Here is a 72,089-nt window from a genome sequence, read left to right on the forward strand (position 1 = left end):
AGTGTTCCCAGAATGCACAGCGTCGCCTCCTCTATAACCCCGCCTCCCAGCACAGGAGCTCAGTTTGTCAGTTGGTGCTGCAGTAAGCAGGCACTTAACAGAGGGGCTGCTCCAGGCAGCCCTAAGAAAAGCTTTTTATGAGGTAAAAAGTGAAGACTTCAAGGGCAGCAGCAGGGGTAAATGTCTTCTGACATTCTCTGCTGCAGCTCCAGCTCTCCCCAGCGGCGCTGTACACTCCCGAGCCCTGGTTGCCGGGTACCTACAGCGGAGACTCCGGTTTACTTCACGTTAGGCACACATGGCTGGGGCTCTCCAGGATCGTGTGGCCGCGCTTCGGGAGGTGGTAAGTGGGTCCCGCTCGCGGGACCCGGTCTTTATCGCGATCCGGCGCGGTCAGTGGGAGGCGGGCCGCGCACGCTGGCGGTGGACACTGTGGATACAGGCGATCTCACTAGATCACCAGGGCATGGGCGCAGGTCAGGTTTTCTCTTAAAACCGATTTTAATATCTCCCACAGTACCCGGTGGTTTTGCCAGCAAGGGGGATAAGGCTTAGACCTGAAGCCCCTCCCCCAGCCCCAGAGCGCCATTTCCAGCAAGTGTTCCCGCCCTGGAGCTGCATCTCTGTCTTTCCTCACTCCCTGTCAGCGTCTGTGGCGCCATTACTCCTCATCTCACTGTTCCTGGGACTGCTTGGGCAAATCCTCCTATGTAAAGCCGCCTGGTTGTCAGTGCTGTGACTTTACATGACACTTAAGTATTCTACCTGCCTTTTTAGTCAGTGTTAGTTAAGAAAGAGTGCATTTAGTCAGGGGTTTATAGTACAATTACCCAGTGATATACATCCAGTTTCTTACTGTGTAGTGTTATATCTATTGACTATATAGCTGTGTAAGCTAGTCCAGTGCAGTATTATTGTCTGTAATAACCTCTGCATTGTACAAACTGACTATCTGTGTGTGCATTGATAGCTGAGTGGTTTCCATCTCGTGTCTTTCACTCAACTTGCTATCCCTATATTCTATAACCTGAGGGGGCTTGGTGCGTCAGGTGTTATTTAATATAGGATTTTCACAAAGATATACTGTATTACGTATTTTTCTCTGTGATTTAGTCACCATATCTCTCCTTTATCTCTGCTGGTGCTGACTACACTGCGCAGGGGTTTGGGTTTAGGGATATAGTGCTGCTAATAATTGTACTGTGTTACCTCATACTGCAAGTTATATCATGTCTGCTTCTGAGGGTAACGGTTCTGGGGCGGAACACACTGCTGGTATTGCTGAAGCCACAGGCACATATGGGGAGAATATAGCAGCACTGGGCTCTGGTTCTGGGGGCTTCTTGCCCCCCCAGTGGGACTGTGGCAACGGAGTCACATACTGACGCTCCGTGGGCCGCTTTAAACACGCTTCTGCATACGCTAGTTCATAAACTAACACCCCCTATGGGACCGCCAATGCCGGTACAACCGTATGTGGTCCCTGCAGCTAACCCGCCGTGGGCGGACGATTTATCTGCTCAATTAAAGAAGTTGAACCAGTCCCTGACTACTAAAAAGTCTGACCAACGCTCGCCTAAGTCCAAGAGGTCCTCTAAGCGAGCGCTCGTCTCCTCACAATCCACTGCTGTCACGGACACCTCGTCTGATGAAGACAGCACATACACTGACCCCACAGGTTCTGACTCAGATACGACTGATGGGGAGGGTAGTTCACATGTGGATGTTCCTGATCTTTTGGAGGCTATTAAGTTAATTCTGCAGATTACGGATGATCCCGAGCCATCCGTTCCTCCTAAGAAACCAGATAGGTTCAAGCGTCAGAAGGTGATTAAACAAGTTTTACCTCACTCTGACCATCTAGTGGATATACGTCAGGAACCCTAGCAAAGCCCGGGTACGAAGTTTGTGCCTCAAAAGAAGATGCTGGCTCGCTATCCCCTCGCGCCAGAGCTGTCTAAGAATTGGAAAAACGCCTCCTCCAGTAGACTCACATGTGGCTAGGATGATGGTTTCCTCAGCTCTACCTGTCACTACCGTCACGTCTCTAAAAGAGCCTACGGATAAACGTGTCGAGGGTTGTCTAAAAGCAATTTACACCCTCACGGGTGCTGCACAAAGGCCCACTATTGCAGCTACATGGGCGGCAGAGGCTATTGAAGCATGGGCCTTGGAGTTAGAGGCTGAAATCTCCTCTGACAATGCTATACAATGCTTGTCATATATTGTCACAGCTTCTCGCTATATTAAAGAGGCGGCTTCTGATGCCGGTATCCTAGCAGCCAAGGCCTCTACTACGTCAGTCCTGGCTCGCAGGATATTGTGGCTGAGATCCTGGTCTGTGGATCTGGACTCTAGAAAAACCCTGGAGGTACTCCCTTTCAAGGGGGATATTCTGTTTGGGGAGGACTTAAATAAGATAGTGGCTGACTTGGCTACTACCAAAACTGCCTGTCTGCCTAACACAGCTCCTTCTGTGTCGAAGGCCAAAGGCACGTCCTTTCGCCCCTTTCGTCCTTCAGGTAAAGCAAAAGGTCAGGCGTACCATAAGCAGGCCCGCACTTCCAAACCTGGTAAGCCGAAGCCCAAAAGAGCCTGGGCTGCCCGTCAGCCAGCAACCAAGACCGATAAGCCTGACGCATGACGGGGCGAGCCTCCCCCTGGGGGATCCCAGGGTGGGGGGCCGGCTTCTAGGGTATACCCAGGAATGGTTAAAGACCACTTCAGATGCCTGGGTTCGGGAAGTCGTCACTCGAGGTTACGCCATAGCTTTTAAAAACCGACCCCCTCATCGATTTTGCCAGACAGACGTCCCGTCGAACCAGACAAAGGCAAACACTCTGCATTCAGTGGTACAGACCCTCCTGGACACAGGAGTCGTAGTACAGGTGCCTCTTGCTCCGAGGGGCCGGGGGTACTATTCTCTGCTGTTTCTAGTCCCGAAACCGAATGGGTCCTCCCGGCCCATTCTCAACCTCAAGGCACTGAACAAATTTGTGAAGGTTTCCAAGTTCCGTATGGAAACCCTTCGCTCTATAGTTCTGGCCTTGGAACCTGGGGACTACATGGTCTCCCTGGACATACAGGATGCTTACCTGCATATTCCTATAGCAGTGTCACATCAACAATAACTGAGGTTCGCTATTGGCAACCTCCATTACCAGTTTCGGGCGTTACCTTTTGGTTTAAGAATGGCTCCGCGAGTCTTCACCAAAGTTATGGCGGTGATGACGGTGGTACTCCGCCGTCAAGGGGTCAGGATACTGCCGTATCTGGACGACTTGTTAATCCTGGCAAATTGCCCAGATCTTCTCCTGCGTCATCTGGATATGACGGTCCGGTTTCTACAAGCCCACGGGTGGCTCATCAACTGGAAGAAATCCTCCCTGGTCCCTGCTCAGAGCATGGTGCATCTGGGAGCGCTGTTGGACACTCACAACCAGAGGTTGTTCTTGTCTCAGGAGAAAGTCCTGAAACTTCAGGACAGGATTTGTTGCTTCCTTTCTCGTCCGCAAGTGTCGATACATTCGGCAATGCAGGTGCTGGTCCTCATGGTGTCAGCATTCGACATGGTGGAGTATGCTCAATTCCATTCTCGCCCCCTCCAGAAGCTGATTCAAGCCAAGTGGGACGGCCTGCCTCACCGGATCAGGTCTCACATGATCTCTTTGACTCCAGAGGTCCGTCTGTCGCTGCTCTGGTGGCTCCTGGACCGACAATTGTGCAGAGGCCGTCCCTTCTGGATATCCAACTGGGTCCTGTTGACGACAGATGCCAGTCTATGAGGTTGGGGCGCGGTGCTGGAGCAGCAATCCTTGCAGGGTCGGTGGACCAAGGAGGAATCTCTCCTCTCGATCAACATTCTGGAATTGCGGGCAGTTTTCAATGCGTTAAACCTAGCCCAGCATTCGAATCAGAACCGTCCTGTTCAACTACAGTCGGACAACGCCACCACAGTAGCTTACATAAATCATCAAGGCGGCAGTCGAAGCCGTTTGGCAATGAAGGAAGCCTCACGGATTCTACGTTGGGCAGAATTCCATCTACCGGCAATATCGGAAATATTCATTCCGGGAGTCCTGAATTGGGAAGCGGACTTTCTCAGTCGTCAGGACGTGCATGCCGGCGAGTGGGGCCTCCATCCAGAAGTGTTTCAACTCCTCGTGGAAAGGTGGGGTCTTCCAGATGTGGATCTGATGGCGTCTCGACACAATCACAAGGTTCCGGTCTTCGGAGCAAGGACAAGGGATCCTCAAGCAGCATTCGTGGATTCGCTGGCAGTGCCGTGGAGGTTTCGGCTGCCGTACGTGTTCCCTCTGGTGTCACTCCTGCCCAGGGTAATTCGGAAGTTCAAGCAAGAAAAAGGAAATCTGCTTCTCATAGCTCTGGCGTGGCCCAGACGGCACTGGTTCTCAGACCTGCAAGGCCTATTGTCAGAGCGTCCATTTCTACTTCCACAACGCCCAGACCTCCTCGTTCAGGGCCCCTGTGTCTACCAGGACCTAGCCCGGCTGTCTTTGACGGCGTGGCTCTTGAAGCTTCCATCTTAAGAGCTAAGGGTTTTTCTGAAGAGGTCATTAAAACTATGTTGCGGGCCCGGAAACCGGCCTCTGCTCGGATTTACCACAGGATCTGGCATTCCTACTTTGTTTGGTGCGCATCTAACCATTATAACGCTTCCAAGTTTAGTACAGCCAAACTTTTGGCTTTTCTACAGCAGGGCCTAGATTTAGGCCTGCGTCTGGCCTCCCTCAAGGTTCATATTTCTGCCTTGTCGGTGTGGTTTCAGAGAAAAATTGCGACTTTACCTGATGTTCATACTTTCACTCAGGGTGTGTTGCGTATCCAACCTCCCTATGTCCCGCCTGTGGCTCCTTGGGACTTGTCGGTGGTTTTGGAGGCGTTGCAGGAGCCTCCATTTGAACCTCTTGGTTCAAGCTGACCTTAAGTGGCTTTCCCTTAAGGTGGTGTTCTTGCTGGCTATTGCCTCTGCTAGAAGAGTATCGGATTTGGGTGCCTTGTCTTGTAGTTCCCCATATCTGATTTTTCACCGTGACCGGGCGGTTCTTAGGACTTGTCCCGGATATTTACCTAAGGTGGTTTCTTCGTTCCGCCTTAATCAGGAGATTGTGGTTCCAGCTTTTGTCTCTCCTGATTTGTCTCCCAAAGAGCGGTCTTTGGATGTGGTACGGGCTCTCCGTATCTATGTGAAGAGAACTGCTTCTATTCGAAAGTCTAATTCTCTCTTTGTTTTGTTTGGATTTCACAAACGTGGCTGGCCTGCTCACAAGCAGACCCTGGCCAGGTGGATTAGAATGGTGATTGCGCATGCTTATGTGAAGGCTGGTCTGTCAGCTCCTGTTCACATTACGGCCCATTCTACTCGGTCTGTTGGACCTTCTAGAGCGGCCCAACGTGGTGCGACCCTTGACCAATTGTGCAAGGCGGCTACGTGGTCATAAGGTTCTATGCCTTCGATACTGCCGCTTCCCAGGATGCTTCCTTTGGACGCCGGGTTCTTGTGCCCGCTACAGTGCGTTCCCTCCCATAAGGAACTGCTTTAGGACATCCCCATTGTCCAGTGGAGCCCAGTGTACCCCGCAGCAGAAAACGAGTTTTATGGTAAGAACTTACCCTTGTTAAAACTCTTTCTGTGAGGTACACTGGGCTCCACAAGGCACCCACCCTGACGCACTTAGCTTCTTTGGGTTGATATGGCATTAGCCGCTGACACTTCTCTTGTCGTGAGAGTGTGGTGTATGTGGCTACTAACCGTTGTCGTCTTTTTTCCTGCTACTGCATTGGGCTGGTTAACTAAACTGAGCTCCTGTGCTGGGAGGCGGGGTTATAGAGGAGACGGCGCTGTGCATTCTGGGAACAGTCAAAGCTTTGAGCCTGTTGGTGCCTCGGATCAAGGTCCTACTCTTCACCCCATTGTCCAGACTTGTGGGGCCCAGTGTACCTCGCAGAAAGAGTTTTAACAAGGGTAAGTTCTTACAATAAAACTCGTTTTTATGCTAAAGTCTATGTTCTCATTACAGCTCAGCAGAGGCCAAAACAAATGGTTAAAATATGAGGCAAATGTATGTGAAGTTTAGTAAATCTGCAGTAAACCACCTGATATACTATTGGTGCCAATCTGCATGTGACTTGCAATAACTGCAGCACTGCAAATGCACGCAATCGTGCATTTCAAGTCAGATGTTAGTGCAAAACCAGATTATCTTGCGATTTTCTGCAGACTGTCACTTATGCATTGATGCCTGGCATGTCTAGCTGCCTGCAGCTGAATGCATTGTGATGTCACAGTTAGTGATGAGCGGGTTCGGTTTCTTGGAAACCGAACCCCCCCGAACTTCACGCTTTTTACACGGGTCCGAGGCAGACTCGGATCTTCCCGCCTTGCTCGGTTAACCCGAGCGCGCCCGAACGTCATCATCCCGCTGTCGGATTCTCGCGAGGCTCGGATTCTATCGCGAGACTCGGATTCTATATAAGGAGCCGCGCGTCGCCGCCATTTTCACACGTGCATTGAGATTGATAGGGAGAGGACGTGGCTGGCGTCCTCTCCGTTTAGAGTAGACTAGAGAGTAGTAGAGACACTTGATTTACTAATTTTGGGGAGCATATTAGGAGTACTACTTGCTGATAGTGTGACCAGTGACCACCAGTTTAATTAATCCGTTCTCTGCCTGAAAAAAAACGATACACAGTGTGACACAGTCACATACCATATCTGTGCTCAGCCTCAGTGTGCCCTCAGTGTGCTGCATCATCTATGTAATACTGTATATCTGACTGTGCTGAGTGCTCACTGCTCACACAGCTTAATTGTGGGGGAGACTGGGGAGCAGTTATAGCAGGAGTACATATTTTAACAGTGCACACTTTTGCTGCCAGAGTGCCACTGCCAGTGCCAGTGTGACTGACCAGTGACCACTGACCACCAGTATATTGTGATTGTCTGCCTGAAAAAGTTAAACACTCGTCGTGTGGTGTTTTTATTCTATAAACGCATTCTGCTGACAGTGTCCAGCAGGTCCGTCATTATATAATATATACCTGTCCGGCTGCAGTAGTGATATATATATATTTTTTATATCATTATCATCCAGTCTATATTAGCACTGCAGCAGACGCAGTACGGTAGTCCACGGCTGTAGCTACCTCTGTGTCGGCAGTCGCTCGTCCATCCATAATTGTATACCACCTACCCTTGGTGTTTTTTTTTTTTCTATCTTCTTGATACTAGTAGCTTACTTTAGGAGTCTGCAGTGCTGAGCTGACAGTGTCCAGCAGGTCCGTCATTATATAATATATACCTGTCCGGCTGCAGTAGTGATATATATATATATTTTATATCTCATTATCATCCAGTCTATATTAGCAGCAGACGCAGTACGGTAGTCCACGGCTGTAGCTACCTCTGTGTCGGCAGTCGCTCGTCCATCCATAATTGTATACCACCTACCCTTGGTGTGTTTTTTTTTTCTATCTTCTTGATACTAGTAGCTTACTTTAGGAGTCTGCAGTGCTGAGCTGACAGTGTCCAGCAGGTCCGTCATTATATAATATATACCTGTCCGGCTGCAGTAGTGATATATATATATATTTTATATCTCATTATCATCCAGTCTATATTAGCAGCAGACGCAGTACGGTAGTCCACGGCTGTAGCTACCTCTGTGTCGGCAGTCGCTCGTCCATCCATAATTGTATACCACCTACCTGTGGTGTTTTTTTTCTTTCTATCTTCTTGATACTACTAGTAGCTTACTTTAGGAGTCTGCAGTGCTGAGCTGACAGTGTCCAGCAGGTCCGTCATTATATAATATATACCTGTCCGGCTGCAGTAGTGATATATATATATTTTTTATATCATTATCATCCAGTCTATATTAGCAGCAGACGCAGTACGGTAGTCCACGGCTGTAGCTACCTCTGTGTCGGCAGTCGCTTGTCCATCCATAATTGTATACCACCTACCCATGGTGGGTTTTTTTTTTTCTATCTTCTTGATACTAGTAGCTTACTTTATGAGTCTGCAGTGCTGAGCTGACAGTGTCCAGCAGGTCCGTCATTATATAATATATACCTGTCCGGCTGCAGTAGTGATATATATATATTTTATATCTCATTATCATCCAGTCTATATTAGCAGCAGACGCAGTACGGTAGTCCACGGCTGTAGCTACCTCTGTGTCGGCAGTCGCTCGTCCATCCATAATTGTATACCACCTACCTGTGGTGTTTTTTTTTTCTATCTTCTTGATACTACTAGTAGCTTACTTTAGGAGTCTGCAGTGCTGAGCTGACAGTGTCCAGCAGGTCCGTCATTATATAATATATACCTATCCGGCTGCAGTAGTGATATATATATATATTTTTTTTTTATATCATTATCATCCAGTCTATATTAGCAGCAGACGCAGTACGGTAGTCCACGGCTGTAGCTACCTCTGTGTCGGCAGTCGCTCGTCCATCCATAATTGTATACCACCTACCTGTGGTGTTTTTTTTTCTATCTTCTTGATACTAGTAGCTTACTTTAGGAGTCTGCAGTGCTGAGCTGACAGTGTCCAGCAGGTCCGTCATTATATAATATATACCTGTCCGGCTGCAGTAGTGATATATATATATATTTTTATATCATTATCATCCAGTCTATATTAGCAGCAGACGCAGTACGGTAGTCCACGGCTGTAGCTACCTCTGTGTCGGCAGTCGCTCGTCCATCCATAATTGTATACCACCTACATGTGGTGTTTTTTTTTTTTCTATCTTCTTGATACTAGTAGCTTACTTTAGGAGTCTGCAGTGCTGACAGTGTCCAGCAGGTCCGTCATTATATAATATATACCTGTCCGGCTGCAGTAGTGATATATATATATATATTATATCTCATTATCATCCAGTCTATATTAGCAGCAGACGCAGTACGGTAGTCCACGGCTGTAGCTACCTCTGTGTCGGCAGTCGCTCGTCAATCCATAAGTATACTAGTATCCATCCATCTCCATTGTTTACCTGAGGTGCCTTTTAGTTGTGCCTATTAAAATATGGAGAACAAAAATGTTGAGGTTCCAAAAATAGGGAAAGATCAAGATCGACTTCCACCTCGTGCTGAAGCTGCTGCCACTAGTCATGGCCGAGACGATGAAATGCCAGCAACGTCGTCTGCCAAGGCCGATGCCCAATGTCATAGTACAGAGCATGTAAAATCCAAAACACCAAATATCAGTAAAAAAAGGACTCAAAAATCTAAAATAAAATTGTCGGAGGAGAAGCGTAAACTTGCCAATACAGTATGCCATTTACCACACGGAGTGGCAAGGAACGGCTGAGGCCCTGGCCTATGTTCATGGCTAGTGGTTCAGCTTCACATGAGGATGGAAGCACTCAGCCTCTCGCTAGAAAAATGAAAAGACTCAAGCTGGCAAAAGCACAGCAAAGAACTGTGCGTTCTTCGAAATCACAAATCCACAAGGAGAGTCCAATTGTGTCGTTTGCGATGCCTGACCTTCCCAACACTGGACGTGAAGAGCATGCGCCTTCCACCATTTGCACGCCCCCTGCAAGTGCTGGAAGGAGCACCCGCAGTCCAGTTCCTGATAGTCAGATTGAAGATGTCAGTGTTGAAGTACACCAGGATGAGGAGGATATGGGTGTTGCTGGCGCTGGGGAGGAAATTGACCAGGAGGATTCTGATGGTGAGGTGGTTTGTTTAAGTCAGGCACCCGGGGAGACACCTGTTGTCCGTGGGAGGAATAGGGCCATTGACATGCCTGGTGAAAATACCAAAAAAATCAGCTCTTCGGTGTGGAAGTATTTCAACAGAAATGCGGACAACATTTGTCAAGCCGTGTGTTGCCTTTGTCAAGCTGTAATAAGTAGGGGTAAGGACGTTAACCACCTCGGAACATCCTCCCTTATACGTCACCTGCAGCGCATTCATCATAAGTCAGTGACAAGTTCAAAAACTTTGGGCGACAGCGGAAGCAGTCCACTGACCAGTAAATCCCTTCCTCTTGTAACCAAGCTCACGCAAACCACCCCACCAACTCCCTCAGTGTCAATTTCCTCCTTCCCCAGGAATGCCAATAGTCCTGCAGGCCATGTCACTGGCAATTCTGACGAGTCCTCTCCTGCCTGGGATTCCTCCGATGCATCCTTGCGTGTAACGCCTACTGCTGCTGGCGCTGCTGTTGTTGCTGCTGGGAGTCGATGGTCATCCCAGAGGGGAAGTCGTACTCGTAAGACCACTTTTACTACTTCCACCAAGCAATTGACTGTCCAACAGTCCTTTGCGAGGAAGATGAAATATCACAGCAGTCATCCTGCTGCAAAGCGGATAACTGAGGCCTTGGCATCCTGGGCGGTGAGAAACGTGGTTCCGGTATCCATCATTACTGCAGAGGCAACTAGAGACTTGTTGGAGGTACTGTGTCCCCGGTACCAAATACCATCTAGGTTCCATTTCTCTAGGCAGGCGATACCGAAAATGTACACAGACCTCAGAAAAAGACTCACCAGTGTCCTAAAAAATGCAGTTGTACCCAATGTCCACTTAACCACGGACATGTGGACAAGTGGAGCAGGGCAGGCTCAGGACTATATGACTGTGACAGCCCACTGGGTAGATGTATGGACTCCCGCCGCAAGAACAGCAGCGGCGGCACCAGTAGCAGCATCTCGCGAACGCCAACTCTTTCCTAGGCAGGCTACGCTTTGTATCACCGCTTTCCAGAATACGCACACAGCTAAAAACCTCTTACGGCAACTGAGGAAGATCATCGCAGAATGGCTTACCCCAATTGGACTCTCCTGTGGATTTGTGGCATCGGACAACGCCAGCAATATTGTGTGTGCATTAAATATGGGCAAATTCCAGCACGTCCCATGTTTTGCACATACCTTGAATTTGGTGGTGCAGAATTATTTAAAAAACGAGAGGGGCATGCAAGAGATGCTGTCGGTGGCCAGAAGAATTGCGGGACACTTTCGGCGTACAGGCACCACGTACAGAAGACTGGAGCACCACCAAAAACGCCTGAACCTGCCCTGCCATCATCTGAAGCAAGAAGTGGTAACGAGGTGGAATTCAACCCTCTATATGCTTCAGAGGTTGGAGGAGCAGCAAAAGGCCATTCAAGCCTATACAACTGAGCATGATATAGGAGGTGGAATGCACCTGTCTCAAGCGCAGTGGAGAATGATTTCAACGTTGTGCAAGGTTCTGCAACCTTTTGAACTTGCCACACGTGAAGTCAGTTCAGACACTGCCAGCCTGAGTCAGGTCATTCCCCTCATCAGGCTTTTGCAGAAGAAGCTGGAGACATTGAAGGAGGAGCTAACACAGAGCGATTCCGCTAGGCATGTGGGACTTGTGGATGGAGCCCTTAATTCGCTTAACAAGGATTCACGGGTGGTCAATCTGTTGAAATCAGAGCACTACATTTTGGCCACCGTGCTCGATCCTAGATTTAAAACCTACCTTGGATCTCTCTTTCCGGCAGACACAAGTCTGCTGGGGTTCAAAGAACTGCTGGTGAGAAAATTGTCAAGTCAAGCGGAACGCGACCTGTCAACATCTCCTCCTTCACATTCTCCCGCAACTGGGGGTGCGAGGAAAAGGCTCAGAATTCTGAGCCCACCCGCTGGCGGTGATGCAGGGCAGTCTGGAGCGACTGCTGATGCTGACATCTGGTCCGGACTGAAGGACCTGACAACGATTACGGACATGTCGTCTACTGTCACTGCATATGATTCTCTCCCCATTGAAAGAATGGTGGAGGATTATATGAGTGACCGCATCCAAGTAGGCACGTCAGACAGTCCGTACTTATACTGGCAGGAAAAAGAGGCAATTTGGAGGCCCTTGCACAAACTGGCTTTATTCTACCTAAATTGCCCTCCCACAAGTGTGTACTCCGAAAGAGTGTTTAGTGCCGCCGCTCACCTTGTCAGCAATCGGCGTACGAGGTTACATCCAGAAAATGTGGAGAAGATTATGTTCATTAAAATGAATTATAATCAATTCCTCCGTGGAGACATTGACCAGCAGCAATTGCCTCCACAAAGTACACAGGGAGCTGAGATGGTGGATTCCAGTGGGGACGAATTGATAATCTGTGAGGAGGGGGATGTACACGGTGATATATCGGAGGATGATGATGAGGTGGACATCTTGCCTCTGTAGAGCCAGTTTGTGCAAGGAGAGATTAATTGCTTCTTTTTTGGTGGGGGTCCAAACCAACCCGTCATTTCAGTCACAGTCGTGTGGCAGACCCTGTCACTGAAATGATGGGTTGGTGAAAGTGTGCATGTCCTGTTTATACAACATAAGGGTGGGTGGGAGGGCCTAAGGACAATTCCATCTTGCACCTCTTTTTTCTTTAATTTTTCTTTGCGTCATGTGCTGTTTGGGGAGTATTTTTTTGAAGGGCCATCCTGCGTGACACTGCAGTGCCACTCCTAGATGGGCCAGGTGTTTGTGTCGGCCACTTGGGTCGTTGAGCTTAGTCACACAGCTACCTCATTGCGCCTCTTTTTTTCTTTGCGTCATGTGCTGTTTGGGGAGTGTTTTTTGGAAGGGCCATCCTGCGTGACACTGCAGTGCCACTCCTAGATGGGCCAGGTGTTTGTGTCGGCCACTTGGGTCATTGAGCTTAGTCACACAGCTACCTCATTGCGCCTCTTTTTTTCTTTGCGTCATGTGCTGTTTGGGGAGTGGTTTTTGGAAGGGCCATCCTGCGTGACACTGCAGTGCCACTCCTAGATGGGCCAGGTGTTTGTGTCGGCCACTTGGGTCGCTTAGCTTAGTCATCCAGCGACCTCGGTGCAAATTTTAGGACTAAAAATAATATTGTGAGGTGTGAGGTGTTCAGAATAGACTGAAAATGAGTGGAAATTATGGTTTTTGAGGTTAATAATACTTTGGGATCAAAATGACCCCCAAATTCTATGATTTAAGCTGTTTTTTAGGGTTTTTTGAAAAAAACACCCGAATCCAAAACACACCCGAATCCGACAAAAAAAATTCGGTGAGGTTTTGCCAAAACGCGTTCGAACCCAAAACACGGCCGCGGAACCGAACCCAAAACCAAAACACAAAACCCGAAAAATTTCCGGTGCTCATCACTAGTCACAGTGGTATGCTCTAGCTGCCTGCAGCTGAATGCATTGTGATGTCACAGTGGTACGGTCTAGCTGCCTGCAGCTGAATGCATTGTGATGTCACAGTGGTACTCTCTAGCTGCCTGCAGTCAAATGCATTGTGATGTCACAGTGGTACTGTCTAGCTGCCTGCAGCTGAAAGCATTGTGATGTCACAGACGCACTGTTTAGCTCAGTGGTGGAACTACCGAAAACAACAGAGTTGGTTGCTGCCGGGTCCCAGCCATAAAGGATGCATATATGACTGTGTGTGTGCAGGGGTGTATCTACCTATTGGCCAGGATGGCATTCGCCAGGGGCACCAGGCAAGAAGGGGGCGCCGCCTGGCTGTGCCACCCGCGGCCAAAGGGTAGAATAGCAGTACTGTCAGACTGTTCAATGGTGTGAGTCTGTTACTGCTGGAGCGGCGCTGGTGTCCGGCAGCACCCCACTTGTAATCAGACTCAAAATAAACTACAGCTCCAAGCAGCCTTTGTTGCTGGGAGCTCCCGGCAGGAAGGGCTGCTGGGAACTGTAGTTTATTGTGAGCTTGATTACAAGGGCGGTGCTGCCGGACACTAGTCTGATCACTAGTGCCGTGCGGTGCTGACGGACACCGTCGCCGCGCCGACAGCAGGGCCGTCTTTTCGTATGGGCTCAGTGGGCTCTTGCCCAAAGGCCCAGGAGTAAAAGGGCCCTAGGCTGATAGCTGAGGGTCCCCTCTTTCCAGGGGTACCAGATTTTTGAAAATCGGCACTGGGGAACCGGAGATATCCGACTTCAAAGCAGCGGCCCCCATCCGAGCCTGTTAATTGTTCTTCCCAGCCACATATCTCGGGTTCTGTCTGACTTAGAGTTTTTCTGAGGGTAAAATCCAAAGGCTGGGACTCTCCCCTTTTGGTGGACACTGGCAGCTTGTCTCTACTATGCCCAGAACCAGAGATATCAGCCTTCCAGCAGCTGATCCCTGCTCCAGCTCCACACGCCTGGTATGCAATTTTATAATTTTGTTGCTGGATTGCTCTGGTTCCTGAACTCTGATCCCCAAGTCCCCAGTATCTCCTGAAAGGTGGGATTCTCTAGTTTGTTTTATCCCATTAAAGCTAAGAAATCTATTTCCAGGAACTGGAGATATCTGCAGTAAAGCAAGCTGCCCTCCCACCAGAAAATGATGAATATTAAGCCCATTCCACTATCCACCCCTCCCCTGCGTATTAAACATCCCCTACCACCCTGAAAGTCATGTACCGGGGTCCTTTCATTCAGCCCAATGTCCCCTTCTACAGTTTAGTGCTTTCCCTCCAGCCCCATCTCCCTTCATCTGTGCAGTAAAGGAGTAATTAGCAGAGATAATTTCTCCAGGTCCTAAATGCTGAGCGGAAGACAGAACCCCTCTACTGCCCGCGGGACATCAAAGCTGCCGCTGACAGCACCCCCCACCCCTACTGCTGATGGGTGGGTAGGGGCCCCAGTGCATTGCTGTGCCCAGGGGCCTACACTGCTCTTAAGACGGCTCTGGCCGGCAGTAATAGACTCTCACCAGGTACACAGCAATTGTTGTATAGCACAGTGCTATAGATCTATTTGTTGTTGTTGAAGATAGTAAAAAAGTGTCAGTGTTTGGGAGAATTGACTGTAGTATCTGGAAAACTACACAATTTTCATGCATGTTAGATGTAAGTAAGTAATAAGTAAGCGAAAACTTTAACTTGTTGCGTGTAATAAAGAAAATACATATCTTACCTATTTCAAGGACAGGTTCAAGGAAATGTATATCAGTTAATTGTATAATTGTTCATTTTATCTTGGAAGTGATGGCACCCTGATGTTTTTTCTAACAGGAAGCACTTCTACCATCCGACTAATGGTGTATGGTTTGAGGCTCATCTCACAGCAGCTCATTAGCATTTCATTCTGGATGCAGTCAAGATGCTGGCGTTTGGCATCCCGGCGGTTGGAAAGCTGACGCCAGCATCCTGAAACTGCTAGCATCCCAACATAGATAGCGATACAGAATGCCAAAATCCGGATCGAGTTGGTGCCAAAATCTCCACTGTCAAGCCGCGTGGGAGGGTTAGGGTTAGGCTGCGAGGGTGGGAGGGTTAGGGTTAGGCTGCAGGGAGGGAGATTAGGAAGGGTGGGTTAGAGTTAGGCACCAATGAAGAGGATTTTTTTGGGGGGCGGGTTAAGGTCAGGCTATGGGAAAGGTGGGTTAGGGGTAGGGGGAGGGATAGTGTAACGTGAATACGAGACACTACTGTGCGGTGTAATGTGAATAAGGGACACTACTGTGTGGCCTAGTTTGAATTGGAAGTACTATTGTGTCCACGCCCTTCCCCCACAAGACCATGCCCCATTTCCAATACTCACACCTTATTCCAAAAGTGTGTAGGGGGGGCGCCAGCCCCTTACTTTGCCAGGGGTGCTCGGACCCCTAGATACACCCCTGTGTGTGTGCATATGTGACTTTGTGTATATGTGACTGTCTGTGTATATGTGACTGTGTATATATGACTGTGTGTATACTGTATCTGGCTGTCTGTATACAGTATGTGATTGTGTGTGCATATGTGGCTGTCTGTGTATATGTGACTGTATATATGTTGCTGTATGTGTATATGTGTTCGTGTGTGTACAGTAAACTATATATGGCTGCTGTGTAGATGTGATTGTGTGTGTATACTGTATTTGGTTGTCTGTGTATATGTGACTATATATGTGACTATGTTTACTGTATCTGGTTGTCTGTGCATATGTGACTGTGTGTATACTGTATGTGACTGTGTAAATGTAACTGTGTGCTTTATATGTGTCTGTATGTTTGCATATGTGGCTGTCTGCGTAAATGAGATTGTGTGTGTGAGTGAGTGAGTGTGTGTGTGTGTGTGTGTGTGTGTGTGTGTGTGTGTGTGTGTGTGTGTGTGTGTGTGTGTGTGTGTGTGTGTGTGGCTAAGTGTGTGACTAGTAATGTGTGTGGCTGTGTATGTAAATGTGGCCACATGACAACACACAAAAAAGGCTCCACAAACATGTCAGCCTACCAGGAATATTCCTGGTAAGCCCTATGGCCAATCCGCCCCTAGTAATGTCGAGCTGCCTGCAGCTGAATGCAATGTGATGTCACAGTTGTACTATATAGCTGTACACGGGTGTAGTACGGCTGACCGGCGGTCTCCTGACCGCCGGTCAGCTTACTGACGCCGGGATCCCGGCGGGGAGGGGCGAGTGCAGCAAGCCCCTTGCGGGCTCGGTGGCGACCTGCGGTCGCCACGGGTTCTATTCCCACTCTATGGTTGTCGTGGACACCCACGAGTGGAAATAGTCCCTGTTGGTCGGCATGCCGACCATTGGGACAGTGACCCGTCGGGCTGGTGGAGGAGGTCATGTGACTGTCGGTCAGCTGACCGGCGGTCACATGAATACCACCCCTGTACACAGCTGAATGCATTGTGATGTCACAGGGGTACTGTCTAGCTGCCTGTAACTGAATGCATTGTGATGTCAGAGGGCTGCTCTCTAGCTACCTGCAGCTGAATGCATTGTGATGTCACAGTGGTACTGTCTAGCTGCCTGCAGCTTAATGCATTGTGATGTCACAGCGGAACAGTCTAGGTTTCTGCAGATGAATGCATTTTCAAGTTAGAGAGTTACTCAGTGGCGGATTTGGATGAAAACCAACCAGGAAATATATGGAAGCAGCCCTAATGAGAATGATGTCTAATGAGGGGGTGGAGTCTGTTGAGGGGGGTGGAATCCATCCTAATAGGGTCTGATTGTACACAATTGGGCCTTCTGTGCGTCTTTTACTGCAGTTGTGTCTGAGACCGGGGGCAGATTGGGAACTAAAAGTTGCCTTGTAAATTTTTGTAGAAGTGGCCTGACATGGGGGGTAATTTCAAGTTGATCGCAGCAGGAATTTTTTTTAGCAGTTGGGCAAAACCATGTGCACTGCATGGGGGGCAGATATAACATTTGCAGAGAGAGTTAGATTTGGGTGGGTTATTTTGTTTCTGTGCAGGGTAAATACTGGCTGCTTTATTTTTACACTGCAATTTAGATTTCAGTTTGAACACACCCCACCCAAATCTAACTCTCTCTGCACAGGTTATATCTGCCCGAGTCCCGGGACGCAGTGGTCTCCATCCCAGCGCGGACTGCACGTAATTTGTGCACGACGCGCAGGACATTACAGCTTTCCCTCTACGTCACTTGTCAGTGACTGAGGTTTAGCCCGCACGGCCCCCCCTTTCCTCGTCATATCCCCATTTGAGGATCTCAGGGACCTTGTAAGGGTCGCACCGGACATCCACCGGAAGTGGCTTGCGTTCCATGAACTGGAACGCAAGCCAGTAATTGACAGTTTGAAGGTGTTTTTATTATTTAAACACAGCTTAAAACCGCGTTTTCTGTATATTATTTACAAGTTACCATCTGTTCGTCTTATACATAATTTTATTTGACTCCCATAGCCCAGTATAAGGGATCCATTTTGTGTTTTAGAATTAATTACCTCTCCCCGCCCCATAGGGGGAAGGACTGATATTTTATGGGATAAAAGGACAGGATTTATCTTGCACACTTACCTTGAGAAAGACTGTATGTCGAAACGCGTTGGTTTTATTTGGAGGACACCTGTCTACTTGGGGGTAAAGTCCCTGGGAGTGTGACAATCTGGACATCACTACTATCCAGGTTCTGTATATTTCATCTGCCCCCCAGGTCACATGTGCCTCTATACACATCATTATAGATGTACTTTTAATGGATTATGATTAAATTTCCTTTTTTTATATATCTTGGGTAACTCCTTTTTTTGATAAAGGAGGGATAATTTCCTCCATACACTTTGACATTTAAATTGGCCAGTGACCACCAATGCTGGTTCCCTGTTTCTGTTTGTTTTTCTGTGGGATCACGAGAGAAAGCAGAAGGAAGGAGGCTACAAGAAAAATTCACCCTGCTAATAAACCAGTGCCGGTTCCAGAAAGATAGAACACTGGTGGAAAAATTATCTAAAGATACCTTTATGAGTTTCGTCCTTCATTGTTTTCACGTGAGTAGGGTACGCCTTACCTAGAGATCCCTCCTCTTTTTATGTTCCTCTCTCCTTCACCTGTTAAAGATACCATTATATGAGGATCCTTACTTATGTTTATGTAAGTTTGGTACGTCTCCCTTGTTTATAATATTTTGAATCTTTCCCTTTTCCTCCTCTCACGGGTGAGATATACCATACCATTGTTTTTTTTATTGTTTACATTTTCGGTTCCACCTGGGAGACCGCTTATTACTTGTCTCACCTGGGAGACTGCTTATCGATATGAAAAGGCACCACTAGAGGGACATTAACCAGACGAATCACCGACTGGGAAAAAGAAACCTTTATGAGCTTCAAACATCTTGATTCCACGTGAGTACGGTGTGTACCTAAAGATAAAGGGAAAATTACACCTACTTCCCCATTCACCAAAAGATACCTTTATATGAGGATTTGCTTACGTATTACCGTAAGTTTGGTACGCCGAAATTGCCTCTACTGTTCAGAATATCCCCAGCTCCCTTTATTATCTTTTCAAGTTTTGGTTGAGACATACTATACCATTAGTCTCTCTATCATTTGTTTCTCCAAGGAAATCACTTACCAGTTTTGGAAGATCTCCCCCTCTTCACGGACATCCATCCTATGGACTCTTGACGGGAAAAGAAACCTTTATGAATACCGACCTTCCTTTGTCGACGTGAGTACGGTGTGTACCCCGTGGAACTGTTCTCCGCTTCCAGGAACTTTTTCTCCCTGAACACTCGTTCTTCAAGATTTTACATAATCTTCCATCATTTGGGACATTTGTAATCCATTGTTTGGACATATTCACTATACACGCACCATTGTAATCTGTGTTGGGTAGCGCGTTTAGGTGGTAGAACTTTTTCCTTGATCAACTCGGAATGACCACCATAGTTTTGCCCAACTGCTAACAAATTTGCTGCTGCGATTAACTCTGAATTAGGTCCCATGTGTTATAATCTAGTGAAATCATTGAGGCATTAAGTGCCTCATTCCAAAGTACTGTCACTAGTTCCTGTTGTATTGTTAGATTGTGCAAGCAAGGTATTTCTCCAAAGTACACAGGACACAAGTAGAGGATACTTTGCAAAAATGAAAAAAAAAAAAAAATAGCAATCACTTGATCCCCATACTATAATCATTGTCTGAAACGTAATGCTACATTTATATTTCTCTCTTCCCATCCATTTGTCTGTATGAGTAGCTGCTCTGATTTCACCAAACTTACCCTTGATTGTCCTTATTTGTGTCACATACTTTCAGTCTAGCGGCACAAATGACTAAATGTGCTTCAACATGCCCTGAATATCAATTACTCCTACCAGTGAGAGAACAGCAATGTTTACAACACAGGTGTTTTATGTATCAAATCTCCAACCAATTATTTCATTTCAAGTGAATGTTAATAATGATGAAAAGTATTTATTTAACATTTTATTTCATAGTACTGTAACAATTAATAACCAGAGAGTACATCTGCAGAAATTCACAACATACAAGTATATAAGTATGCAATTTTCTGAATATTTTTTTTTCTTTATTCTTTTCTTTGTTTTCTTAACAGATCACAAGAAGGTTTGGTGCCTTTTTTCTAAATGAGTATCACAGTTCATTCATATTTATAAATGTATATAGGGGTTTCTTTACTGAACGTGTTTGTCACTTATACCCCTTTTCTAAAAATAATTATTAGATCTTAAAAGCACTAATGTTTATAAACAGGGTTGTCAGGTGTTTGTCAACCAGCATTTTTATTTGCATTTAGGAGGTCAATGGGATGATTTTGCTAAGTTAAATTTAGTGCATTGAATAGAGCAAAGGGGGACTGGAGAACCGCAATGCACAAACAGCAGTGTATTTTTAGTTACCTCCAACAACATGGCTAATCTGCAATCTTTGGGTGCCCTGTAGTACATAAATTAACTGTGTTTACCACACTATCAGGGTTGTAAGTAGAGTCAGTGGCGTAACTAGAAATTTTTCTCCCACAAGCCAAAAAATTCTCTGGCGCCCCTCCCCCCCTCCCCATAATTGGCACTAGTAAACTGGTAAATCTGCACTCTCCGTAAAAAAGGGCATGACCTTGCTGAAATGGGCATGACTTTGCATAAAGGGGCATGGCATTGCAGGAAAAGACTACCTTATACCCCAGTTTTGCAACCTGCAAGCCCAGACGTTGGCCACCACAGCAAAAAAAAGAATCCTGATTCATGCCCCTTACATTATTTGTAATTTTTCATCCGTATAGTAATGCCCAGTATACATTATGCCACATACTGCAATGGCCCTTAGACATTATGCCACACACAATAATGCCCATGACACAATATGCCACACACCATAATGCCCCCGACACATTATGCCACACACTGTAATGCCTGTGACACATTATGACAGGCATCGCAATGCCAGTTATACATTATGCTACACACTGCAATGCCCCTGATACATTATAGCACATACAATGCCTGTGACAGATTATGACACACACTGCAATGTCCGTGATACATTATGCCACACACTGCAATATCCGTGATACATTATGCCATACACTGCAATGACCCTGAGACATTATACCACATACCACAATGCCCGTGATATAGTATACCACACACCGTAATGCCTGTGACACATACCGCAATGCCCGTTATACCCTATGCCACACACCGCAATGCCCATTATACATTATGCCACACACTGCAATGCCCAAGACATTATACCACATACCACAATGCCCGTGATATAGTATGCCACACACTGTAATGCCTGTGACACATTATGACACACACCGCAATGTCCGTGATACATTATGACACACACTGCAATGTCCGTGATACATTATGCCACACACCGCAATGCCCATTACACATTAAGTCCTACAGTAAGGCTTCTAATTACTTTTAAATTACCTGCTCATTGCCAGTGGTTTCATGCTCTTGGTTCCATGCACGGTGCCAGGGGTTTTCATGCTCATGGTGTCATGCTCGTTGCCAGTGGTTTCATGCGGTAGGTGTTATGCTTGTTGCCAGAAGTATAATGTGCTGGGTTTCAAGCTTGTTGCCAGGTGGTAATATTCGTTGCCAGGGGTTTCATGCACTGGGTGTCATGCTCGTTGCTAGGGGGTAATGCTTGCTGCCAGGGATTTAATAAGATGGGTGTTGTGCTTGTAACCAGGGGGTAATGCTTGTTGCTAGGGCTGTGCTCCCAGTGCCAGTTATTCCCCCACAGTGCCAGGTACACATATGCCCCCAGTGCCATTTATGCCCCCTCCAGTGCCAGGTACACATATACCCTCAGTGCCAACTATGCCCCCCCCCAGTGCCACGTACACATATACCCCCCAGTGCCAAATACGCTCCCCAGGAGCCAAGTATGCTCCCCCAAGTGCCAAATATGCCCCCCAAGTGCCAAATATGCTCCCCCCCAGTGCCAGATGTGCTCCCCCCAGTGCCAGATATGCTCCCCCAGTGCCAGGTACACCCCCATCCCTCCCCTGTGGGCTCCCCCACTGCTGTGCTGTGAGTTTTGTGATGGAGGGACATGGAGGGCACAGCGCGCGGCTCTCCTGTGTGTCCCTCCTGGGTCTCCGGCGGCAGCGGCGTGTCTGTTTAATGAAGTGCCCGTTCGTGAGCTCTGATTGGCTCACGAATGGGCACTTCATTAAACAGACACGTCACTGCCGCTGGAGACCCAGGAGGGACACACAGGAGAGGTGCGCGTTGTGCCCTCCGTGTCCCTCCCAGCAGAAATCAGTGGCGGCGGCTAGGACGCCCCGCAGCCCTGCACGCCTCCAAGCTAATTACGCCACTGAGTAGAGTGGTGCTGCCTGTGCCACCCCACAGAGCCCATATTCCCTGTTGGCAGGACCTGATGTAATCTCTAATTGCCTAGAGCAGTGGTTCCCAAACTGTGTGCCGTGGCTCCTTGGGGTGCCTCGGGACACTTGCAGGGGTGCCCTTGGTTGGTGGTCCAGGACCAATTCAAATTATTCATGGTCAATATAATAGGCAAAACGAGTGCTGGTGGCTGCCAGTCATAAAATATGTGGCCAAACAGAAGCAAATCTTGTCCCTCACCACACAACTGACCCTAAGGATGACATATAAACGCGATCTACTTAATGTAATATTTCTTTCTAAATTTCTCAATAAGAAATTTTTGGCCTAGGGGTGCCATGAAAAAAATTCTGATATTCTAGGGCGCCTTGATTCAAAAAAGTTTGGAAACCACTGGCCTAGAGTACATGCAATGCATATTAGTAGCCAGGCACACTGCTACTAATATACATTGCAGCAGGCAGTGACTGTCTTGAGCTCCGGCTTTGACGTCTTACCAGAGTCTAGACTCCCACAGTGCTCAGGAGCCATTCCATTGGGCACACAATAAAGGCGGCTATTGAGAGTCCACTCCAGAGACAGTCAGGACTCAGGAGATGCAGTAGTGTACCCCTGCCTGGTCAGTCAGAAATTAACTGTGTGTATGTGTGTTGGGGGGATAGTTAATGCAGCTGGCTGCATCTGTGTTATGAGATGATTTAGAGAGAAAGAGGCATGGAGGGGAGGGGTTATACATTTCTGTGTCCCTGCTCTCACTGTGCCAAGGATAAGTACCACTAATTTAGCAGGGGGTCAATATACAATAATGTATATTTGATAAATTGCCTTCATCTTATTTAAATGACACAGGATGAATGATTTATTGTTATATGTTATATATTACAATACATTATTCATCCTATGTCCTCATTAATCAGAGCATTGCAACTTAACAAGAATACATTATTTATGGTGTAGTACTGTGTGCCATAATGTGAATAAGGAGCACTGCTGTATGGCATAATGTGTATAAGGGGCACTACTGTGTGGCATAATGTCAATAAGTGACACTGCTCTGTGGAATAATGTAAATAAGGGACAATACTTTGTGGCATAATGTGTGCAAGGGACAATACTGTGTAGCATAATGTGAATAAGGGGTACTACTGTGTGGCATAATGTGAATAAGGGGCACTACTGTGTGGCATCACATGTGTAAAGTGCACTATTGTGTAGCACAGGAACCGGCAACTGGCGGACCGCGGTCCATCTCCGGACCGCAAAGGACAGAACAGCGGACCGGTTTACTCTAATTATAAATACTTTACTACTGGCAGGATACTGGCAGGGGAAGGAAGCTCACACTGTAATGATGCAGAGAGGCAAGAGCGTCCATCTTCCTTCCCCTGCAGAGCGTGCTGACGCGGCGTCCCACGTGAGCGGGCTGACGCGGTGTCCCACGTGAGCGGGCTGACGCGACGTCTCTTGTGAGCGGGCTGACGCGGCGTCACGGGACTGATGGAGGCTGAGGCGCTGAGTGGATCCCGCGCACCGCACCACAGCGTGGAGGAGCCCCGACTGGACCCAGTCCCCGCACCCTGGGGACTCACCCTCTCAAGAGGAAACCAAGCTACCAGGCGGCGGAGCCGGGAGGCACTTTTTAGTGCGTCTGCGGGTTGCAGCCTGCTCGTCCCCACATACGCGGGCTTTGTACATAAGGGTGAGCAGTCATATTTTGAAAACATATTTCGTGTCTGTATTGAACAAGAATAGATAGAAAGATACTGCGCTCCACTGTAGGGGTTTGGGACGCAATTAATTCTTACACCCTGGGAGTAAAGAAGTCATCGTATACATAAGATTACAATTAGGTATTACAAATGTATACAAATGAAAAAGTGAAGTATCACTGGCGCAAGATGTGTAATCGCCCATTAGTGGGGAAATATCACAGCCCAGGGTTTTAATCCAAACACAATGGGACATTCACAAGAACAAATACACAAACTTGTCAGTGCAGTGTGTATTTGTTCTTGTGAATTTACCACTTGTATGTGTGTTTTATTATAATAAATTGATTCACACATAAATTGATTTTTATTGCTGATTTTCATCCCATTGTGTTGTGTGTGATATTTCCCCACTAATGGGCGATTACACATCTTTAAGGACTGTCCTAGCGCCAGTGATACTTCACTTATTCATTTGTATACTATTCTAAGGAAATTGGTGTTTTCTCCCCCCTGTGGAGTGGTGTATCAAGGCAGCTGAGTCCTTTCTATTTGCTTATTGTAGATCAGGTGAGTCCTGCATCCAGACCGAGTCTGGAACGGCACAAAGGGCACCCGGTGACGCTGCAGTATACGTGGAGCATCCGTGAGTACGAATTACTAAGTTACTCAAACATCGTGCTGTGGATAAACATGTTTTACTAAAAGCGTAAAGTTGACACTGAAAATAGAAAGTTTCTGTCGGAGTGGACCGAACTATACTGTTTTACGCTGCCTGTAAGAACTGGAGCTGTTTCACTTTGCCTCATATGCAACAAGACGGTCGCTATTATTAAAAGTGGAAATTTAAAGTGACACTACGAAACAAATCATCAGGATTTTCATAAAAAGTTTCCTCCTGGTAGTGCAGCGCGTAAAGACAAACTGCAGTCTTGTCTGTCTTCTTACAAAAATAGTACGGCTATACTAGTTCGGTGCATGAGCGAACAACAAAAATCTGCAGAAGCAGCGTTACGCATATCCTGGACGCTTAGTAAGCACCAGAAGCCATTTTCGGACTCTGAGATCGTAAAAGAATGTATGTTGGAAATAGAGATGAGCGGGTTCGGTTTCTCTGAATCCGAACCCGCCAGAACTTCATGTTTTTTTTCACGGGTCCGAGCGACTCGGATCTTCCCGCCTTGCTCGGTTAACCCGAGCGCGCCCGAACGTCATCATGACGCTGTCGGATTCTCGCGAGGCTCGGATTCTATCGCGAGACTCGGATTCTATATAAGGAGCCGCGCGTCGCCGCCATTTTCACACGTGCATTGAGATTGATAGGGAGAGGACGTGGCTGGCGTCCTCTCCGTTTAGAATAGATTAGAGAGACACTTGATTTACTAATTTTGGGGAGCATTAGGAGTACTCAGTACAGTGCAGAGTTTTGCTGATAGTGACCACCAGTTTTATTTATAATCCGTTCTCTGCCTGAAAAAAGCGATACACAGCACACAGTGACTCAGTCACATACCATATCTGTGTGCACTGCTCAGGCTCAGGCCAGTGTGCTGCATCATCTATTATCTATATATAATATTATATATATCTGTCTGACTGCTCAGCTCACACAGCTTATAATTGTGGGGGAGACTGGGGAGCACTACTGCAGTGCCAGTTATAGGTTATAGCAGGAGCCAGGAGTACATAATATATTATATAGTGAGTGACCACCAGACACACAGTGCAGTTTATTTAATATATCCGTTCTCTGCCTGAAAAAAGCGATACACACAGTGACTCAGTCAGTCACATACCATATCTGTGTGCACTGCTCAGGCTCAGGCCAGTGTGCTGCATCATCTATATTATATATCTGTCTGACTGCTCAGCTCACACAGCTTATAATTGTGGGGGAGACTGGGGAGCACTACTGCAGTGCCAGTTATAGGTTATAGCAGGAGCCAGGAGTACATAATATTATATTAAAATTAAACAGTGCACACTTTTGCTGCAGGAGTGCCACTGCCAGTGTGACTAGTGACCAGTGACCTGACCACCAGTATATATAATATTAGTAGTATACTATCTCTTTATCAACCAGTCTATATATTAGCAGCAGACACAGTACAGTGCGGTAGTTCACGGCTGTGGCTACCTCTGTGTCGGCACTCGGCAGCCCGTCCATAATTGTATATACCACCTAACCGTGGTTTTTTTTTCTTTCTTTATACATACATACTAGTTACGAGTATACTATCTCTTTATCAACCAGTCTATATTAGCAGCAGACACAGTACAGTGCGGTAGTTCACGGCTGTGGCTACCTCTGTGTCGGCACTCGGCAGCCCGTCCATAATTGTATATACCACCTAACCGTGGTTTTTTTTTCTTTCTTTATACATACATACTAGTTACGAGTATACTATCTCTTTATCAACCAGTCTATATATTAGCAGCAGACACAGTACAGTGCGGTAGTTCACGGCTGTGGCTACCTCTGTGTCGGCACTCGGCAGCCCGTCCATAATTGTATATACCACCTAACCGTGGTTTTTTTTTCTTTCTTTATACATACATACTAGTTACGAGTATACTATCTCTTTATCAACCAGTCTATATTAGCAGCAGACACAGTACAGTGCGGTAGTTCACGGCTGTGGCTACCTCTGTGTCGGCACTCGGCAGCCCGTCCATAATTGTATATACCACCTAACCGTGGTTTTTTTTTCTTTCTTTATACATACATACTAGTTACGAGTATACTATCTCTTTATCAACCAGTCTATATATTAGCAGCAGACACAGTACAGTGCGGTAGTTCACGGCTGTGGCTACCTCTGTGTCGGCACTCGGCAGCCCGTCCATAATTGTATATACCACCTAACCGTGGTTTTTTTTTCTTTCTTTATACATACATACTAGTTACGAGTATACTATCTCTTTATCAACCAGTCTATATTAGCAGCAGACACAGTACAGTGCGGTAGTTCACGGCTGTGGCTACCTCTGTGTCGGCACTCGGCAGCCCGTCCATAATTGTATATACCACCTAACCGTGGTTTTTTTTTCTTTCTTTATACATACATACTAGTTACGAGTATACTATCTCTTTATCAACCAGTCTATATATTAGCAGCAGACACAGTACAGTGCGGTAGTTCACGGCTGTGGCTACCTCTGTGTCGGCACTCGGCAGCCCGTCCATAATTGTATATACCACCTAACCGTGGTTTTTTTTTCTTTCTTTATACATACATACTAGTTACGAGTATACTATCTCTTTATCAACCAGTCTATATTAGCAGCAGACACAGTACAGTGCGGTAGTTCACGGCTGTGGCTACCTCTGTGTCGGCACTCGGCAGCCCGTCCATAATTGTATATACCACCTAACCGTGGTTTTTTTTTCTTTCTTTATACATACATACTAGTTACGAGTATACTATCTCTTTATCAACCAGTCTATATATTAGCAGCAGACACAGTACAGTGCGGTAGTTCACGGCTGTGGCTACCTCTGTGTCGGCACTCGGCAGCCCGTCCATAATTGTATATACCACCTAACCGTGGTTTTTTTTTCTTTCTTTATACATACATACTAGTTACGAGTATACTATCTCTTTATCAACCAGTCTATATTAGCAGCAGACACAGTACAGTGCGGTAGTTCACGGCTGTGGCTACCTCTGTGTCGGCACTCGGCAGCCCGTCCATAATTGTATATACCACCTAACCGTGGTTTTTTTTTCTTTCTTTATACATACATACTAGTTACGAGTATACTATCTCTTTATCAACCAGTCTATATATTAGCAGCAGACACAGTACAGTGCGGTAGTTCACGGCTGTGGCTACCTCTGTGTCGGCACTCGGCAGCCCGTCCATAATTGTATACTAGTATCCAATCCATCCATCTCCATTGTTTACCTGAGGTGCCTTTTAGTTGTGCCTATTAAAATATGGAGAACAAAAATGTTGAGGTTCCAAAATTAGGGAAAGATCAAGATCCACTTCCACCTCGTGCTGAAGCTGCTGCCACTAGTCATGGCCGAGACGATGAAATGCCAGCAACGTCGTCTGCCAAGGCCGATGCCCAATGTCATAGTACAGAGCATGTCAAATCCAAAACACCAAATATCAGTAAAAAAAGGACTCCAAAACCTAAAATAAAATTGTCGGAGGAGAAGCGTAAACTTGCCAATATGCCATTTACCACACGGAGTGGCAAGGAACGGCTGAGGCCCTGGCCTATGTTCATGGCTAGTGGTTCAGCTTCACATGAGGATGGAAGCACTCAGCCTCTCGCTAGAAAAATGAAAAGACTCAAGCTGGCAAAAGCAGCACAGCAAAGAACTGTGCATTCTTCGAAATCCCAAATCCACAAGGAGAGTCCAATTGTGTCGGTTGCGATGCCTGACCTTCCCAACACTGGACGTGAAGAGCATGCGCCTTCCACCATTTGCACGCCCCCTGCAAGTGCTGGAAGGAGCACCCGCAGTCCAGTTCCTGATAGTCAGATTGAAGATGTCAGTGTTGAAGTACACCAGGATGAGGATATGGGTGTTGCTGGCGCTGGGGAGGAAATTGACAAGGAGGATTCTGATGGTGAGGTGGTTTGTTTAAGTCAGGCACCCGGGGAGACACCTGTTGTCCGTGGGAGGAATATGGCCGTTGACATGCCAGGTGAAAATACCAAAAAAATCAGCTCTTCGGTGTGGAGGTATTTCACCAGAAATGCGGACAACAGGTGTCAAGCCGTTTGTTCCCTTTGTCAAGCTGTAATAAGTAGGGGTAAGGACGTTAACCACCTCGGAACATCCTCCCTTATACGTCACCTGCAGCGCATTCATAATAAGTCAGTGACAAGTTCAAAAACTTTGGGTGACAGCGGAAGCAGTCCACTGACCAGTAAATCCCTTCCTCTTGTAACCAAGCTCACGCAAACCACCCCACCAACTCCCTCAGTGTCAATTTCCTCCTTCCCCAGGAATGCCAATAGTCCTGCAGGCCATGTCACTGGCAATTCTGACGAGTCCTCTCCTTCCTGGGATTCCTCCGATGCATCCTTGCGTGTAACGCCTACTGCTGCTGGCGCTGCTGTTGTTGCCGCTGGGAGTCGATGGTCATCCCAGAGGGGAAGTCGTAAGCCCACTTGTACTACTTCCAGTAAGCAATTGACTGTTCAACAGTCCTTTGCGAGGAAGATGAAATATCACAGCAGTCATCCTACTGCAAAGCGGATAACTGAGGCCTTGGCATCCTGGGTGGTGAGAAATGTGGTTCCGGTATCCATCATTACTGCAGAGCCAACTAGAGACTTGTTGGAGGTACTGTGTCCCCGGTACCAAATACCATCTAGGTTCCATTTCTCTAGGCAGGCGATACCGAAAATGTACACAGACCTCAGAAAAAGAGTCACCAGTGTCCTAAAAAATGCAGCTGTACCCAATGTCCACTTAACCACGGACATGTGGACAAGTGGAGCAGGGCAGGGTCAGGACTATATGACTGTGACAGCCCACTGGGTAGATGTATGGACTCCCGCCGCAAGAACAGCAGCGGCGGCACCAGTAGCAGCATCTCGCAAACGCCAACTCTTTCCTAGGCAGGCTACGCTTTGTATCACCGCTTTCCAGAATACGCACACAGCTGAAAACCTCTTACGGCAACTGAGGAAGATCATCGCGGAATGGCTTACCCCAATTGGACTCTCCTGTGGATTTGTGGCATCGGACAACGCCAGCAATATTGTGTGTGCATTAAATATGGGCAAATTCCAGCACGTCCCATGTTTTGCACATACCTTGAATTTGGTGGTGCAGAATTTTTTAAAAAACGACAGGGGCGTGCAAGAGATGCTGTCGGTGGCCAGAAGAATTGCGGGACACTTTCGGCGTACAGGCACCACGTACAGAAGACTGGAGCACCACCAAAAACTACTGAACCTGCCCTGCCATCATCTGAAGCAAGAAGTGGTAATGAGGTGGAATTCAACCCTCTATATGCTTCAGAGGTTGGAGGAGCAGCAAAAGGCCATTCAAGCCTATACAATTGAGCACGATATAGTAGGTGGAATGCACCTGTCTCAGGCGCAGTGGAGAATGATTTCAACGTTGTGCAAGGTTCTGATGCCCTTTGAACTTGCCACACGTGAAGTCAGTTCAGACACTGCCAGCCTGAGTCAGGTCATTCCCCTCATCAGGCTTTTGCAGAAGAAGCTGGAGGCATTGAAGAAGGAGCTAAAAGGGAGCGATTCCGCTAGGCATGTGGGACTTGTGGATGCAGCCCTTAATTCGCTTAACAAGGATTCACGGGTGGTCAATCTGTTGAAATCAGAGCACTACATTTTGGCCACCGTGCTCGATCCTAGATTTAAAGCCTACCTTGGATCTCTCTTTCCGGCAGACACAAGTCTGCTGGGGTTGAAAGACCTGCTGGTGACAAAATTGTCAAGTCAAGCGGAACGCGACCTGTCAACATCTCCTCCTTCACATTCTCCCGCAACTGGGGGTGCGAGGAAAAGGCTCAGAATTCCGAGCCCACCCGCTGGCGGTGATGCAGGGCAGTCTGGAGCGACTGCTGATGCTGACATCTGGTCCGGACTGAAGGACCTGACAACGATTACGGACATGTCGTCTACTGTCACTGCATATGATTCTCTCAACATTGATAGAATGGTGGAGGATTATATGAGTGACCGCATCCAAGTAGGCACGTCACACAGTCCGTACTTATACTGGCAGGAAAAAGAGGCAATTTGGAGGCCCTTGCACAAACTGGCTTTATTCTACCTAAGTTGCCCTCCCACAAGTGTGTACTCCGAAAGAGTGTTTAGTGCCGCCGCTCACCTTGTCAGCAATCGGCGTACGAGGTTACATCCAGAAAATGTGGAGAAGATGATGTTCATTAAAATGAATTATAATCAATTCCTCCGCGGAGACATTGACCAGCAGCAATTGCCTCCACAAAGTACACAGGGAGCTGAGATGGTGGATTCCAGTGGGGACGAATTGATAATCTGTGAGGAGGGGGATGTACACGGTGATATATCGGAGGGTGAAGATGAGGTGGACATCTTGCCTCTGTAGAGCCAGTTTGTGCAAGGAGAGATTAATTGCTTCTTTTTTGGGGGGGGTCCAAACCAACCCGTCATATCAGTCACAGTCGTGTGGCAGACCCTGTCACTGAAATGATGGGTTGGTTAAAGTGTGCATGTCCTGTTTTGTTTATACAACATAAGGGTGGGTGGGAGGGCCCAAGGACAATTCCATCTTGCACCTCTTTTTTCTTTTCTTTTTCTTTGCATCATGTGCTGATTGGGGAGGGTTTTTTGGAAGGGACATCCTGCGTGACACTGCAGTGCCACTCCTAGATGGGCCCGGTGTTTGTGTCGGCCACTAGGGTCGCTAATCTTACTCACACAGTCAGCTACCTCATTGCGCCTCTTTTTTTCTTTGCGTCATGTGCTGTTTGGGGAGGGTTTTTTGGAAGGGACATCCTGCGTGACACTGCAGTGCCACTCCTAGATGGGCCCGGTGTTTGTGTCGGCCACTAGGGTCGCTAATCTTACTCACACAGCTACCTCATTGCGCCTCTTTTTTTCTTTGCGTCATGTGCTGTTTGGGGAGGGTTTTTTGGAAGGGACATCCTGCGTGACACTGCAGTGCCACTCCTAGATGGGCCCGGTGTTTGTGTCGGCCACTAGGGTCGCTAATCTTACTCACACAGCTACCTCATTGCGCCTCTTTTTTTCTTTGCGTCATGTGCTGTTTGGGGAGGGTTTTTTGGAAGGGCCATCCTGCGTGACACTGCAGTGCCACTCCTAGATGGGCCCGGTGTTTGTGTCGGCCACTAGGGTCGCTAATCTTACTCACACAGCTACCTCATTGCGCCTCTTTTTTTCTTTGCGTCATGTGCTGTTTGGGGAGGGTTTTTTGGAAGGGACATCCTGCGTGACACTGCAGTGCCACTCCTAGATGGGCCCGGTGTTTGTGTCGGCCACTAGGGTCGCTTATCTTACTCACACAGCGACCTCGGTGCAAATTTTAGGACTAAAAATAATATTGTGAGGTGTGAGGTATTCAGAATAGACTGAAAATGAGTGTAAATTATGGTTTTTGAGGTTAATAATACTTTGGGATCAAAATGACCCCCAAATTCTATGATTTAAGCTGTTTTTTAGTGTTTTTTGAAAAAAACACCCGAATCCAAAACACACCCGAATCCGACAAAAAAAATTCGGTGAGGTTTTGCCAAAACGCGTTCGAACCCAAAACACGGCCGCGGAACCGAACCCAAAACCAAAACACAAAACCCGAAAAATTTCAGGCGCTCATCTCTAGTTGGAAACAGTCACAGCACTTTTTGAAGAGAAGAAGGACATTCTTGCGGCTATTCAAGGCATTCCTTTGTCATCAAGAAGCAATACAAGAAGAACAGAAATTTTAGCTGCTGACAAGAAAAGCAGCTTGCTCGAACTTCTACATAAGGCACCTTGTTACAGCATTGCACTTGATGAATCTTGCGACATTGTTGACAATGAACAAATGTCCATTTTTGTGCGATTTTATGACGTTGAAAGTAAACTATTTAGAGATGAGTTGCTAGCAATATTGCCATTTAAAGGCAAGACTCGCGGAGAAGATTTGTTCAAGACTTTCGATGAATTCATTACAAAATCAAACATTAGCTATGATAAAATTGTGTCCATTTCCACTGACGGCGCCCCGGCCATGATAGGCAAAGAAAAGGGTTTGGTAAAGAGAATCAGGGATAAGAATGCTGGGATATTATCTTATCAGTGCATAATTCATCATACATCCCTTTGTGGAAAACTCAGTGCTACATTGAAAGACGTAATGGACACCTTGATTAAGTTGATCAATTTTATGAGGTCTCGCTCTGCTCTTCAGCACAGACAGTTCAAAGAGTTCTTGTCTGAATGTGATTCGGCCTATTCCGATTTATTACAACACAACAATGTTCGCTGGCTGAGTAAAGGCCAAGTTATTGAACGATTTTGGCACATAAAAGACGAAGTGACAGCATTCCTGGAAAATTTGAATACCGAAGAAGCAAGGAAGTACATGGAGTTCCTAGCCAACAAGTGCAATATGCTAGCTTTGTCTTTTCTGAAAGACATTCTCAAATATTTAAATGAGCTTAATACCGAGTTGCAAGGGAACGGAAAGTTAATATGTGATCTGATACAAAGTGTCTCTGCTTTCCGTCGCAAGCTTGATATATTTGAAAAAGACATTGAAAAGCAAGACTTTAATCATTTTCCAACTACTCTTCAATTAAGAAAAAATAATTCTGAAATGGACACTGCAGTATTTCCAAGTTTTGTCTCAGATCTTAGGAGGGAATTTGCAGCAAGATTCCAAGACTTTGCAGAGATAGGGAAACTGTCACATTTTATAAAAACTCCTTATGAAGTTTCTCCAGCGGGAGAATGGACTGATGTAGCTGAGAAGTTGTTCGGAATTTCAAAACCTACCCTTCAAATGGAGATAATCGACATGCAAGAAGATGCTTCCTTGAAAATGTACAAAACTGCATCCACTGAAGATTTTTGGGCTAAGCATGTTTTGGAAAAGTACGCAAATTGTAAAAAACTGGCTATCAACATAGCCACCATGTTTGGCTCCACATACATATGTGAGACCTCTTTTGCCAAGATGAATTTTCTGAAAAACAGACATCGATCAAGGTTAACAGATGCCCACCTTGAAGACACTCTGCGTATTAGTTGTTCTCCAAGAGTTCCAAACTTTAAAAAACTGTCTCAGGATCGGAAGTGCAATATCTCGCATTAAGGGAGTGATTCAGGTTGGTTTGCAAAAGCAAACTCCTTCTTTAATGTACAAAAACATGTGCACTGCAGGGGTGTGTTCAAACTGAAACCTAAATTGCAGTGTAAATATAAAGCAGCCAGTATTTACTCTGCACAGAAACAAAATAACTCACCAAAATGTAACTCTCTCTGCACGTTCCATCAGCCCCACCTGCAGTGCACATGGGGCATAATTCAGAATTGATCGCAGAAGCAAATTTGTTAGCAGTTGGGAAAAACCAAGGCCCTCATTCCGAGTTGTTCGCTCGCAAGTGAATTTTAGCAGATTTGCTCATGCTAAGCCGCCGCCTACTGGGAGTGAATCTTAGCATCTTAAAATTGCGAACGATGTATTCGCAATATTGCGATTACACACCTCGTAGCAGTTTCTGAGTAGCTTCAGACTTACTCGGCATCTGCGATCATTTCGCTGCTTGTCGTTCCTGGTTTGACGTCACAAACACACCCAGCGTTCGCCCAGACACTCCCCCGTTTCTCCAGCCACCGTTTTTTCCCACACGCCCATAAAACGGCCTGTTTCCGCCCAGTAACACCCATTTCCTGTCAATCACATTACGATCGCCAGAACGATGAAAATGCCGTGAGTAAAATTCCTAAGTGCATAGCAAATTTACTTGGCGCAGTCGCAGTGCGGACATTGCGCATGCGCATTAAGCGGAAAATCGCTGCGATGCGAAGATTTTTACCGAGCGAACAACTCGGAATGACCTCCCATGTGCAGTGCAAGGGGGCAGATATAACGTGCAGAGACGGTGTGTTCAAACCGACTGACATCTAAATTGTAGTGTAAAAATAAAGCAGCCAGTATTTACCCTGCACAGAAACAAAATAACCCATCTAAATCTAACTCTCTCTGCAAATGTTATATCTGCCACACCTGCAGTGCACATGGATTTGCACAACTGCTAACAATTTTGCTGCTACGATCAACTCTGAATTACCCCCATGGTTTTGTCCATTAAAGGAGTTTGCTTTTGCAAACCAACCTGAATCACTGCCTAAGAGTAACACAATGACTCGTAATGTCTAGTAAAGTTTTATTTAAGGCTTAAAATTCCTTTTAAGGAATGTAGTATATTACTTGTTTCAGCAACAAAATAAAAGCTTGTTATTATTTACATTCCAGATATTTGATTTTGTGGTTTTTTGGACCTCGATCAAAATAATCCTCTCTGTGCCAGAATTTACTGCACAGGTGCAGATCTCAGGAACAATGGCATCTGAGCCTTGTTCCTGTGGACTTCTCTATTGCACATGCATAAATCACTGGGGAAATGGCCACAGTGGCCATTTTTCAGTTGATTTCTGTAGCCAGCACTGGACCAAAGGAGTGATAAGTAAATTTATATGGGTGCAGGGTGTGCTGTATGTGAGCCCCCTGGACACTTTGCACCCATTATTGATACCCAAGTGAACGTGTACTACTGTGTGGCATAACATGAATAAGGGACATTACTGTGCAGTGAAATGTGAATAAGGTTGCACTACTGTGTGGCGTAATTTGAATTAGGGGTACTAGTTTGGCAATGCCTGTTCCCTGCAATACAATGGCCCTGTTTTTATGGGAGCACATCTCCAGTTTGTCCTATTCAAAATGGTGGTGGTGGGAGGGAGGGTGCACCAGTGCTCTGTCACATCGCAACAAAATGTCTAGTTACGTCTTGTGAATGCCAAATTGTTTCCTTACAAATATTTAAAATGCCCGCTCTAATATATATTGTAGACGCCTGCACATCTTATTACCATTTGCCATGAATGTGCGCTGTACATCGCAAAACACTGCATCCCATAAGAGAAAACAATACACCCACACAGAATCTGAGTTCCAAAGCTCATTGATTTATATATTTGTTATTAAAAGGATATGGATTCAATATATTACAATGTACACTATACCTATAGTGACATGGTTACAACTCACACAGTAAGCAGTTAAAACATACAGTTACAGTTACAGGCCAGCATACAATACCATTATCCTTAAGTTATATAAATTTGTCTCTCCATATCACTCTCTCTCTCTCTCTCTCTCTCTCTCTCTCTCTCTCTGTAAAATCATGCAGGAACTGGTGTAGAAGCATCTCCATCATCCTCTGAGACAAAACAGCAACTGACTCCTGTGTGATCAGCAATGTGTTATCTAGTTTTTTGGGGAGTGGACTTTCTTATTCATGATGAGTCACTAGTCTGTGTAAATGCTAAACAGGTTCAGCCTTGGAGACATCTGAGGGGGCTGGCCTGAGCTTCCTGTCCACTACCTGTTTGGAATATCTATTGTTCTAATAAAAGTGATTTTACCTTTCAAAAATGTAATCATAACTATTTGGTGCAATGTCCTACAACTTAATAACAAGTATCAAATGAATCTACACATTAATCTGGTTGCTTAAATACCAAATATGACAGGTGTATCTGGCTTCGTTCAAATAATACACATACATGACCTTACTTCATTATATAATTTTAAATCATCATGATGTCTGGCGCTTGATATTATTATAATTATGTACTGCATGAAATAAGTGTCGAATACATCTCTGTGGCATGTCCGTGTAAATGCGTGTGTTACCATATTTTGCTGTGCTCGCTGCGCGTATTTGCAAGTATAGCGACTCATAATGTGTGGTTTGTATGTTCTTTTTATGTAATATTTTTGACTTCGACAGTCCACCCTTTGGCAGCAAACAATAACTGCCATCAATTACTAACATAAGAAAAAAAATATTTCATACAATAATCGGTGACCTAGACACAAGTATGTATTCATTTCGCAAGTCAGACACTTGACTATATTTGGGGAAGACAGGGAGGAGGACGATACATCCTCTATATGCACTCGGCGGTCACGGGACCACTGGTTGGGTGTGGGACAACATTCAACCTATAGAGTATGCTGGGACAGTGCTTTGGCCTATAATGTCTGATTTGCGACGAACATTTCACACATACATGTACCTACGTCTTTGTACACTGATGTTTGGATTCCATTGAGGTTCTGCTGGGTAGATGAAGAAGACACAAACAAATCGTGAAAGTGACATATAAAATTTTCATGATCTACATATTCCTATCATTTTCTGAACATTGTTTCCATTTCAGGAATGTATGCTAGGTTTGTTTAATCATTGAACAAGGGTTATAAGTAGTGATGAGCGGGTTCGGTTCCTCGGAAACCGAACCCCCCCGAACTTCACCCATTTTACACGGGTCCGAGGCATACTCGGATTCTCCTGTATGGCTCGGTTAATCCGAGCGCGCCCGAACGTCATCATCCCGCTGTCGGATTCTCGCAAGATTCGGATTCTATATAAGCAGCCGCGCGTCGCCGCCATTTTCACTTGTGCATTGGAAATGTTAGGGAGAGGACGTGGCTGGCGTCCTCTCCATTTATTAATAATATTTGTGCTACTGCTTATTGCTTAATTGTGGGGACTGGGGAGCAGCTGTATTATATAGGAGGAGTACAGTGCAGAGTTTTGCTGACCAGTGACCACCAGTATACGTTGTCTGCCTGAAAAACACTCTATATCTGTGCTCAGTGTGCTGCATATATCTGTGCTCACACTGCTTAATTGTGGGGACTGGGGAGCAGCTGTATTATATAGGAGGAGTACAGTGCAGAGTTTTGCTGACCAGTGACCACCAGTATACGTTGTCTGCCTGAAAAACACTCCATATCTGTGCTCAGTGTGCTGCATATATCTGTGCTCACACTGCTTAATTGTGGGGACTGGGGAGCAGCTGTATTATATAGGATGAGTACAGTGCAGAGTTTTGCTGACCAGTGACCACCAGTATACGTTGTCTGCCTGAAAAACACTCCATATCTGTGCTCAGTGTGCTGCATATATCTGTGCTCACACTGCTTAATTGTGGGGACTGGGGAGCAGCTGTATTATATAGGAGGAGTACAGTGCAGAGTTTTGCTGACCAGTGACCACCAGTATACGTTGTCTGCCTGAAAAACACTCCATATCTGTGCTCAGTGTGCTGCATATATCTGTGCTCACACTGCTTTATTGTGGGGACTGGGGACCAGCAGTATTATATAGGAGGAGTACAGTGCAGAGTTTTGCTGACCAGTGACCACCAGTATACGTTGTCGACCTGAAAAACACTCCATATCTGTGCTCAGTGTGCTGCATATATCTGTGCTCACACTGCTTAATTGTGGGGACTGGGGAGCAGCTGTATTATATAGGATGAGTACAGTGCAGAGTTTTGCTGACCAGTGACCACCAGTATACGTTGTCTGCCTGAAAAACACTCCATATCTGTGCTCAGTGTGCTGCATATATCTGTGCTCACACTGCTTAATTGTGGGGACTGGGGAGCAGCTGTATTATATAGGAGGAGTACAGTGCAGAGTTTTGCTGACCAGTGACCACCAGTATACGTTGTCTGCCTGAAAAACACTCCATATCTGTGCTCAGTGTGCTTTATTGTGGGCACTGGGGACCACCAGTATATTATATAGGAGGAGTACAGTGCAGAGTTTTGCTGACAGTGACCACCAGTATATATAGCAGTACGGTACAGAAGGCCACTGCTCTACCTACCTCTGTGTCGTCAAGTATACTATCCATCCATACCTGTGGTGCATTTCAGTTGTGCGCAGTATATATAATAGTAGGCCATTGCTATTGATACTGGCATATAATTCCACACATTAAAAAATGGAGAACAAAAATGTGGAGGTTAAAATAGGGAAAGATCAAGATCCACTTCCACCTCGTGCTGAAGCTGCTGCCACTAGTCATGGCCGAGACGATGAAATGCCATCAACATCGTCTGCCAAGGCCGATGCCCAATGTCATAGTAGAGAGCATGTAAAATCCAAAAAACAAAAGTTCAGTAAAATGACCCAAAAATCAAAATTGAAAGCGTCTGATGAGAAGCGTAAACTTGCCAATATGCCATTTACGACACGGAGTGGCAAGGAACGGCTGAGGCCCTGGCCTATGTTCATGGCTAGTGGTTCAGATTCACTTGAGGATGGAAGCACTCATCCTCTCGCTAGAAAAATGAAAAGACTTAAGCTGGCAAAAGCACAGCAAAGAACTGTGCGTTCTTCTAAATCACAAATCCCCAAGGAGAGTCCAATTGTGTCGGTTGCGATGCCTGACCTTCCCAACACTGGACGGGAAGAGCTTGCGCCTTCCACCATTTGCACACCCCTGCAAGTGCTGAAAGGAGCACCCGCAGTCCTGTTCCCGATAGTCAAATTGAAGATGTCACTGTTGAAGTACACCAGGATGAGGATATGGGTGTTGCTGGCGCTGGGGAGGAAATTGACAAGGAGGATTCTGATGGTGAGGTGGTTTGTTTAAGTCAGGCACCCGGGGAGACACCTGTTGTCCGTGGGACGAATATGGCCATTGACATGCCTGGTCAAAATACAAATAAAAATCACCTCTTCGGTGTGGAATTATTTCAACACAAATGCGGACAACAGGTGTCAAGCCATGTGTTGCCTTTGTCAAGCTGTAATAAGTAGGGGTAAGGACGTTAACCACCTAGGAACATCCTCCCTTATACGTCACCTGGACCGCATTCATCATAAGTCAGTGACAAGTTCAAAAACTTTGGATGACAGCGGAAGCAGTCCACTGACCACTAAATCCCTTCCTCTTGTAACCAAGCTCCTGCAAACCACACCACCAACTCCCTCAGTGTCAATTTCCACCTTACACAGGAAAGCCAATAGTCCTGCAGGCCATGTCACTGGCAAGTCTGACGAGTCCTCTCCTGCCTGGGATTCCTCCGATGCATCCTTGAGTGTAACGCCTACTGCTGCTGGTGCTGCTTGGAGTCGATCGGCATCCCAGAGGGGAAGTCGGAAGACCACTTGTACTACTTCCAGTAAGCAATTGACTGTCCAACAGTCCTTTGCGAGGAAGATGAAATATCACAGCAGTCATCCTGCTGCAAAGCGGATAACTCAGGTCTTGTCAGCCTGGGTGGTGAGAAACGTGGTTCCGGTATCCACTGTTAATTCAGAGGCAACTAGAGACTTGATTGAGGTACTGTGTCCCCGGTACCAAATACCATCTAGGTTCCATTTCTCTAGGCAGGCGATACCGAAAATGTACACAGACCTCAGAAAAAGAGTCACCAGTGTCCTAAAAAATGCAGTTGTACCCAATGTCCACTTAACCACGGACATGTGGACAAGTGGAGCAGGGCAGACTCAGGACTATATGACTGTGACAGCCCACTGGGTAGATGTATTGCCTCCCGCAGCAAGAACAGCAGCGGCGGCACCAGTAGCAGCATCTCGCAAACGCCAACTCGTTCCTAGGCAGGCTACGCTTTGTATCACCGCTTTCCATAAGAGGCACACAGCTGACAACCTCTTACGGAAACTGAGGAACATCATCGCAGAATGGTTTACCCCAATTGGACTCTCCTGGGGATTTGTGACATCGGACAACGCCAGCAATATTGTGCGTGCATTACATCTGGGCAAATTCCAGCACGTCCCATGTTTTGCACGTAAATTGAATTTGGTGGTGCAGAATTATTTAAAAAAAGACAGGGGCGTGCAAGAGATGCTGTCGGTGGCCCGAAGAATTGCGGGCCACTTTCGGCATTCAGCCACCGCGTGCCGAAGACTGGAGCACCACCAAACACTCCTGAACCAGCCCTGCCATCATCTGAAGCAAGAGGTGGTAACGAGGTGGAATTCAACCCTCTATATGCTTCAGAGGATGGAGGAGCAGCAAAAGGCCATTCAAGCCTATACATCTGCCCACGATATAGGCAAAGGAGGGGGAATGCACCTGACTCAAGCGCAGTGGAGAATGATTTCAACGTTGTGCAAGGTTCTGCAACCCTTTGAACTTGCCACACGTGAAGTCAGTTCAGACACTGCCAGCCTGAGTCAGGTCATTCCCCTTATCAGGCTTTTGCAGAAGAAGCTGGAGACATTGAAGGAGGAGTTAAAACAGAGCGATTCCGCTAGGCATGTGGGACTTGTGGATGGAGCCCTTAATTCGCTTAACCAGGATTCACGGGTGGTCAATCTGTTGAAATCAGAGCACTACATTTTGGCCACCGTGCTCGATCCTAGATTTAAAACCTACGTTGGATCTCTCTTTCCGGCAGACACAAGTCTGCAGAGGTTCAAAGACCTGCTGGTGAGAAAATTGTCAAGTCAAGCGGAACGTGACCCGTCAACAGCTCCTCCTTCACATTCTCCCGCAACTGGGGGTGCGAGGAAAAGGCTAAGAATTCCGAGCCCACCCACTGGCGGTGATGCAGGGCAGTCTGGAGCGAGTGCTGACATCTGGTCCGGACTGAAGGACCTGCCAACGATTACTGACATGTCGTCTACTGTCACTGCATATGATTCTGTCACCATTGAAAGAATGGTGGAGGATTATATGAGTGACCGCATCCAAGTAGGCACGTCAGACAGTCCGTACGTATACTGGCAAGAAAAAGAGGCAATTTGGAGGCCCTTGCAGAAACTGGCTTTATTTTACCTAAGTTGCCCCCCCTCCAGTGTGTACTCCGAAAGAGTGTTTAGTGCAGCCGCTCACCTTGTCAGCAATCGGCGTACGAGGTTACTTCCAGAAAATGTGTAGAAGATGATGTTCATCAAAATGAATTATAATCAATTCCTCCGTGGAGACATTCACCAGCAATTGCCTCCAGAAAGTACACAGGGACCTGAGATGGTGGATTCCAGTGGGGACGAATTAATAATCTGTGAGGAGGGGGATGTACACAGTGAAAGGGGTGAGGAATCGGAGGATGATGATGAGGTGGACATCTTGCCTCTGTAGAGCCAGTTTGTGCAAGGAGAGATTGATTGCTTCTTTTTTGGTGGGGGCCCAAATTAACCAGTCATTTCAGTCACAGTCGTGTGGCAGACCCTGTCGCTGAAATGATGGGTTCGTTAAAGTGTGCATGTCCTGTTTATACAACATAAGGGTGGGTGGGAGGGCCCAAGGACAATTCCATCTTGCACCTCTTTTTTCTTTCATTTTTCTTTGCATCATGTGCTGTTTGGGGACAATTTTTTTGAAGTGCCATCCTGCCTGACACTGCAGTGCCACTCCTAGATGGGCCAGGTGTTTGTGTCGGCCACTTGTGTCGCTTAGCTTAGTCACACAGCGACCTTGGTGTGCCTCTTTTTTTCTTTGCATCATGTGCTGTTTGGGGACAATTTTTTTGAAGTGCCATCCTGCCTGACACTGCAGTGCCACTCCTAGATGGGCCAGGTGTTTGTGTCGGCCACTTGTGTCGCTTAGCTTAGTCACACAGCGACCTTGGTGTGCCTCTTTTTTTCTTTGCATCATGTGCTGTTTGGGGACTATTTTTTTGAAGTGCCATCCTGTCTGACACTGCAGTGCCACTCCTAGATGGGCCAGGTGTTTGTGTCGGCCACTTGTGTCGCTTAGCTTAGCCATCCAGCGACCTCGGTGCAAATTTTATGACTAAAAATAATATTGTGAGGTGTGAGGTGTTCAGAATAGACTGAAAATGAGTGGAAATTATGGTTATTGAGGTTAATAATACTATGGGATAAAAATGACCCCCAAATACTATGATTTAAGCTGTTTTTGAGGGTTTTTTTGTAAAAAAACACCCGAATCCAAAATACACCCGAATCCGACAAAAACTTTTCAGGGAGGTTTTGCCAAAACGCGTCCGAATCCAAAACACGGCTGCGGAACCGAATCCAAAACCAAAACACAAAACCCGAAAAATTTCCGGTGCACATCACTAGTTATAAGTAGTGTCCTTCCTAAATAACATAAACCTTCGGAGTTCGGGGAGAGCCACTCATAAACCTTTCTTCCACATATATTAATGAGCTCTTTATCTGCAATGTGTGAATAGCCATTGTCTGATTGTTCCTGATTACCTCTGAACTTCATAACTACTAGACCTTTGATTTTTCTCTGATTTTAACAAACTGATCGGCTAATCCTGGGATCCTATAAGGAAATCACTCCTTCCTCCAGAACCAGTTCCAGTCCCACACTCAACTCCTCATAAAAAAAAACTCGCAAAAATAGAATATCCTGGAAAAAAATGTTTGTCAGCGGGAAAGAGAGAAAAGAGAAATAGAACAAAACAACTCTTGTTCATAACAAATCAATTACAATGACTGGTCTTTCTGCAATCCTTTAGTACGCTCAGGTAGTGTTCAACAGTGCCGCCTCTCAGTCTTCGCGGAACAGAGTCTCTGGTGATACTTTTGCGATCTCACTCCATTTTCGAGTTCCTTCCGGACTACCGACTTTCCTGCAATGGGAATCGTGGACCCAAGTCTCTCTCTCGGCTACTTTCACTGGGATAGTGCTGTCAACAAAACTTGGTATGGTCCTTCCCACCTGTCTATTAGGCAACCTGAGCGTAAGAACAATCACACAGTCTCTTGGTTCACAATCAAGACAGTTAGTATTTGGCATACCAGCAATCAACAGTTTCAAGTTCTTTTGTCAAGTTCTCAAATACTGGCTCATCTCGATAAAGTACTGTACTGTCACCTTATTGGTGCATCTCTGATCATTGTGCGGATCAATCATGACATGAGTTTGTCTTCCAAAAACAACCCAAAAAAAAAGACACAAATACCAAAACAAAAATAAAAACAAATTTCGAAGAGGGTAATTCGTTGAGTGAAGATCTGGGAGTGGTTCCGATGCTACATAATACTAGTGGCAGTATCTATGATCACAATAGTACAATTTCAAGCTTTGCTCCTACTTCTAGGGGTACCATTATCTACACACAAATTTCTGCGCAATTTTTCTTAGCGGTAAACACAGCAGCATCCGTGGCGGCCGGAAATGCCTCTACCCAGTTTGAGAAAACATCAGTGCACACCAATACATAACAATAATTCCTAAAGGGTGTTAACTGTACGAAGTCGATTTGTATTTCCTGAAAAGATCCGTCTGCAGGAGGGATATGGGATGGCTCTGTTGGTATTGCTTTACCAATATTCTTCCTCAAGCAAGCAAGACAGGTCATTGCTCTCTTACCTGCATGAGAATAGAATCCTGGCGCACACCAGTAGGCTCTCATCAGCCTGCACATACCCTCTTTGCCTAGATGAGTCAGACTGTGTGCCACCTCAGATAGACTTGGAAGGTGTGCTCTGGGGGCTACTGGCTTACCGTGTCCACCTGTCCACAGTCCTGAGGACTCCTGGCCATACCCATTTGTCCTCCAGACTGCCTTTTCCTGTAGGGAACACAATTTTTTTCATTTTAATTTACTATCGTGTCTTTGCAATGTAGAGTATCATGAGCATAACTCAAAAAAAAAAACATCTCTAGAGGAGAGAAAGAAGAAAATTAAAAAGAAAATGTCAGGTTTGCCATTCACCAATAGGCATATCAGTGTCTATACAAAATTTCCCTTCACCAGTATTCCCATTCTCCACCCTTTGTGCATGACAAGGCACACTGCAGTAATACTGGTGTTATCGTGTTGTTGAGATATACTGGGTTTAGGCAGAACTCTGAAGGACCTAGGCATGTGGAGTTTGAACTGTAATTGGGTCCATGTATTGTACCACCCTGTGTGAACGCAAAAGATGAAGAGGAAACTGTAGAGAAACAGAATAGAGGTTGGTGACAGATGAGTTTGTAGAGGTGAAGATTTTATAAAAATTTGACAACTACGGGGAAGTGATTCTCTACTTGGTCTACTCCCCTTAAAAAAATTCTGTGTTTATCGTATCGCTATTGGGACTATCACAGCCATCAATCCAGTGTCCTGTCCATCCTAAGTTCATAGGGAACCCAGTATCTGTGAGATAATTTCCTCTACCTGTGATGGACATGTATCTAGAACAGAAGAATGCGACATTAGTCTTCGTGGGTGTCTAACATACTTTGCACTTCCTGAGCGGGAGCACAGTATATGTATATCATATCTAATAAAATTAAGTTGATCAGGGGCCATTTCTGCTAGGAAAAAGAAGCAAAAGTTGAGGGGCCCCATCTTAACCCCAGCAAGTTTTGTCAAAGGGTAATGTTGCATTTATTTTGTTCTTCCCATTAGCCGAATCTGTGTTTTCTATATGGCTTATGATTCCTTACTATATGTCCCTTGGTCCCGTCTATGTGTTTAATAATGTGGCTTGTGTTTTCTGTCTAGGGGGTCTATATTGACTATGTGTCCTACTACTCCTACAATCTCTGGCAAAATGCCCTTCCTTCCTACAAGTGTAACATATTATTGACCATTAGGGATCTGGGGTTTGGACTGATGGGTCTTTCCTGTATGTGCCAGTATACTTACCGTCCTCAACTTCTCCACCTGTTGTTCTCTGCGCCTAGCACTATTCTTGTGATGTTAAATAGCACACTATCTAAGATTAGCTACTGTGACCCCTTTCCAATTTTGCAAAGAAGTCTGCACCCTGACACTCAATGCCTTATTGAGCCCGTCCATTTACACAGAGACAGCCACCTCCCATTTGCCGAATTAGTGTTTACCAGTGATCTTATCCAGATGTAGAGTTTTCTATTACTGCAAGAGACAAAAAAACAAACAAAAACAAACTTCTAGGTCATGCGAAGTATTCATTCAATCCTTCTCATCCCGTATTAAGGGTCTGTACATGGTCCAACAAACATTTCCAAGCATATCTTGACTAGGGGCATTACTAGGAATGAATACTTCTTATATGGTAACTGAAAGAAATACCCGGGGGTTACCTTGTCTCTGTCCACTTTCCTTCTGGCAAATACTAATGTGTGTACAGGTTTTTCTCCATTTCTGACGTTACTTTCTTGATTTTTTTTTGTTATTTTTTATTTTTTTTATTTTACTATATATGTACACGAATGATACCATACTTACCTGTTCCACTGGTCTCAGCCACTTCCCCCACAGGCTACTGCTCTTCTTTTACCGGTTGGATACTCCTCTGGGTACATGAGAAATGGCTGAAAACAATCAGGTCACCTTCTCCTCCTAAATAAAACTTCAACATTCATTAGTACATATATAGGTTACAGTCATATTTTTTATATTTTTATTATTTTCTATAGTTTGTATGCTGGCTGTAACTGCTTCCACATCTACATATGGCAGTGTACTTGCATTCTTTTTTTTTTTTTCTACTTGTTTATTGTTGCTACAAGTTCAAACAGTTCTTATATTTCCATTCTTGTCTTACATGACTTTGGTTAGACATACCACCTGCAATACCTTAGGATCAAACTTACCAACCCCTCTTGCTGCCACAGGTTTAAACACTTTGTATGTCTGACCCTTTGTTGTCTGGATTTTATCAGACATATTTTACTGCTTACATTCTGCAGTACCTCTAGTTCAAAGCTGCCCACCTTAGGGAATTGGACCCTATCGTTGTCAGTCATACGTACCTATTCATCACAATAAACTTCAGCGTGTGGACCATATTTCCCGCACATAATACTTTTTCCTTTTTTTCTTAAACCTCGCTGACCCCTTGGGCCGCGGCTCTTCAGCCTGAACCCTGGCTAAACATTCCTTAGTTGAGCAACTGGCTCCCATAATTGTGGGCCTTTTCCCACAAACACCAAAATACTCAATATAAGGTGATGGTGAAAGTTCTCCGAGCGCTTTCATCCACTCTCGCCCACGTTGGCCAGTACTACCATGCACTGTCGATAGCGAAGGCAATGTACCCAACTTAGGGCCCCTATTGACCTATATTTACTGGAAGTTTTTAGGAATAACTTACTCTTTCCAGTAAAGTATCTGTCGTTGGAGATTTTCTTGAGAGAGACCAGCGAAAACTCCCTATGCACTTTTTATACACAAATCACGCTTGCGTATGCTGTATACAGCGCTAATGATACCGCGATTTTACACAAAAGCTCGCAAAAAGGGGTATCAAGTTGCGCTATATATCGCACCCACAAACGCATGGTCCAATCGCACAGCGTATAGGTATTTGTTACCTATCCGCCGTACGACCACTGGAATCGAATCACAAGCTGCAAAACCTCAGCCGGAGCAAATTAAAAAAAAACTACATGGGTCACAAAGTTCACAATTCACAATTCCCTACCATGCTCCTGTGTAAGTCTCCTCACGACTTACGTATTTTTCAAATCCTATACTAACGTGAGTCAGCCGCCTCACGCCACCAAGCCTCCACTTACTTGGTATACCACACGACGGGATCCCGAATTCCGGGGTTCAAATCCACTCACTCCTACGTTCGCTCACTCAAATACACTTTGTTTTTCTGTACAGAAAATTTAAATTGATTCAGATTGGCAGCTTTACCCCCAGAGGCAATACAGTTTAAACAAAAGTTTTATACTAATCTGCTTTAGAAACCGGGTAGTTTTGTGCTATTGTAGCCTGGCTACTGTCCCACCTTTGAACTAAATGACACTATTGTGTAATTTATACTTAGTGCCCGCACTCTTACGCACTTTGCGTAAACACGCGACCGTGCATGTCTCTTACGCTGCGTGCGCAGTCCTGTACTTTGTCCGAGACACCTGTACAAAACCCTGCGTCTGCAATAAAACAAATCACACAGCTCTATAAATGTGAACAATACTAATTACTATTGCCCACTAGACACAACTTGTTCTTTATAAACTTTTATGCAGACTTGCGTTTGTGTCTTTACACTTACTTCCTTAAAATACTGTTATTTCAAATTTACCTATATAGCAACAAATGTATCCTATTTCACACAGATATATAATGACTGCAATAATCTATAATTTAAATGATATGATTCAGATTGGATAACTATCTTGCAGAACATACACTGATATAAATATACACATAATAATTATAATAATATTATATATATGTATCATTCACTGGTCTCCTATGAGACACCTTACCTCTTATTTGCATATCAAAGCTATGTGCTTTTGCCTGCCTGTAAAAGTGGTTGAACCAGTTAATTAGCATTTCAATGCCTATCTTATAGCAAACAGAGAGTTAACTAAATCCTGGGAAAGAAGAAGAAAGAAAAAAAAAGTATTTTTCTCTTTTCATTTTTTTGGGTGCAATTTCTTCCACCAAGCCAAGCATTTATCTCACCATTTACTCTCACTAGGCCCAATTAAAACTATTTGTCATTGACTATGGTATGGGTTAAATAAATGCATTGGTAACTCATAAATGGTGCTTGATGTGACCAAGGAAACTGATTGTTCTGCGCAGACTGAAAATCAACTATTTAGAAAATGACCTTCCTAAAATGGCTACTGTTCCTCCCCCTTCCACATCCATGAGGTTTACACAAAATGGTGGACAGGCCATGTGGTTAGTCCAAAATGGAGGACAGACCATGCGGCTTCCTTTGTCACAAAGAAATCACACATTATACAAGCACCAGAAGTAATTTTAGGCCTGAGTTAAAAAAAAAACTATATCAAGGCTATGCAGCAACTTTTAAATGTACTTTTAAACCTACTTAATAGATAAACAATCCAATCTGAATCAAACACAATATGACTTATTTGAACTTTGTTTTGCAAAAATAAAAATACATTTCAGCATCTTAAATATTATGAGAAACGCATTGTCCCTTGAAATTTCATATCATTGGCTTACTGATATCACAACAATACACACGGATATGATTTTCTCAGCTTTACAATGCGTCCACCACAAGCTGATCGACCACAGCGTCGCATTTATAATGTACAGTGCATCATTAATCCATGATATCCTGGACGAGCCCCCATCTGTGAATGCCAAATTGTTTCCTTACAAATATTTAAAATGCCCGCTCTAATATATATTGTAGACGCCTGCACATCTTATTACCATTTGCCATGAATGTGCGCTGTACATAGCAAAACACTGCATCCCATAAGAGAAAACAATACACCCACACATTATCTGAGTTCCAAAGCTCATTGATGTATATATTTGTTATTAAAAGGATATGGATTCAATATACTACAATGTACAGTATACCTATAGTTACATGGTTACAACTCACACAGTAAGCAGTTAAAACATACAGTTACAGTTACAGGCCAGCATACAATACCATTATCCTTAAGTTATATAAATTCACCTCTCCATATAACTCTCTCTCTCTCTCTCTCTCTCTCTCTCTTTCTCTCTCTGTAAAATCATGCAGGAACTGGTGTAGAAGCAACTCCATCATCCTCTGAGACAAAACAGCAACTGACTCCTGTGTGATCAGCAATGTGTTATCTAGTTTTTGGGGGAGGGGACTTTCTCATTCATGATGAGTCACTAGTCTGTGTATATGCTAAACAGGTTCAGCCTTGGAGACATCTGAGGGGGCTGGCCTGAGCTTCCTCTCCACTACCTGTTTGGAATATCTATTGTTCTAATAAAAGTGATTTTACCTTTCATATATTTAATCATAACTATTTGTTGCAATGTCCATCAACTTAATAACAAATATCAAATGAATCTACACATTAATCTGGTTGCTTAAATACCAAATATGACAGGTGTATCTGGCTTCGTTCAAATAATACACATACATGACATTACTTCATTATATAATTTTAAATCATCATGATGTCTGGCGCTTGATATTATTATAATTATGTACTGCATGAAATAAGTGTCGAATCCATCTCTGTGTCATGTCCATGTAAATGCGTGTGTTACCATATTTTGCTGTGCTCGCTGCGCGTATTTGCAAGAATAGCGAATCATAATGTGTGTAGTTTGTATGTTCTTTTTATGTAATATTTTTGACTTCGACAGTCTCTGCACCCAATGTATGGCACATTGGAATCTTTTTGGCACCATACAAATTAAAGCTAACAGTAATAAAAATAAGGTGTCATTATCAGAATATGAAAAAAGAACACGTAATAAACTTATTTAAGAAAAAAAAAACCCACTTTTTTACCAATTTCTTGAAAAAAATACAAATCTTTTTCCACAGGTATAACCAAGAATCTTGATTTACAATGTAATACATTTAGGGAAAAAAACAAAAACACATTGTTTGGTGAGCCAGGCGCAAAAAACACTGAACTGAATTTATCTGGGAAAGTCTTCCCTCCAGAGCCGATCCTAACCAATATGATGCCCTAGGCAAGATTTTGGCAGGTGCCCCACCCCCTGCTCATTTTGGTGCTCCTACTCACTATATTTGAAATAGGAACAGTGCACACATTTCTGCACAAAGCTCAAAAAGGGGCGTGTTCTTGCTGGGAAGGGGCATGGCCATACAATAGTACCCCCAATTAAAATTACGCCACACAGTAGTGCAAATTTATTTCAGATGTTATCATGCAATAGTGTCCCTTATTCACGTTACATCACACAGTAGTACGACTTTACTTTATATACATTACTTCGTACAGTAGTGAACCTTATTCACATCACATCACACTGAATTGCTCCTTATTCATATACCACATCATATTGCTCTTTATTCACATAAGACCACACAGTAGTGCCCTTTCTATACATTATGCCACACAGTAGAGCACCTTATACACATAATGCCACACATTAGTAATGCATTTATACACATAATACCACACAGTAATGCCCCTTACACATATGACACACACTGTTAATGTCCTTATAAACATAATGCACCTTACATATTATCCCAACCTTTATTAATGCCCTTATACACATAATGCCCCTTACACATATGCCGAACACCACTACACAAGGAACCCACTTGCACACAGCACTCACATGGCCGCTAACACTGTGACCTCTGACTCTGCTTGTATACAGATGTGTTCTCATACATCTTGCCTCAATACGCCATACTGCAGGAGATGCCTGGAGTGAGTCAGCTGACAGCTCTGCTAACGTTGGGTGCCTTTTTTGATGAAAATGCCTCTTATTTGCATTACTATGTGGCTAGGATGCACAAGCAGCTTCTGCTGATTAAAAGGATATGCAACATGCCTATATTCTGTGTGCGACTGTGGCTGTATCTGCATACAAAATGCTATGTTACATTGATTCCCAGGAATACACTGTAATGTAGCATTTCATATGCAGATACAGCCGCAGTCACACACAGAACATAGGCATGCCGACATCATTTTAATCAGCAGAAGCTGCTTGTGCCCCATGGCATATCAAATGCCCTAGGCATTTGCCTAGTTTGCCTGTGCCTAGAGCCGGCTCTGCTTCCCTCCCATACTAATTAGCGTTGCCATGTGTGAGAAGAAGTATGGTTTTTACTTCCAGATGTATTACATTATGGAAGAAAATCCACAATGGGACTGGACTACATCGTCATAATTTTATTTTTAATAGAGCAGTAAAAGAAAGGTTTCAGCAAGTCATATTAAAATAAAATCTTGTTTATCCCTTTGTATGTGTATAGTTATCTTTTTATATTTCAGCTATTGTTGAACTACATTTTCCATAACATTCACTGTCAGTCATAGCTGTAGTGGGACCAGTGCAGTTTCTAGACAATATGGCTCCAAGAGCAAATAAATATAATGCACCCCTCTCACCACAGATATCTACCAATATATTGCTATTCACACAGTTATGACATACTCTTGCCTCTAGAAAATAATTTACATATTTATTACATTGTACCAGGGCCGGCGCTTCCATTAGGCAGCTTTAGGCAGCTGCCTATGGGCGCCAGGACCTGAGGGGGCGGTATGCTGAGGCTGTCAGGAGCCCTGGTCGTTTTGACTGTTAGCCGCCAACCCGCTCTCCCCCCTTCGCCCTTTACTAGCCCCCATGAAATAGCAGCAGCAAGGCACCCGGCGGCATGGAGACACATAGCAGCGCTGCGGGTAGTCCTGCAACGATGCTAATTTGACTGACAGGCAGCTAGACAATTCACTGCCGCACCGCTATGCAGTGGGAGCAGAGAGTTGGTTTCCCCCTCGGCCAGTCCCGTGTCCCCCATCTGCCGGGCCGGCTCCATAAATACAAAAAATGTGCAGTAGTATTGGCTCCATAGCCTGCTGCTTGATGGGGTTTTTTTGGTGGGTTTTTTTAATAAAAGGGGCGTGGCCACACCTCCGTGATTAGACCACGCCCCCCGAGTATGCTAGGTCCTCGGCGGTCTTTCTATGGCTCTGCTGCCTGTTCTTTCAGACTTGCTCCTGTGATATACTGTAAGCTGGAGGTAACTACTGTGTGTGTGTGTGTGTGTGTGTGTGTGTGTGTGTGTGTGTGTGTGTGTGTGTGTGTGTGTGTGTGTGTGTGTGTGTGTGTGTCTCAGTATCAGTGTGTGCCTCAGTATGAGTTTGTCGTCTCAGTATGTGTCTCAGTATGAGTGTGTGTGTGTGTGTCTCAGTATGAGTGTGTGTCTCAGTATCAGTGTGTGTGTCTCTGACTTAGTATTAGTGTCATCATACGCGGATTCAGGGGGGGGGGGGCACCAAGGCACGTGCTCCCCCTGTCATTTAGGAGGTGTTTTTTTTTTAATGCTGCACTGCACAATGAGGCCGCCGGCTGTCGGTCCCTCCTTCCTGTAGCAGCTTACCTAGGAACGAACAGCCCAGCTCCGCCTTCTGCATTCTGATCCGCGGGCTGGGCCTAATTCGGACTTTAGTGTCACCCTCTCCCTGGCTGCACTAGTACACGGGGGAAGAGGGGCTCCGCGGTACGCTGATTGCGGGGGAGTGAGAGCCGTCAATGCCGCTGCCTGTTAGATGGAGCAAGCTGCCGCCTGATGGAGCCAGCCGGACCCGCCACCAGGAGACAGATCCCTGCACAGAGTTGGCAGTGCAGGGGTGATTGAGCTGAGCTGGGGACCGAGGAAGCAGGTAGGGTGCAGGGACACGGGAAGGGCTACTGAGTGAGTGTGCGGTGCTGCACTCGCATGTGCAGGGCCAGACAGAAACAGTGCTCTCTCAGTGTCTGCTCCCTTCTCCAGCCTGGTGCCCCCACCTTTACTGCCCCTAGCCCCAGTGTCTCCCATCCTGCCAGCCCAATGTTTCCCCTTCCCTCCCCAACCAGCCCACTGTTCCCATCTCACTGCTCTCCCATCTAGAACCCCCCAGTGAGTCTAGACATACTGATCCCTCCTCACCAGCCCAGTGTTACCCCTTTCACTGCCCCCTTCCCATCCTGCCAAGTGCCTCCCCACTCATAGTGCCCTGGGCCCCCCAATCCAGCCCAGTGTCCCCCACCATCTCACTAACTCCCTTATCCCAGTATCTACCACCCTGTCTGCCCAGTGTCTCCCAGCCCCCTGCCCCCATCTCACTGCCACTCAGCAAGGACATCCCCTCATTCAGCCCAGTGTATCCCCTTCTACAGCCCCCCCCTCCCACCACCATCTCTCTGCCCCATTTCCATCTAGGCCGGTGTCCCATATATAGATCCCACTGCCTGTCACCTACTGCCTTTCTGTCTCCAGCTATCTCTCCCCATCACTTTTCTCCCGTTACCCATTGCCTTCTACTCTCAACCTGACATCACCCACTGCCTCTCCCCGTCACATTCTCCCTGTCACCTACTGCCTTTCTGTCTCCAACTATCTCTCCCCATCACTTTTCTCTCCTGTCACCCATTGCCTTTTACTCTCTACCTGACATCACCCACTACCTCTCCCCGTCACATTCTCCCTGTCACCCACTGCCTTTCTTTCTCCCACTATTTCACCCCATCACTTCTCCCTCCTGTCTGCCTCTCCCTGTCACCCACTATCTCTCCCCGTCATCCACTATGTCACAAACAATCTCACATTCTGTGGCGTCACCCACTGCCTCATGGATATGGCATTCTCTTTGAAGCCACAACCATTGTTGCAAGGCCAAACCCACTTTTCTGGAGCACTTGCGTCTTATGTGCGCACTAAAGTACCTCCCCCTCATTTCCTCTGTCATGGTGCCCCCCCCCCCCCCCCCGTCATTTTGTTCTGGATCCGCCCCTGAGTGTCATTGTGTTCCTCAGTATGAGTGTACATGTGCCTCTACCTCAGTATGAGTGTCAGTGTGTGTGTCTCAGTGTGAGTGTCACTGTGTGTCTCAGTATGAGTGCCACTGTGTGTCCGTCCCAGTATGAGTGTCAGTGTGTGTGTGTCTCAGTATGAGTGTCACTGTGTGTGTGTCTCAGTATGAGTGTCACTGTGTGTGTGTGTGTGTGTGTGTGTGTGTGTGTGTGTGTGTGTGTGTGTGTGTGTGTGTCTCAGTATGAGTGTGTGTGGGCCTCAGTGTGAGTAGTTGTGTATGTGTTACAGGGCTCACTGGGAAACATCCAGTACCTGTAATGCTATACCTCACACTCTGTTAAAGGTGTGGCATTTGATATGCCGGCTGTCGGGATCCCAGCGCTCAGCATACCGACGCCGGAATCCCGACAGCCGGCATACCGACAACTATTTTCCCTCTTGGGGTGTCCACGATCCCCCTGGAGGGAGAATAACAAGCGCCACTGTGCCCGCAAGGGGCTCTTTTGTGCTCGCCCCGCTGCCGGTATACCAGCGGTCAGGATCCCAGCGACGGTATGCTGGGCGCTGGGATCCCTAGCACTGTCATACCGTAGTACACCCAGTTAAAGAAGTTCCCTGCACACATACTGTATCACAAAAGGCCTGCAGTTGCTGAGAGTATAGGCAGATTCAGTGGCAGCACCGAGCACTGAGCCCCCCCCCCCCCCCCCCCCCCCTCACAGCAACAGGCGTGCTGCACTGGAGGGAGGGGGGGGGATATGCCCCAGGCCGCTCCGTCATTTATGTCCTGGTCCGCCTCATCTACAGAAAGTGGACCAGTGGTTTATGCATCTGCAGCCTGATCCAACTGTCATTGTGGGACCAGCACCAGCATGTGATACTACTATAGACTTTTTTTTACTTTGTCCTACAGACCTACGGAAGACCTGTAGGTCCATAGGCTGTGATGGATGCCGACTGATTGCTTCTCCGTCTGACGGTTACTCCTCCTTGCAAGTAAGTAGTGGAGTTTTTTTTCCATGCGTCAGCTGTAGCTGGTGTGAAACTACATTGTCCAGTATGCCCTGCTTCTTTTTTGGCAGGATATGCTGGGACTTGCAGTTCCACATTGGCTGGGGGTGCCACATTTCACCTATATTTGCAACATAAAAACTGTCAATGAACCAACATAGTATATCACAAGATATATAGTGTATGGCTGAACAAGACATCCGTACCTGCTGCTCAGAAAACGTATTTGTCAGTTTGTCGTGTTCTATTTTTTTTACCATTTATTAGTACTGAAATCTAACTGCACACACTAAAAATAAGCTGCCCAACAACAATCAGAATCCCGATGCCGGAATCCCAAGAGTCAGCATACTGAATGTAAGTATGCCGGGGAGGGTTACAGTTAGGCTGTGGGGGGAGGGGGTTAGGGTTAGGCACCATGGCAGGGTTAGGTTGCAGGGGGGGAAATTAAAGTTAGACTGCAGGAAGGGAGGGTTAGGCGGCAGGTAGGGGAGGGAAGGGGGTTAGCATACTTTCCTACGAGGGGTTGGGATTATGGGGGTCATTCCGAGTTGATCGCTAGATTAAAATGTTCACTGCGCTGCGATTAAGTGAAAAAACAGCACTTCTGCGCATGCGTATGCACAAAGTACTTTCACAATGGCCGATGTAGTTTCACACAAGGTCTAGCGTTGCTTTTCAGTCGCAATGGCGGCCTCAGAGTGATTGACATGAAGTGGGCGTTTCTGGGTGTCAACTGACCGTTTCCAGGTAGTGTTCGAAAAAATGCAGGCGTTCCAGGAAAAACGCAGGCGTGGCTGGGAGAACGCAGGGTGTGTTTGTGACGTCAAATCCGGAACTGAATGGTCTGAAGTGATCGCAAGCGCTGAGTAGGTCTGAAGCTACTCTGAAACTGCACAATTTGTTTTTGCTGCCGCTCTGCGATCCTTTAGTTCGCACTTCTGCTAAGCTAAAATACACTCCCAGTGGGCGGCGGCATAGCGTTTGCACGGCTGCTAAAAACTGCTAGCGAGCGATCAACTCGGAATGACCACCTATAAGCAGCAGGATGCTGCTGTCATTCTTCTGACTACCGGCATCCTAAGCGTCAGGATCCCTTTCCCAAACTGCTGTAGGGTGTATTCTCTATACAGTCTGCAACATTTTTGATACGTTATTATCCAATTGGCGGAACAGTAGCATAGGGTAAGCATTACTGCCTCACAGCACTCAGGTCATGAGTTCAATTCCTGGTCATGGCCTGTCTGTGTAGAGTTTGCATGTTCTTTTTATGTTTCTATGGGTTTCCTCTGGGTATTCCTGTTTCCACTCACACTCCAAAAACATATGGTCAGGTTATGTGGATTTGTCTGTGTGTGTTTGCATTTTAGAGAGTATCACTCCCATTCCAGTGGAACAGGGAGAGATATGAATTCTGATGTTCTGTGTACAAATTAGTGGCACTATATAAGTAAATAATAATAATAATAATAATAATAATAATAATTTTGATACTAAGATAGGGCCTTGCACATATGTTGGAGAAGCCATCACGTTTTCCCTTTGTACTTAGCAGGAACACATTAATTTGCTGTTCTGACAATAATAAAGGGCTATATGCAAGTTATGTACTGGGGAGCATTGTGTTTTGGTTTTTCCTGTCAGGGCAAATGTGTGTTTCTTTTACCCTGTGGAAGCCAATGTGTTTTTTTCTTTTTTCCCTGAAAGGGGTCATTGTGTTTGTTATTATTTGTTCCTGTGGATGCCAATGTGTTTTATTTTATCCTGTGGTGGCTGATAGGTGTGATGGGGGGGGGGGGGGGTGGGGGGAGGCTGAAGTCTTGCCTAGGGTGCCGAGAAACCTTGCACCGGCCCTGCATTGTACTAACTGCAATACTGATCCCCCATGTCACATGCAAATCTCCTCACCTTTCCAGCCTGTGGCAGTTCTAGGGATGGTCATTGACCATCGCTGGTTTACCAAAAATGAGGGTAGATATCCAAATTGTTCTCCACTATCGATGGCACAAAGACAAACCTCTCCATGATGTTTTGATTTTTTTTTCCTGCTGGCTCAAAGCCTTCCCCCACTCTCTGAGATGAACCACATATCCACATCTCCATCTCTGATTGACCATAATTAATAGTACCATAAGTAATAGAGCAGGGATGACCATCGGTGGTTTCATTGAAGATGGTTACATACCATGGAGGTTCACCACCAATGGTACTACCAAATGCCATTCCTAGGCAGTTCCTCTGTTTGGATTAGTGACAACCTGAGCTTCAGCTGCCTTTTTGATCCCTCCTTTTGGGACCGGTTTGCACATGTAGATGACAGAAAATGGAGGGAGTGCTGGATTAGACATCTTAGGCCAGGAGTGATTTGTATGACCACTGTGATAGGGTGGCTGGTTCGTGGGGAGGGGCTGATCCCATTTACCTTGAGAATTCCAGTCACTCATTGTAATGCATCTGCTCTTACATGTGCAAAATGTATAAATCAACCCCTGCCCACATTGCCAAGAGCTCTAAACCTTAAAAGAAGCTGGGGAGGAATTTAAGTCACAGCTGGAGTGAACAGTTTGTGTCTAAAGGGTTTTGGGGCACACACACACCCCACGCCCTTTGAGGAGAGACTGGGCAATGCTTCCTGCATTTGCATGACTTGCCTGCCCCTGGCGATGACATGTACTGGCACAATAGATAAGAGTTGCCATTATTATTATGCCAGTGGTCCAATTTTGTTATTAATCTGAAACCCCATTGACCAAGGCCCCATTATTCAGTGGGGAAACATAAAATCCCGGCAGACGGGATCCCAGCTGCCACTATACCGACAGCAGCATTCCATCTGCCAGGATCCTGGCGGCGAGGCTATGAGTCCCCTTGTGGGCTCGCTGCACACGCCAAGCGTCGGACTCATTGGTTCGCTTCACTCACCACAGGTTTTATACCCATCGGTTGGTGGCGTGGTCCCATCAACCGAGTGGGAATAGTGGATGGGTGTCGGGATTCCGGGCATCGGTATCCTGAATGCCAGGATCCCTAGAGCCTGTATATTGACTGCATCCCATTCAGTGGCATTTTGGGAACGTCACAAAGGACAGTGGGCCACCCTTCCCAAATAGCTCTAGCCTCATACTGACAAGACTGGGACTGGTTCTCACTAGTATATGGGCTTAGGTACAGCAACAACATCTTCAAGAAGTCTGTGATAATAAATAGCATATCTCTGCTCTAGCTGCATATATGTTCTTTATATTAGTATTATTGTTTATTTGTATGTTGCCACCAAATTTGCAGTGGAGAAATAGAGTATAGTACATAAAATAAGATCCAAAAAGCAAAAAGCAGTCCAATCAAAAATGAAGGCTAATAGAAATGGGAACAGCAGGGCAACTAACTTGATGGGCTTCTACTAAATAAATTGTCGAAATGGTATATAGTCAATGGTTTTTAAAAAGTGTAATTCCAGTACGCCCACCATCACTGTAGTGCCCCCAGTTCACATTATGCCACAGTGACCCCCATGCTTGTGATGTAGCTATTTATGGGGACCATTCCGGCTGCCCTGTTCGGTACTGATCTTACATGCCAGTGGTTGCAACTCAAAATACACATACTGAAGAAGCACATGTGTGCAGACATATTTTGCTGCATCTACGAACTGGACATAGTTTTGCATCTAACTCATAATCAGAGCCACTCTGACATAAGCAGAATGTTACGTGTATACTGCAATATGTAGCCCACAAAGGACAGACTAGAAGTATAGATTAAGAATGACTCAGAGCTGGTAAGAGTGAAGGTCTATTGGTATTCTAGTTATTATAACATAAAGCTGTATGCTTTCACTCCCTAACCAGTCAGGTGTAATCTTTAACTTTTATAGTCCAATTTGCTCTCTTCAGTTCCAATGTAGTTTTGTTGCCTGAAGCCAAGGACTTAATAGTGGCCCTCCTGAGAAACTGACAGCTACTGTATGCTCCTGATTCTGTGGCCAAATGCAAAACTAAGATTTCTGTTAGCAATAATGCACTTCTCATTGTTTGTGTCTCATAATCAGGTATTTCACACTGATACACATTTATTTTTGTAAGAGAGTCATAACATATAGCTCCCAATAGGCAAAAGACTAAGGCAACCTATTTATCATTCAGTATTTGTTGTATACTGATGTTTTTGGGTGATACCTGGGAGCGGCATTTCACAGGGGCTAACTCAGACTGGACCGCTGCAGCGGCAGCAATCGCAGTCTGAATCCTTTTGTGGAGTGCGCATGCGCAGCGGCCGCACTACGCATGCCTGCCCACCCCAGGAGCCTGCCCACCCCAGGAGCTGTGATCGCCTCTGCCTGATTGAAAGGCAGAGGCGGTCGCGGGGTGGGAGGGGGCATGCCATTGGCATTAGAACGCCATTGGCGTGGCGTGGTCCGGACAAGGGAGGCGTGTCCGGACCGTTAGGGGGGGCCGCGGAGGCTGCATGATGTCACACGCAGCTGCTGTGACCCGGGATGTGGCGGGTAGCGGCCTGCCAGCGCGCAGGAGCTGTGCTGGCAGGGAGCTACTCGCCAGGTGCAAAAGCATCGCCTGAGCTGTGGGGTAGGGCTTGACATGCGGGGCGGACTAGTCCTGTGCTGGGCGTCCCCCCGCATGTCAGAGTAAATGATCGTAGATATACTAAATTTAGCACATCTACGATCAGATCTGAATCAGGCCCACAGCCTGTGACATGGCACTTAGGAGCTGGTTGGTTGGTACTTTATCACCGTGCAATTTATCACTCTCCAAGGCTTGGGCATAAGTGTCAATTGAATGTAACAAGGAGGGACTGGTATCTGCTGTGGTCAGAGTCGGCCTTAGGCATAGGCAAACTAGGCAAATGCCTAGGGCATTTGGTATGCTTAGGGGCACCAGCAGCTTCTGCTGATTAAAATGATATGCGGCATGCCTATATTCTGTGTGTGACTGCGGCTGTATCTGCGGCATGTGACCTGGGCGCCGCATTGGAGAGGGCGCCGAGACTGACACTTCAATCCCCTATAACGCCCCCTCCCTATGCGGCAGCATTCTCTGACTTAGAGCCAGTGCCGCCTAGGTGGGAAACTAGATGCTACCTTGCCGTCTATGAAGCCGAGCACACCGCATCGCTGAAACTGAAAATAAACTACATCTCCCAGCAGCCCTTGCTGCCGGGAGCTGTAGTTTACTTTCAGTTTTATCTTTGCAGTGTGTGATCGGCAGAGCAGGATTAAGAGTGGGCACAGGGGACAAGTTACCCCCTCCACTCCCTCCCTGCCAGTGCATTGCAGTGCAGCACTGGAAAAGAAGGGGGTCATTCCGAGTTGTTCGCTCGGTAAAAATCTTCGCATCGCAGCGATTTTCCACTTAATGCGCATGCGCAATGTCCGCACTGCGACTGCGCCAAGTAAATTTGCTATGCAGTTAGGAATTTTACTCACGGCATTTTCATCGTTCTGGCGATCGTAATGTGAATGACAGGAAATGGGTGTTACTGGGCGGAAACAGGCCGTTTTATGGGCGTGTGGGAAAAAACGCTACCGTTTCCGGAAAAAACGCAGGAGTGGCCGGAGAAACGGGGGAGTGTCTGGGCGAACGCTGGGTGTGTTTGTGACGTCAAACCAGGAACAACAAGCACTGAAATGATCGCAGATGCCGAGTAAGTCTGGAGCTACTCAGAAACTGCACAGAGATGTCTTTTCGCAATTTTGCGAATCTTTCGTTCGCAATTTTACTATGCTAAGATTCACTCCCAGTAGGCGTAGGCTTAGCGTGTGCAAAGCTGCTAAAAACGGCTTGCGAGCGAAACAACTCGGAATGACCCCCGAAGAACCCTGTGGTCCGAAAAGGGGGCGGGGCTAAACGGCACTGTACACGGTGTCATGCCAGCCAGCCCTCAGCATGGGAGAGAGGAGGAGGAGAAGAGATCAGCAGCACAGCCTAAATAGTGAGTATGACTTAAGGAAGGGGCAGTGTATGTGTGTGTGATTATTATATACAGTATGTGTGTATGAATGTGTGCTTGCGTGTGACTGTATGTGAATAGGTGTATGTGTGCTCGTGTGTCACTGTATGTATATGTGTCACTGACTCACTATATATGTATGGGATGTAGTTATGTCTCCTGACCACCAGTCACAATACCAGCACCTACATCCCGCCCCCTGAACATCCCGACAGTCGGCAACTCGGCATGCGGACTAACAGGGACTATTCCCACTTGTGGGTGTCCACGACACCCATAGGATGGGAATAGAACCTGTGGCGAGGGAGTAGAACCTGTGGGAATAGAACCATTGCTGCACTCGCCCCCCACCCCGCCGGCACCATTTTACGGCTGGGATCCCAGTGTCGGGGTGCTGACTGTCGGCGAAACAGCCCCGACCCATATGTATTTATACAGGTGTGTGATTATATGTACATATGTATATAAGTGAATGTATGTGTGTGTTTATGTGTTTAGGGTGTGATTTTATGTATCAATGTGTGAGTTATTCTATTTTTTTCTTAATCTGTAGCCCAAATAAATAAAAAATGAAAAATAAATAAAGTGTGAAAATGTCTAGCTATCCCCTTTGCCCTTATGGAATTTATGATATATATATATATATATATATATATATATATAGAGAGAGAGAGAGAGAGAGAGAGAGAAAGAACCGAGGCGGCACTCAGAGACTTGTAACAGCAATCATATATTTGTGCAAATAGTGCAAATCATATCAACGTTTCGGGGACCTGGTCCCCTTCTTCTGAAGAAGGGGACCAGGTCCCCGAAACGTTGATATGATTTGCACTATTTGCACAAATATATGATTGCTGTTACAAGTCTCTGAGTGCCGCCTCGGTTCTTTCTCTGCATGCCACCGGTTCTCGGTTGGGGAGGGCACCAGAGCAACATCAGTCCAGCATTGGACTACATGGAGTGCCGGAGCAGCTGTTTATTATATATAAGTCAATTGGGTCCGGCACTCAATAAATAGTTCAATTACCCCGGTGTTCTGGTCCAAAAACGGTGTGCACCGCTGGTATACAGTTCTGGATGGAACGGCACTCAGAGGCTTTTCTTAAGCAAATAACGTGTATTAAAAGTTCAATAATACATCAATTCAGTTGACTGAATTGATGTATTATTGAACTTTTAATACACGTTATTTGCTTAAGAAAAGCCTCTGAGTGCCGTTCCATCCAGAACTGTATATATATATATATATATATATATATATACTCACAGTTGAATGCGGGGGTGGGAGTGGCATCAAGTTAATGTCTCGCCCCGGGTGACAAAACTCCTAGTTTCGGCCCTGCACACAGTGATGTGTGCTGAGCGATCTGTGCTAACCATTGTTCTTTATGCACATGCTAGGTGATCTGACTAGATCTTGCCTGCATGTGCAAAAGATCTGAGCAGGCGATGGCGACGCGCAGGACCGCGCATCGCCATCACTATGGGGTGTACACACGGAGCGATCTGTGCTTAATTTCTGAGCGATCAAGACACATCGCTTAGAAATCAGGCAAAAATCTGCCCGTGTGTATGGGACATAAGGACTACATTTCGCAAATATGACCCCTGCACATAGAAAGTCAGTGGACCGCACATACACAGTAGCGCTGCGGGGTCCCTATACATACTGTAAAAGTGAAGTAACCGATCACTTCTAACACATCATTGATTTTTTATACATTCAGGCGGTGCATCATTTCTTATTGCCATTATTATCATCTACATTATCATACATATACTGATAGTAAGATGTTTCCGTGGAGCCCTTGTAAAAACAAACCAATTACGAATGTAATCTTTAGTATGCATAAATAGAGGCAAATTAATACAGAAGATAAAATTTGAAAGAACAGGCAGGACAAACACTTTCTAATGGAATGTCACGCAGGAACTAGGATTCTATTTAAGAACTGTGTGAAACTGACACCATAGCTTATGATCTTAGCATCAAGTGTTAGAATGCAGAGCTCATGCTAATACTGTCATATGCTTCAGTGGTATTTATATAGTGCAGGCTGCCTAGTTATCTGAGGACAATGGGCCTAATGCAGAGTGGGACGTAGTATTGTGTCGGCATATCTTGCATGGAATTGATCTGCACATGTCCAGAAAGAGAGTGCAAACATACTCCCCTATATCATGTAGACTCGCACAACACTTACGTCAGTCTGTGTTTCTAAACTAGAGGCTAAACATGGAGAGGAAGGATATTCTAACATACACCGTGCAGTGGTGGAACTACCGCCTGTGCAAGCAGTGCCTTGCTCTGGGGCCCACCGCTGTCAAAGGGCCCAAAGCCAATGCCGCTAGCTTTGGGCCCTTTGACAGCAGCGGGCCCCTGTCCTCCTCCTCCTTCCTCCGCTTGGTCGGCCCGGTGGATGATGCGATCGCGTCATGGCACGATCGCGTCATTCTGGAAAACTCCGCCAGCCGAGTGGAGTACAGGGGAGGAGGGAGGAGGGATGAGGGAAGAGGAGAGCATTATAGTGCTGGTGGGCTAGTGCCCACCAGCAAATGCTAGGGATGGCCATCGGTGGGTTATCCATCGGTGGTCATCATCGATGGATAACATCGATGGTCAGTAGCTATCCCTAGCTACCCCTAGGCAACGAGCATTCCCCGTGGCAACGAGCATGGATCCCAGAGCATAAAACCCCTGGGAACAAGCATGACACAACATGCAAAACCCCTAGCAACGCACATGAAACCTCTGGCAATGCACAGGTAGAAATATCTAAACTGGCACTGTGGGGGCATATCTAGCACTGTGGGGGCATATCTGGCACTATGAGGGCATATCTGGCTCTGTGGGGGCATGTGTATCTGGCAATGTGGGGGCATATCTGGCAACATGGGGGAACATGTGTAGCTAGCACAGTGGGGGCATATCTAGCACTGTTGGGGCATGTGTATCTGGCAATGTGGGGGCATATCTGGCACTGCGGGAGCATATGTGCACCTGGCACCGTGGGGGCATATCTAGCACCGTGGGGGCATATCTGGCACTGTGGGGGCATCTGTGTATCTGGCACTGTGCGGGCATATCTGGCGCTATGGGGGCATATGTGTATCTGGCACTGCACTATTTGGGTCACATGTGTATTATGCCCCCATTTTCATTGGCCATGCCCCATGTGGCCACACCCATTATTGCGCGCGCACACAGTACAACTAACAATTTTTTTCGACTTGCACAACTGTGTAAATGTGTATGTGTGTGTATACATATCGGTTTGCAGGCTTCCGTGCATTGGCCAAGTCATTAACTAAACCCCCATCATTTATTTATTGATGTTGTGAGGATAAGTGAGCTTGCTATGGTGAGTGCTGAATTTTCTGTTTGTGCATATATATCTATATCTATATCCATATCTATATCTATATCTATCTATATATATATATTATTACCAGTTATTCTAGATAGCGCACACATATTACGCAGCGCTTTACAGAGAATACTTGGCCATTCACATCAGTCCCTGCCCCTGTGGAGCTTACAATCTATTCCCTACCGCATTTACACGTACACACATTCATGCTAGAGTTAATTTTGTTGGGATCCAATTAACCTACCAGTATATTTTTGGATTGTGGGAGGAAACCGGAGTAAACAGAGAAAACCCACGCAAGTACGGGGAGAATATACAAACTCCACACAGAGCCATGGTTGGAATCAAACCCATGACCTCAGTGCTGTGAGGCAGTGATGCTAACCATTACACCATCCGTACTGCATATATATATATATATATATATATATATATAATCGGGAGCATGCAAAGAATCTCCTATTTGGAGTTGGGGGGGGGGGGTGGACTAGAATGGGATGAGGGGGGAAGCTCCTGAGTACGCTCAACACTGATCGGCATATAAAAAACTAAGTTGCTGGCCAATCCCGAAATCCCCGGGGTTTTAAACTCCAATCCTGGGATTGAATCCCAGCCAATTTTAGGTCCCGGGATTGGCCACCTTAGTTACAAGTTTCTCATACGTCCTAGAGGATGCTGGGGACACCATAAGAACCATGGGGTATATACGGGACCCGTAGGAGACATGGGCACTTCAAGACTTTGAATGGATGTGAACTGGCTCCTCCCTCTATGCCCCTCCTCCAGACTCCAGTTTAGAATCTGTGCCCAGGCAGACTGGATGCACACTGAGGAGCTCTACTTAGTTTCTCGGAAAATACTTTATGTTAGGTTTTTTATTTTCAGGGAGGCTGCTGGCAACAGTCTCCCTACATCGTGGGACTTAGGGGAGAGAAGTCAGACCTACTTCTAGTGAGTTTAAAGGCTCTGCTTCTTGGCTACAGGACACCATTAGCTCCTGAGGGTTTGGAACACTAGGTACGCCTAGGGGTTCACTCCCAGAGCCCGCCGTCACCCCCCTTGCAGAGCCAGAAGTCAGAAGACAGGTGAGTAGAAGAAGATAGAAGACTTCAGTGACGGCTTCTGAGGTACCTCACAGCGATCGCGCTGTGCGCCATGCTCCCACACACAGCGGCACTACAGGGTGCAGGGAGCTGGGGGGGCGCCCTGGGCAGCATAAAAATCCTCTTTTCAGGCTGGCAAAGTGAAATTGGAGTGCCTTGGCACAAAATTCTTACCCCGCCAGCATTATTAGTTTAAAAAAATAGCGTGCTGAAGCGCGCCATGAAGCTTAGCCCTCACAGCTCTCATCGGCGCCATTTTCACAGGGTGCAAAACGGGGGGGCACAGCAAATTTGGTGCTTAATAAGTTATTATAAAGCGCTGCAGGGACTGAGGCATTATATATCAAGGTTTCATAACCGGGACAGGCGCTGGGTTGTGAGCTGGCAAACTGCCTCTGTGTTTCTCTGACAGGCGTTACTGTGGGTCTGTCCCCCTTTTGGACCAGTGTGTCTGTGGGTGTCGGTACAGGTGTGTCGGCATGTCTGAGGCGGAGTGCTCTTCCCAGGAGGAGACTGTGTTAGGGGCAGAAACGGCTGTGGGAGTGACCCTGTCGGCACCGCCAACTCCTGAATGGGTAAATGTGTTGAATGCTTTGAATGCTAATGTGGCTCTTATTAATAAGAGATTAGATAAATCTGAGTCTCAGAACCAGGTATGGGAAAAAATCTGTGGAGGATGTGTTATCACAGGTCCAGACCCCCTCGGGGTCACATAAACGTTCGTTTGCTCAGTTAGCAGACACAGATACTGGCACGGACACTGACTCCAGTGTCGACTATAGTGATTCCAGATTAGACCCAAAATTGGCAAAGAGCATTCAGTACATGATTGTGGCAATAAAAGACGTGTTGCATATCTCCGAGGACCCTGCTGTTCCTGATACTAGGGTCTGTATGTTTAAGGGAAAGAAACCTGAGGTAACATTTCCGCCCTCTCATGAACTGAATGCCCTTTTTGAAAAAATGTGGGAAAATCCTGACAGAAAGTTTCTGATTCCCAAAAGGATTCAAATGGCGTATCCGTTCCCCTCTGGGGAAAGAGAAAAGTGGGAGTCACCTCCCATTGTGGACAAGGCGCTATAATGGTTGTCTAAAAAGGTGGCTTTACTGTCTCCTGACACGGCAGCCCTTAAGGATCCTGCGGATCGTAGACAGGAAAATACGCTAAAATCCATTTACGTCACCACAGGTACACTACTCAGACCAGCTATTGCATCTGCGTGGGTGAGTAGTGCTATCGAAAAGTGGGCAGATATAGATACCCTGGATAGGGATACCATCCTGTTAACGCTGGGTTATATCAGGGACGCTGCAGCCTACCTAAAGGAGGCGGCGAGAGATATTGGCCTCTTGGGATCAAGGGCCAATGCCATGGCAGGCTCAGCTAGGAGAGCATTGTGGATTCATCAATGGAATGTTGATGCTGACTCTAAGAAAGCTATGGAGTATCTTCCATTTAAAGGTGGTGTATTGTTTGGTGAAGGTCTCGCTGAGTTGGTATCTACGGCTACTGCGGGTAAGTCGTCATTTTTGCCTTATGTTCCTCCACAACAAAAGAAAGCTCACCACTTGCAGATGCAGTCCTTTCAGCCAAATATATACAAAAAAGGCCGAGGTTATTCCTTCCTTGCTAATAGAGGAAGAGGAAAAGGTAAAAGATCTACGTCCGTGGCAGGTTCTCAGGAGCAGAAGTCCTCCCCGGCTTCTGCCAAATCCACCGCATGACGCTGGGGCTCCTCTGCGGGAGTCCGCACCGGTGGGGGCACGTCTCAAGCTCTTCAGTCAATTCTGGGCTCGTTCTGCCCTAGACCCGTGGATTTTAGAAATAGTGTCCCAGGGGTACAAACTGGAGTTTCAAGACGTCCCCCCTCAACGTTTTTTCAAATCAGCATTACCAGCTTCTCTTCCGAACAGGGAGGTAGTATGCGATGCAATACAAAAGTTGTGTCTGAATCAAGTCATTGTCAGGGTTCCCCCGGCACAACAGGGAGAAGGCTTTTATTCAAGCCTGTTTGTGGTTCCGAAGCCGGACGGCTCGGTCAGACCAATTCTGAACCTAAAGTCCCTCAACCTTTACCTAAGAAAATTCAAATTCAAGATAGAATCTCTCCGAGCAGTGATCTCCAGTCTCGAAGAAGGGGATTTTAATGGTGTCGGTCGACATAAAGGATGCCTACTTACACATCCCCATATATCCTCCGCATCAGGCTTACCTGAGGTTTGCTACTCAGGATTGTCATTTCCAGTTTCAGACATTGCCGTTTGGTCTGTCCATGGCTCCGAGGATTTTCACCAAGGTAATGGCGGAAATGTTGGTTCTCCTTCGCAGGCAATGAGTCACAATTATCCCTTACCTGGACGATCTCCTGATAAAGGCGAGATCCAAAGACTAGCTGGAGCAGGACACTGCGCTCTCCCTGACAGTTCTGCAACAACATGGTTGGCTCCTAAACCTGCCGAAGTCACAGTTGAATCCGACGAAGCGGCTGTTGTTTTTGGGAATGATTCTGGACACGGAATTACAGAGAGTTTTTCTTCCAGAAAAGAAGGCTCTGGAAATTCAGAGTTTGGTCAAACAAATTCTGAAACCAGCGAGAGTATCAATTCATCAATGCACTCAGTTGCTGGGGAAGATGGTGGCGGCCTATGAGGCCATTCAGTTTGGCAGATTCCATGCCAGAGTGTTTCAGTGGGACCTATTGGACAAGTAGTCCGAATCCCATCTGCACATACACCGGAAAATAATTCTATCCTCCAAGACTAGACTCTCACTCCTGTGGTGGCTGCACAGCTCTCACCTCCTAGAGGGACGCATGTTCGGGATCCAGGACTGGATCCTAGTAACCACGGATGCGAGTCTCCAAGGCTGGGGAGCAGTCACACAGGGGGAAACCTTCCAGGGAAAATGGTCAAGCCAGGAAGTTTGTCTACACATAAACGTTCTGGAGTTAAGGGACATTTACAATGGCCTTCTTCAAGCGGAACGTCTTCTTCGCAACCGGCCCGTCCTAATACAATCGGACAATATAACAGCAGTAGCGCACATAAACCGCCAGGGTGGAACAAAGAGCAGGGCGGCACTGGCAGAGGCCACAAAAGTTCTCCGCTGGGCGGAAAGACATACAAGCGCTCTGTCAGCAATCTTCATTCCAGGAGTGGACAACTGGGAAGCAGACTTCTTCAGCAGACACTATCTCCATCCAGGGGAGTGGGGTCTTCATCAAGAGGTCTTCACAGAAGTGACAAGTCTTTGGGGAATTCCTAAAATAGACATGATGGCATCTCGCCTAAACAAGAAACTTCAGAGATATTGTTCCAGGTCGAGGGACCCTCAAGCAATAGCGGTGGACGCGCTGGTAACACCATGGGTGTTTCAGTCGGTGTACGTGTTTCCTCCGCTTCCACTCATTTCAAAGGTGCTAAAGATCATAAGAAGAACAAAGGTTCAGGTGATCCTCATTGTTTCTCACTGGCCAAGGAGGGCTTGGTATCCAGGTCTTCAGGAATTACTCATAAGAGATCCCTGGTCTCTTCCTCTACGAGAGGATCTGTTACAGCAGGGGCCGTGCGTGTACCACGACTTACCGCGGCTACGTTTGACGGCTTGGCGTTTGAACGCCGGATCCTAGCCCGAAAGGGTATTCCCAGTGAAGTTATTCCCACACTTCTTCAGGCTAGAAAAGGAGTAACGTCTAAACATTATCATCGTATTTGGAGAAAATATGTGTCTTGGTGTGAATCCAAGAAGGCTCCTACGGAAGAATTTTAGCTAGGGCGTTTTCTCCATTTCCTGCAAGCAAGTATGGATGCGGGCCTAAAGTTAGGCTCGATTAAAGTACAAATTTCGGCCTTATCGGTTTTCTTTCAAAAACAATTGGCCTCCTTTCCAGAAGTTCAGACTTTCGTGAAAGGAGTTTTGCACATCCAACCTCCATTTATGCCCCCAGTGGCACCATGGGATCTTAACATGGTGTTGCATTTTCTTCAATCACATTGGTTTGAACCTTTACAGAAGGTTGAGTTGAAATTTCTCACTTGGAAAGTGGTTATGCTATTGGCCTTAGCATCCGCAAGGCGGGTGTCTGAGTTAGCGGCTTTGTCTCACAAGAGTCCTTATTTAATCTTCCATGAAGATAGAGCGGAGTTGAGGACTCGTCAAAAATTTCTGCCGAAGGTGGTTTCATCGTTCCACATGAACCAGCCTATTGTGGTACCAGTGGCTACTGACGCCTTCGCGGAATCAAAATCTCTTGATGTTGTCAGGGCCTTGAAAATTTATGTCGCCAGAACGGCTCAACTTAGGAAAACAGAAGCTCTGTTTATCCTGTATGCTGCCAACAAGATTGGAATGCCTGCTTCCAAGCAGACTATTGCGCGCTGGATCTGTAATACGATTCAGCATGCTCATTCTACGGCTGGATTGCCGTTACCGAAATCAGTGAAGGCCCACTCTACCAGAAAAGTGGGCTCATCCTGGGCGGTTGCCCGCGGAGTCTCAGCATTACAACTCTGCCGAGCAGCTACTTGGTCGGGTTCAAACACTTTTGCGAAATTTTACAAGTTTGATACCCTGGCTGATGAGGACCTCATGTTTGGTCAATCGGTGCTGCAGAGTCATCCGCACTCTCCCGCCCGTTCTAGAGCTTTGGTATAAACCCCATGGTTCTTATGGTGTCCCCAGCATCCTCTAGGATGTATGAGAAAATAGGATTTTAATACCTACCGGTAAATCCTTTTCTCTTAGTCCGTAGAGGATGCTGGGTGCCCGTCCCAGTGCGGACTCTATCTCTATCTGTAACGATTAGTTATTAGTTATGTTTACACACGGGTTGTGTTACGTTATGGTCAGCCTGTTGCTGACGTTGTTCATGCCGTTGACTGGAGTTTCTGTTAAATGCCATGTTATACGGCATGTTTGAGGTGTGAGCTGGTATGTGTCCCACCTTAGTTAACAATAAATCCTTTCCTTGAAATGTCCGTCTCCTTGGGCACAGTTCCTATAACTGGAGTCTGGAGGAGGGGCATAGAGGGAGGAGCCAGTTCACACCCATTCAAAGTCTTGAAGTGCCCATGTCTCCTGCGGATTCTGTCTATACCCCATGGTTCTTATGGTGTCCCCAGCATCCTCTACGGACTAAGAGAAAAGGATTTACTGAAACACAATTAATAGCATGATGAAAAATAAAAATCATACAAAACAATAGCAATAAAAGGTATTCCCTTTAACAGCAAAGTACCAAAAAATGTGCTGCACCTTGGGCCTTATTCAGGTTTGTTAGCAGACCAAAAAAGCACACTAATGGGCAAAACCATGTTGCACTGCAGGCAGGGCAGGTGTAACAAGTGCAGAGAGAGTTAGATTTGGGAGGAGCGTGTTCAAACTGAAATCTAAATTGCAGTGTAATAAAAAAGCAGGCAGTATTTATCATGAACAGAAACAATGGGGTATATTTACTAAGATGGGAGTTCTATTTAAGATGGGATGTTGACCATAGCAACCAATTAGATTTACGTCTCATTTAGCACCTTCTAGAAGATATTAGCTGGAACATGATTGGTTGCTATGGGCAACATCCCATCTTGGATAGAACTCCCATCTTAGTAAATTTACCCCATTTTTTCTGTTCATGATAAATACTGGCTTCTTTTTTATTACACTGCAATTTAGATTTCAGTTTAGTAAATTTACCCCAATATTACCCACCCAAATCTAAATCACTCTGCACATGTTACATCTGCCCCACCTGAAGTGCAACAAGGTTTTGCCCATTAGTGTGCTTTTTTGGTTTGCTAACAAACCTGAATAACCCCTTTTAGGCATACTTAATAATATTCATCTGTATAATAACATGCTATATAAACAGGTCATAATCAGAGAGCTAAAGATCTACACGAAGGATCTCCGATGTGAGCACCAGAAGCTTTAAGCTATGGGCCCCAGCGCATTATTGATTTCGGTGTAGCCAAATAAAACTGTTTTGAGCACACATGAGAAGTGCTGTAGATGACAGAGAAAAGCTGTCACTGGTAGGAAATGTATCTGCTTCTCCTCTTTTCCATCAGAAGGTTCATCACTATCAATAAACAAGTTTGTGCAATTTATTCTTCAGTGGCAGCAGCACCAGGGCCTGAAGTAAGTGGGTAAGTTTGGTGTGGGTCAGTTTTCAAGACAAATGTGTTTAGTAGTGATGTGTATCGGACATTTTTCGGGTTTTGTGTTTTGGTTTTGGATTCGGTTCCGCGGCCGTGTTTTGGATTCGGACGCGTTTTGGCAAAACCTCACCGAATTTTTTTTGGCGGATTCGGGTGTGTTTTGGATTCGGGTGTTTTTTTCAAAAAACCCTAAAAAACAGCTTAAATCATAGAATTTGGGGGTCATTTTGATCCCATAGTATTATTAACCTCAATAACCATAATTTCCACTCATTTCCAGTCTATTCTGAACACCTCACACCTCACAATATTATTTTATAGTCCTAAAATTTGCACCGAGGTCGCTGGATGGCTGAGCTAAGCGACACAAGTGGCCGACACAAACACCTGGCCCATCTAGGAGTGGCACTGCAGTGTCAGGCAGGATGGCACTTCAAAAAAATTGTCCCCAAACAGCACATGATGCAAAGAAAAAAAGAGGCACACCAAGGTCGCTGTGTGACTAAGCTAAGCGACACAAGTGGCCGACACAAACACCTGGCCCATCTAGGAGTGGCACTGCAGTGTCAGGCAGGATGGCACTTCAAAAAAATTGTCCCCAAACAGCACATGATGCAAAGAAAAAAAGAGGCACACCAAGGTCGCTGTGTGACTAAGCTAAGCGACACAAGTGGCCGACACAAACACCTGGCCCATCTAGGAGTGGCACTGCAGTGTCAGGCAGGATGGCACTTCAAAAAAATAGTCCCCAAACAGCACATGATGCAAAGGAAAAAAGAGGCGCAATGAGGTAGCTGTGTGACTAAGCTAAGCGACCCAAGTGGCCGACACAAACACCTGGCCCACCTAGGAGTGGCACTGCAGTGTCAGACAGGATGGCACTTCAAAAAAATTGTCCCCAAACAGCACATGATGCAAAGAAAAAAAGAGGCGCACCAAGGTCGCTGTGTGACTAAGCTAAGCGACCCTAGTGGCCGACACAAACACCTGGCCCATCTAGGAGTGGCACTGCAGTGTCAGGCAGGATGGCACTTTAAAAAATAGTCCCCA

The sequence above is a fragment of the Pseudophryne corroboree genome, chromosome 1 (assembly GCF_028390025.1).
Source record: "Pseudophryne corroboree isolate aPseCor3 chromosome 1, aPseCor3.hap2, whole genome shotgun sequence".
NCBI lineage: Eukaryota > Metazoa > Chordata > Amphibia > Anura > Myobatrachidae > Pseudophryne > Pseudophryne corroboree.